The sequence below is a fragment of the Cibotium barometz genome, chromosome 28, assembly GCF_041138505.1.
Source record: "Cibotium barometz isolate CiBa-2024 chromosome 28, ASM4113850v1, whole genome shotgun sequence".
In the NCBI taxonomy this organism is placed as follows: domain Eukaryota; kingdom Viridiplantae; phylum Streptophyta; class Polypodiopsida; order Cyatheales; family Cibotiaceae; genus Cibotium; species Cibotium barometz.
The window spans coordinates 36483315-36555403 of record NC_141073.1 but is presented as its reverse complement, the minus strand read 5'-3'; the positions used below and the strand labels follow the sequence as shown (position 1 = coordinate 36555403).

Genomic DNA, 72089 nt, shown 5'->3' with positions numbered 1-72089 from the left:
GCCTCAGAGACCCTGACTCAAGCATTCGTGATGCCTGCGTTGATGCCATCGGAACCCTAGCTGCCAAGGTTTCTCCTGCAAGCAGTGGAGGGGGGGAGAACGTTCCCGCTGCATTTGCAGGAGCACTCGGTGTCTTTGCCAAGCCCCTCTTTGATGTTCTGAATGAGCAGAGCAGGAGCGTCCAGGTAGGGGCAGCCATGTGCCTTGCCGGGGTCATTGACAACCTCAAAGACCCTCCACCTGGTTCTCTGCAACGCCTCTGCCCTCGCATTATCAAGCTCTTGAACAGCCCTACCTTTACTGCCAAAGCTGCTTTGCTTTCTGTCACAGCAAGCATTGTCCAGGTACCCTATGCTTGCTCTATGTGGCTAATCGAGTTTGATTTAACTGAAGTGTTAGAATCAGGTGTCTGTGATTTAGCTGGCTAGATGGTGAGTTTTTTCTCTGGCTTGAAATTGCAGGCAGGTGGGGCTACATCCTACCAGTGTCTCGCGATGGTAATGGCCTGTGTACAAGAGTGTCTCAAGAGCAATGATTGGGCAACAAGGAAGGCTGCTTCTGAAACACTTGCATGCATGGCCTCTAGCATTGGTCCCACTCTAGGTACCTTCAAGATTTCAGGTCTTGAAGCTCTCGAGGCTTGCCGATTTGACAAGGTTTTGACTTCTTACTGGACCTCTTGTTCATTGAATTTATCATTTTCATTAATTTCAGAATGTTTTGTGCATGGCTTGAAGCTTTATGAGTAGACTTTTGTAACGTTAAGATTCCATTCTCATCAGTCCAAATAGAAAATTGAATTTTAAATTTTCATCAATCTATATAGGTGAAACCAGTCCGTGATATGGTGGTTCAAACTTTGCAAGTTTGGAAAAGGATTCCGAATTCTGACTTGGAACCAGACAGAATTTCTGCAGTGAAAGGTAATAAATGCCTTAGTAGCTGGTTATAGCTTTTTTTTAAAGTCGAAGGACTATTGTTTTGTTCTTAAGGTGAGTGCTTGTTTGGTTTCCTGAGTACCTAGACACATTTTTTGCACTTCTTTTGTGCTCTGGATCGTGCTTCTATCTAAACATGACTTTCTATGGCTTTTCACAACTACGTTCTTTCGTCCTACAGTTACAGACCAGGAGAGTTCAGAGTCTCGTCTTTAGCATAGCGTTTTTCTGAGGGTCTTCTATTTTCTTTGAATTCTTATATACTTTTGCTTTAAATGTCTTACTGGTACATGTAGGATGTAGACTTGCAATTGCTTTTGGGCACCTGATGGCACAGATAACGATATTAGAGCATGTGCTCTAGGCTATGCATGATGGAGTTGATACTCAGGAGCTTTGCGAATAGGAAGTCTCTCAAAGTCAGGATTAAAACTCTTTTCTTTGTTAAGCGTGGGAAATAACATGAACGTTGTAATGCTAATGCTTTTTCAGAGAACACTTGCATGGAGAGCCAAGAGTGTCAAGTAACAAGAAGGAAAGTCGAAGGCTTGGGGGAAGCTGCTACTATGCTGAAACATATCTCTCAAATCAATTCAGATTATGAGGTGCAGGATGGTGGTTGCTTTGGCTTCAGTCATTCAAGATCAGCTGCGAATAAAATTTATGGCGACATACAAAAAAAGCGCACCCCTCTTGTTGATAAGAGAGCCAATCCCCCCTTTTTTGGAAAAGTGGAGAAGAAAGATCCTAGTAATTGGCAGATAGACATTGCTTTGCCTCGAGCACCCACAGGGGGTGTACAAGATGCTTTGGACATAGATGCCTCAAAGCAACACAGTAAAGAAAGAAAGGCCTTTCAAGAACACTTCAGCTTAGGCCGTACTGCTGATCACCAGGAGTTATTGGAGATTTACAGCAGGAGATCAGGAGAGCCATTAAAGAAAACAAATGCCCCACATACTGTGGTAGAAAATGAGGTCTTTGAAGAAGGTGTTGGAATGAGCAGCTCAAAAAGTCGAAGTTCAATCACCAAACACGGTTCATGTATGGAGTCAACTTCTCAACTTGAGGAAGTTGATATTGGGTCTTGGTCGGTTGGAGCAGGCATGGTCAGCAGTTCTAGTAGCAGCATCATCGATGGCCAAGCTGTGAATACAGAGAATGACTCAGCCCTTATAAGAAGACAGTTGTGTCAGATAGAGAATCAACAGACAAGTATTTTGGAGCTGTTGCAGGTACTGTAAACGTTTACACAAAGAAGTTTGAGTACATAATTTTTTAATATGAAAGCTTTTGCTTCCTTGTTTAGAATTGAAATTTATTCCTTTCTTGTACATTCCTCAACTACGCTTAGGTGAAGTATGATCCATGCAAGTGTGTTTAAGTCATAGTAACAGGAAACTGTTTCCTAGCCCGGAAATGCTGTTTCTCGAGAGTTGCCGTTTTCGTTTCTGTTTCTTTGTTTCCTAATCTCCAATAAAAAATCACCCGTTGATTTGTCTCATCTAGTGCTTGCTTAGTGATTTTCTACAAATTTTGCTCACTATTTATTTCAAATTATGATGGTGTACTCCTAAAACTTTTCCCTAGTTATTAACTTTCTCACTATTTTTATATTACGTATCATACATCCATTGTTTTCTAGCCATTTCCGTTTCCTAGTTTTGAGCCGTTGCCGTTTCCCAAAAGTCGGCAGTTGCCGTTGCCGTTTCATGCAACTATGGTTTAAGTGCATTTCTGGCTAAACTACCCACTCCTCGATTGAATCTATGTAGATTTCTTCTGTAATTACTGTTTGGCTAAACTACCCACTCCTCGATCGAATCTATATAGATTTCTTCTGTAATTACTGTAGACTATTTGGCTCCTTGTGCTTTTGCATTCTTTTCCGCCTTATCCATCACTGGAGGTTGACTAAGGGCACCACCACCCTGTGTACATTTGTTTTTGGCAATTACAAATTAATTTACTTCTCATTGCTTACTATTTGATTTAAGAAAGGAAAATAAAGGGCTTCCTTGGTTCCACCAAATTAGGAGAGATATGACGTATTTAGGGTTTTGCTAGTTGTTTTGGATGAGAGATTTTGTTTAAGAACCTTACTCATGTGCATGCTCTTACGTACTTGATCCTTTAGCTATGCCATGTCTTTTCTTCACAACAACTTGCTTCTTTTGTTCTCTTGCTTCTAGGTTCTTCTCAGTTCCTCCAAATCGTAGCTATGCTTTCAAGGGGCTTTATGGGTTGTGTTACTCCCTAGAGCCAACATCCTGAGCCTTGACATAATGGGAAAAAGATGTCCAAGATAAACGACCTAGTAATTGAGTGAAGTTATTCTTCAAGCAAACACACCATGAAGAGGATCCTCATAAATTTGTCTTCCTTGGTGTCAACTACCTTTTTGTTGTAATAATTCTTTCTATTTGTTATGATCCTTAGTGCTAGGCTTCATTATGGTTGAGTTTGCCTTGTATCTCCGGAGCTCTGACAGAAACTCAGTACACAGACCTTTGTATGAATGTATGGTCTTACGTGTGTGTGTGTGTGTGTGTCCGTGTCTGTGCACGCGTGGGGTGTGGGGGAGCATATATTGATACCAAGTTCTACACCCACTATTAGGCACTGATGAAGTTAGTGGGGATATCGTAGTATCCAATCCATACTATGAATGATGGAGTTGATGGTTTATTGTCTTGTGGATGACTACCATGACGTTATAAATTCCACATTCTTATAAGGTGAATTTGGACAGGTTCCTAGATTCATCTAGGTATATATAAGATGTAGAATGTAGCTGGTCTTTCTTAGTTTTGATGTCAATAGTGAAGATATAATCTCTTTTTAATGAAGAGAAGTCGTGTTTCCAAGGTTTGAAGCATACAGCTTGATTTCAAAGTGCAATTTGATTCTAAGAGTATAGCTAAAAGCGAGTTAATCCATAGGAACCACAAAGAAGTGAAAGAGAAGGGAGATACAAAGGGAGGTGGACTATTGGTGCCCTGACAACACAGTGCTTGTATGAACATAATGCTTATGATTACAATAAAATGCAAGAGAGAAACTGAAGACTACTCGAAGATGAATTTTATACAGTGAACATCAATAACTACATAGAAACCTTAGTGGAGGGAAACGGGAAATGGAAACGGACATGAAAACAAAAATTTCGAGGAGAGCCGAAATGAACTCACATGTGATCCCATTATGACATGAATTTTATGGTTTATAAGAATAAAAGGAGAATCAAATGGATATCAGTTGTTGTAGTGAGCTTTGCATACACAAACAAAGTTTTTAAAAGTGGATGCATTGCACTGGCCGATTGCTGGTCGGCTAGGTCCAAGTTCCGAAATTCATGTGATGAGCAGTCAACATGTTCCTTAGTCTTTTCTTATGCTGGCCGACAGCAACACCACCTCTTCCATCAGAAAATCTCTTGCCTAAACAGCACCACATGCTCCTAAAATCTGTGTTTCTAGTGAGTCTTTATCATGTCGTCTCCAAGATTAGCCCTGAGATTAGCATGAACATGTGTGTGCACATGACAGTCCGAGACATGTCAGGCACGAGCTACGAAGGTTAGTCTCCAAAGCCATAGAGAGTCTGCATGTGTCAGTTCTCTTACCTACTTGGAGAATTCATTAGATAGGTTCATGTAGAGGCCAACTTCGCCGCCGTTAGTCATTGCATTAGCAAGTATGTTAGGGCATTTGCACATGGGCCAGTTCATAAGGCACCCCATCATGGGGGTTGTCTTGCATGTGGGTCTAAAGATCCTATGCCACCACTCCTACGCATGATGGCTAGCCTAGCTAGCATACTTAGCATATTGGCCACCTTCTAGTCCATGCATGGCATAGACAGCCAGTCCGCAGCCTACAGAGGCCTCCATACTGCAGCAGTCGGCCAACATAAGGAGTTTGCAAACATCAGTCGGCCAGCATGGTGTGCATACGAACATCAGTTGGCTAGCATATAAACATTGCTCATCAGGAGTCGGGTATGTTGTCTGCCAGCATAAATCATATGCGCAACATTTTATGCTAGCAAATTTGGCATTTTCTTGTCCACAAAACCAGGCTGACAACACATGAAGATTGACCAACAACATAAATTCATATATAATCAAGCGATTCATCCATAGCATAAATCATTCTCATAAATCAGTCTACAAGTAGTCAAGAGTAGTGAGGTATGCACAAGGTTGGAGAAGTGGATGCACTGCATCAACTTTGCAGCACAAACTTGATGTCATGCATCAACTCGATGCTTAGGATCAAGTTTGTGCGGCAAAGTTGATTGCATCAACTTTGCATACAAACAAAGTTTTTAAAAGTGGATACATTGCATCAGCTTTGCCACACAAACTTGATGCTATGCATTGAATTGATGCCCAACATCACGCTTGTGCGGCAAAGTTGATGTAGTGGATCAACTTCAAGAAAGTTCGAGTTGATGCACACCATGAAGTTTGTGCAGCATAGTTGATGGAGTGCATCAACATCAACTTTGCATACACAAACAAGTTTTCTTAAAGTTGATGCATTGTATCAACTTTGCTGTACAAACTTGATGTTGTGCATCAACTCGATGCACAACATCAAGTTTGTGCGGCAAAGATTAGGTCAACTCTTTTTGTGTACTTGAAGATGTACGTTAGTTGTTGCATTCACCTTATGTCACGTGCGCACATGGACATGGCTAATCTCCAGGCTCACCCTTGTTTTGGACAGCAGACAAACAATATATTTAGGGCACTAGCAAGGCTCAGGATTATTCCTATTTGGGTAGGACAGCAGTTGGCAAGGTAGACAAGGGCATGCACATGAAGTCGAGATGATGTTTATTGGTGGGTTTTGTCCTTGCTGCTGGCTGACAGTAGGTCGAGAACCTATATAAAGGTTAGGATAGGAAAGGTTCCTATTCAACACACTTAGGACTGAAAGAAGGCACATAGAGCCTCGCGCATGTGACATTTAGGTCATGCATTAGGGTTTGTTGCAGCATGCAATAGTTATATGCATAGTTTTGCATTAGCAAATAAGAGTTTGAAGCAGTGTCACGTGCACACCCATCAGTTGTACAAGTGGCATGGCATCATCAAGCATTAATCAGGACATCTAAGTATTATTCAGGCATATATCAGCATAAACATGTATATGGGGGTGTTTCAGCACCAACATCAGTACCTTAGTCTTCATGAGCATGTAAGGCATTCATTTGCATCAGGTCGGGACTGTTAGCACCAGGCGACAGCACATTATGACCAGCCGACAGCATGGTATGGGCAACCGACAGCAGTTAGGCATTTATGGCAAGTCGTGAGCATCTGGGGGGCTGGCCGACTGCAGCACACTGGCCGACCAGCAGCCAGGTTCACATATATATAGAAGCACATCCATTCAGTCCATCATATCTCAGTTCAGTTCATAGATCATCCATCTCCTCAGCGTTTCCTTCCTAGGCAACAAGGAGAGCATCAGTTCAGCATCAGTTTTCAGCATACATCAGGTCCAAGCTTCCCTTCAGCATTTCCTTTCCAGGAGACAAGAGAAAGTCAGTGGGACAGCAGTTCATCCAGCATATAGTCATCAAATCAGCATATTCAGCACCATAGGCAGCATATTCAGCACTCAAGTCATCATTCCTACCTCCTACATAGAGGGAAGCCGGCATCGAAGGGTGGACCTCAGCATTGGAGCAAGGAACAGTCCTCAGCATTAGCATTCAGCCCATCCCTCTCATCCCGAAAAGGACCTCCATCTAGGACAGCATCATAGATCTATTTAGATCTCATTGTAAACCCATTCATCTAATATAGCTGCATTGCATTGCATTGACACTATTTGTCTATCTTTTAAGCATCATTAAGTGAAGTTTAGTTAGCCTAAGGTTGTGTTTACGATGGTCAATCTCTCACCTGTCACATTGGTATTAGAGTGTTACAGGGTAACCAGCCTTAGATCATTTTCATTCCATCAGTCATTTAGTGAAACATCATGTTAATCGCTTCCGCACAGTTAAACCCAGCTCTCAAAATCTTGCAGGCCATCCTTAGGGATATTCCGTTAGGCATGCATTAGTAACCCATCTATCTGCATTCTTGCACAGCATATAGGGTTGCACATGGCTTGCATAGCAGTCATCTTAGCAGTGAGTCTTATATCTGCAAGGCATACATGTTTGCCCATGAATTCTTTGGGGAAGAATGACATCCATCATCAAAGGAGTACATAAAGTTTTGGGCTTCAACTGGCAGTAGTAGGGGGTTCTCTTCCACAGAAGAAGACGGAAGTTTGCTCCAACATCGCCTCAGGAGATTCAGTGTTTTAGGAACGACGGAGATGGTAGGTGAAAGGATTCCACAAACAAGTCAAGGGTGACTCAGGTATTTCCAAGCAGTTTTAGTGGCATTTGCCATTCATGTTCCTGCAGCAGACAAGTCTATGGCTCAAAGGATTCAACTCCTATAGTCGACCTCAATCTTGATAGAAGAAGTCAGAAGGGGGCAGTGGTTTCAGTGGAGAAGGATCACCAAAGGAGTCGAAAGGTTGCCAGGTATACCACCTAGCAACAGTTTAGCAGAGGGGAATGTCACGTGCACACCCATGAGGTGTACAAGTGGCATGGCATCATCAAGCATTAATTAGGACATCTAAGTATTATTCGGGCACATATCAGCATAAGCATGTATATGGGGGTGTTTCAGCACCAACATCAGTACCTTAGTCTTCATGAGCATGTAAGGCATTCATTTGCATTAGGTCGGGACTGTTAGCACCAGTCGACAGCACATTATGACGAGCCGACAGCATGGTATGGGCAGTCGACAGCAGTTAGGCATTTATGGCAAGTCGTGAGCATCTGGGGGGCTGGCCGACTGCAGCATAGTGGCCGACCAGTAACCAGGCTCACATATATATAGAAGCGCATCCATTCAGTCCATCATATCTCAGTTCAGTTCATAGATCATCCATCTCCTCAGCGTTTCCTTCCCAAGCAACAAGGAGAGCATCAGTTCAACATCAGTTCATCAGCGTTTTCAGCATACATCAGGTCCAAGCTTCCCTTATACATCAGGTCCAAGCTTCCCTTCAGCGTTTCCTTTCCAGGAGACAAGGGAAAGTCAATGGGACAGCAGTTCATCTAGCATATAGTCATCAAATCAGCATATTCAGCACTCAAGTCATCATTCCTACCTCCTACATAGAGGGAAGCCGGCATCGAAGGGTGGACCTCAACATTGGAGCAAGGAACAGTCCTTAGCATCAGCATGCAGCCCATCCCTTTCATCCCGAGAAGGATCTCCGTCTAGGACAGCATCATAGATCTATTTAGATCTCATTGTAAACCCATTCATCTAATATAGCTGCATTGCATTGCATTGACACTATTTGTCTATCTCTTAAGCATCATTAAGTGAAGTTTAGTTAGCGTAAGGTTGTGTTTACGACGGTCAATCTCTCACATGTCACAAGTAAATCCTTATGTTAGGTTTTACATGTAGGAGTCTTGCATGCAGAATGCTAGAGTCTAGGTCTAGGTAGGAGGTATCAAAGTTGCAAGGGAAGTTGCTTGAGAAGAATGTGAAGCTTGGTTCTATATTGAGAGCTTGAAGCATAATTTAGACACGAAGATGATGAAAAGCTTGATATAGAGGGAAAGAGGAAGAACATCGAGGAAGATGTTGAAGGAATGGGAGAACTTGTTGGTAGGTTTTCAAAGACCAAGTCAAGGCAATGCAAGAACATTGGCAAAAGTAGTTGTGGTTGACAAAAGTAGAATAGAGGTAAGTGTTCCAATTGTTGAAACTATGGCATAATAACAAGACAAGGGATTTAGCAAAAAGCTCATACGATATTCCATTAGATAGAGGGTTTTTATATAGGCTTGAGTACATCTCCATTAGCCACTGTTTGTGACTCCTAAGCTTGAGTAAGTCATTCCCTGATCTTACCTAGATTTGAGGACTATCTCCCTTGAAATTAGCATCCACTTGGGCCTTTTCTCACCATCTTCTAGGTTCCTTCTTTTGGTCTCCATTTGGGTTGGACATTCCACATACATCTTCACATTTGGGCTTCCTTTGAGCCTTTGAATCTTAGTCATGAGTAACACAACTCATATACTCTAGCTCTTGGTCCTTTGGTGAAGAACGCTTTCTCCTTGTAATGTGATAAAGGTCCACTTGCTTTGACTTTGAGTCTTTTGTTCTCTTCAATTAAGGTTGCTTCAATGCCGATGAAGGTCGAGTTGAGTAGATTTTTCAAGGTAGTCACCAATGGGCTCGATGCTTCCAAGGTCATGCTCTTGAGAAGGATTGTTATGGCATCCTCCTCATCCACATTGGAGCTCCAATACATGCAGGTTGTTGCATGAAACTTTTCATTTTGTTTAAGTGAGCTTGAAGTGACTCACTTTCTTTTATGTCCAATCCATAAAACTAAATTTTCAAAGTAATTTTAGAGTTCTTTTGTTTGGCTCACAAACAACTTTTCTAGTTCATCCCATGCTTCTTTTGAATTTTCTTCGGATGTAATATATGATGGATGAAACTATCTCCTAGTCTTAATGCAATGATGGCTAGGGCTCGTTCATCTCTTCCGAGTCAAAATCTTTTTCTTCTCCTTCCAATCTAGGACACTTTGCCCTTCCACAAACAATCCCCAAAGAAAATCCTTCATGAATATAAGTTTAAGCTTTGCTTGCCATGTATGGAAAACATCACCATTAAATTTATCAACCATGAGTGGTGTTATCATGATTTTTCTATGGGGATGGGAAGGTCTTAGCAATGGAGTGACCCAATGTCAATGCCTAGTCTCTTATAAAGGTAGATATATGCATTTTATATGATTACCTTTTCTTAATTTTAAAAACTGTAAAACCAGAGAATACCTTGTTTTGGGAGAGAATTAGAGTACCAAACCAATGGGGAAACTGAATTTGATGATGTACTAGGCTTTGGCAACACCCCAATGGTAGAGTTGAATCCTTAATGGCTCAAAAAATTGATTGTTATTAGCACTAATCACAATGTTAATGTGAGTAATTTTTTTGCTAATAAACCAAAGAATGATTCGAAGATTAAAGCTCAAATACTTGTTGTTTGTGCTCAACAAATCAACATGTATATCCTCCACATGCTATATGATGAACCCATGACTCAACTCCACAAGATTTGATAGAAAATATGATGTTGCTGGAAATTTGCCACCGCCTGCTGGGAGCTTTTTGAATGATTGTCTTCCCTCCTTTGATGCCTTGAAGACTCTAGGGTTGTTGTAGATGCTCCAAACAAGGTCTCCTAGTAGTAGATGAGCTCAAACACTCCGATTCTTGATGATATTGGTGCTTGGGAAAAGAGGGGATGTCATGTGCACAGTGTGTATCTACTGTGTGCTATACGCATGCAAGACTAGTTTCGAGGCTTGGGGAAGCTTGAAACTAGGCAGGCTGATTGACAAGCTGAGTTAGGGAAATACTAACGGGCGGGCACCCAAGTATGGACGGGCGGGCGGCCAAGTGTGGACGCCCGATGATTGGCCAAGAGCCTATAAAAGGGTGGCCAAGGTTATTAGAGATTCTTGCGAGTTTGTGAGAGCTCTATGGTCTTGGAGCCTGGATCTAGTGCAGACGTGCACTTGCTTTATGCAGCCGAGGCCGGCAGCAATCTCGAGGCCCGCAAGGGCAGCTTCGTGGCGGTATGGGACGTCGCGAGGAGGAGATTGGTCGGTACGTCAACCTAGTTAGCTCAGCTCGTGGCTCGGTGGGGACAGCAAGTTGGTAGGTAGAGAAGAAGAGGTCGAAGAACGGTATGTGTTAAAAAGCTTGCTGTTTTTCTGTGCATATTGCAGTTTTCAGATTTAGTATGTGTTTTTTCTTCATCAAAGAGACCCATGTTGATGGGGAGATGGTAGTTTTAGTAGGGTTGATTGCTTTGCAAAGAAGAGGCCTGTTTTGTTGTGCATACGCATAAACTGCAGGGAGAGAAACAAAAATAACTAGAGAAAAAGCATGTTTGCTTTTCGTTGATGTTGAACGAGAGAGAGAGAGAGAGAGAGCAAGAGACGTGCTGTTCACGTTGGCAGGTTTGTATTGCAGGTGGTGGTTATCGGCGGGCTGAAGGCGCCTAGGCCAGGCATGGCGGGTGCCCAGGCCACGTGGCCTTGTGGCTAGGCTAGCGCAGCCAGCCCAGGCGGCGCTTAGGCCAAGCGGGCAGTGCCCAGGCGAGCCCAGGCCTATGCAGGCGCCCCAGCCAGGCCTACGCAGCCTAGCGCAGGCGGCCTAGGCCAGGCAGGCCAGCGCTCACGCCAGGCAGGCCAGCGCCTAGGCAGGCGCCCCAACCACGCCCATGTAGGCGGCCAGCTCTACGTTGGCAGGCGGCCCAGCGTAAGTAACGGTTGGTGCACACAGCCATGGACTCCAACCACAGGCGACGACGGCAATAAAGCTGACGGCGAAGGTGACGCTTGCAGACAGCACGCTGGCGGGTTAATCCAGGGGGAGAAGAAAAAAAAAACAAAGGAAAGCTTACGTTTTTAGCTTTCGTTTTTTTTTAGAGTTTAAAATTTTCTAAGTTTTAAAAGACCCTCCTCCAAAGTTTAAAGGTGTTTATTTTTTTAAAAAAAGAAAAAAGAATATATATATATATATATATATATATATATATATATATATATATATATATATATATATAAAGAAAAAAAAACACAAAAGCTAAAGCAAAAGCTAAGCCTAGCTTTTGGAGATTTTTGGCTTTTGGGAAACCTTTATAAACCCCCTCACGTGGGCTTCTTGCCACACATCTCTCAAGTTCTCAAGTTTTTAAGCTCTCAAGCTCTCAAGGTCGCTCGCACTTTTATTGTGCAAAGATCGAATTTTCTCTCCACGTACCCTCTTCACGATGTCGACCCAAGAATCAGAGTTGGAGCCCCTCGTGAAACGCGAAGGCTTGCCGGCTACGGAAGGTACCGATGCCGATCTTTTTGACGATTTTGTGTCAAAATCAGATTTCCAAGAGTTCAAAGTAGCTCTCGAAGCTTCTTCGATGGAACGTCATGCACAAATCGCAGCCCAGATGCAAGCTTTGCAGAACTCCATCGCTCTATTGACCACTACCCTCTCTACTTTCTCGAGTATGGATACCTTGGCTTCAGCTTTAGGTCCCAACATTACTCCGGAACCGTTCGGGGGCGAGCAAAAGCAACGCACCAAGGAGATCGTGGACACGTGGCTACACAAGTGGCAAGTTCACTTTCAGTTTCATCCATACGATGACGGAAAGAAGATCCAATTAGCAGCAGGTTTTCTGTCCGGCAAAGCTTTGCTTTGGTGGAAGGAACTCAACCCTGAGCCAACGACTTGGGCACAATTTGAAGATATCTTCAAGAAAGAATTCCTCAAGAAAGAGGATGATTACGATGTTGTTGCTCGGTTTTCAGCTTTGACCATGACCTTGCAGCACCTCACTTATGAGGTCTACCTCCAGAAGTTTCGTGACTTGCAGATGAAAGCTACAAAGATGGAACCCATTACTCTGTTGGGGTTTTTCGTAGCTGGTTTACCAGACTCGTACCGATTACAGGTTAAAAATAACAAATGTAAAACTTTGGACGAGGCCATTCATTCAGCTCGTATCTATGATGATACGATGGTCTCTTCCAAGTTGAAACCCGTTACCGAGCAGGGGAACAAGCATAAAAGAAAGTTATCCGCACCTATGGCTAACACGAATGAAGGCAAGTCTTCGGACCAACCTTCGAAGAATTCCAATTCGACACCAGCGAAGAAGAAACGACTCCTTAGGGCTTTGAAGCTCAAGAAGAAAGGACATTGTTTTATTTGTGAAGAAAAAGGACACATGCGTAACGAGTGCCCAAAGCAAAAGGGTATCAAGTTAAACGCAGGACCCAAGCCAAAGACAGCTAACCAGTTGTCTTTGACAGGTACGTCAATTACTGTACTTTCTCGCCCTAGTACTTGTTCTGATTGTCTGTTCAATTCTAAGGTATTTGGCATGCATGATCTTCTCCGAGTTTATGGAGAAGTGAATGGCCATAAGATTCACATTCTGTTAGACCCTGGCAGTTCGCATAATTTTGTTAACTACAAACTTGTGCAGAAATTAAGTCTTGATACGACACTCAGCGACCATACCTATGAGGTACGTCTACCTGCGGGAAGACAAGTTTGGGATCGCAAGGTGGAGATGCTTCCAATCCAGATTCAGGACTACAAAGATACTCTGGATGCTATGTTATGCATCTGGAAAATGTAGACTTGTTATTAGGGATCGAGTGGTTTAAGACTCTTGACGTCCAGATAGATTGGTCTAGTCATATTTTTTCTTTTCAGCATAGGGACACCAAGTATAGTATTTTAGGTGATTGTATTCATCCCTCTCAGGGACCTCTTGTAAATACAATTGATTTTGGAAATATAATGAATTCTTCTTTGTATATCGCTTTTCATTGTGTATTGATTCCACTTTCTTCTTTTCTCATCCCTTCCATGGATGTGAATAAATTAAGTGTGTTTGAAAGCAAAGAATTACAGAAGATACTTGATTCTTTTCAAGATGTATTTCCTAAGGAATTGCCATGGGTTTACCACCTGAACGGGCAGTAGATCATCGTATTGACTTGATCCCTGGTGCTCATCCTGTGAGTATTCCACCTTATAGATTGAGCCAAGCTGAGAAAGATGAGTTGGCTAAACAACTCGAAGATTATTTGAGGATGGGCCAGATCCGTCCAAGTAAATCACCTTGGGGTGCACCCGTATTGCTTAGGAGAAAGAAGGACAATACTTGGAGAATGTGTATAGATTACAAGAGATTGAACAAGCTGACCATTAAGAACCGTTATCCTCTCCCTAGATCAGATGACCTGATTGACCGGTTAGCAGGAGCGAAATATTTCACGAAGATAGATTTACGTACTGGCTATCACCAGATACGTATTCATGAAAGGCATGTCGAAAGAATCGCCTTTCGGACTAGGTATGGCCATTACGAGTTTCTCGTATTACCTTTTGGGTTAACCAATGCTCCAGCCACTTTCCAGCAAATGATGAACGATCTTTTTCGTGAACATTTGGGGAAATTTGTGGTGGTGTTCTTGGATGATATTTTGATTTATAGTCGTACTCTTGAGGATCATGTCAGACACCTCACAATTGTCTTATCTATTTTAAGACAGAATCGACTATATGCTAAGTTAAGTAAATGTGAGTTCTTTATGACTGACATCATTTACTTGGGACACAAGATCACTAGAGATGGGATCACTAGAGATGGATTGAGCATTGACCATGACCGAGTTCAGAAGGTTTTGGACTGGCCTATACCGCGAATAGTGAAACAACTTCGTTCTTTTCTCGGTTTTGTTGTTTTTCTTCGAAAATCTGTACGGGAGTACTCTCAGCTCACACTACTGATGACCGACTTATTGAAAGGTCGTGGACGTAAGTCAAATCAGCCTATCACTTGGAATATCGATTTGGATATGGCCTTCAGACTTTTGAAAGATAAAGTCAAGGAAGCACCTATCTTAGCATTGCCTGATCCTAGTCGGCCTTATGTTCTTGAAACTGATGCCAGTGACTATGCTATCGGGACTGCTCTATTTCAAGATGGTAGACCGGTTGCTTTTGAAAGTAAAAAGCTAGACGACACTCAATCTCGTTGGCCAACCCTTGAGAAGGAGCTTTATGCTGTGATTCATGCTCTCAAGGTTTGGAGACATTATTTATATGGCTCCAAGTTTGTGGTATTGACTGATCATCAGTCAATCAAGTATGTGTGTGATGCGGATGATTTGAGAGGAAGGAAAGCTCGTTGGGCAGAGTTAATGCAAGATTTTGATTTTGAGATCCGTTATCGGAAAGGGTCCATGAATAGTATTGCAGATGCGCTTAGTCGGATTAGAGAGGTGAATACTTTGTCGTTCACCGAGATTTCTACCGACTTATTTCAGTCATTGAGAGGGCTTTGCAGGACTGATAGTTATTTTGGTCCATTTTGGCAGAAGATCCAGGACGGGAGCTCATTGATTGACCAAGACTCGATGACTGAGCAGTCTACCATTCAGGCTGCAGGAGGCCAGTGGATGATTCGGAATGGTTTACTGTTCCGTAATGACAAAATTTGTGTACCACAGATCCCGGACATTAGGTCCAAGATTCTAAGGGAGTGTCACGACGCCCCTTCTGCTGGACACCCTGGGGTACACAAGACACTATCATTAGTGAAACACACTTTTTATTGGCCGAAGATGAAAGGGTATGTAGAAGATTATGTTCTCAAGTGTCAAATTTGTCAGGCAAATAAAGCTGAACGCTTTAGACAGGCTGGGTTGTTGCATCCTTTGCAAATCCCAAGTAATAAATGGAAAAGTATTTCCATGGATTTTATTACCGGATTGCCAAGAACACATCAAGGCCACGATTCTATTTGGGTTGTGGTAGATCGCTTGACAAAAATGGCTAGATTTTTACCAACCCGGAAGACTATTACAACTATGCAATTAGCTCGGCAGTTTATCGAGCAATTGTTTAGACTGTACGGGTTACCGCAGGACATAGTCAGTGATAGGGACTCTAAGTTTACGAGTGATTTTTGGAAACTTGTTTTTGAGAAGTTGGAAACAACTTTGAATTTGAGTTCCTCTGATCATCCTCAATCTGATGGCCAGACTGAAAGAGTGAATCAGATTTTGGAGGATATGCTTCGAGCATATGTATCCAAAAGACAAAGTTCATGGGAGGATTATCTTCCTATGTTAGAATTTGCATATAACAGTACTAAGCATACGAGTACAGGGTTTAGTCCTTTCATGCTTATGTATGGTTTTCAACCTAGATCATCTGTTACAGTAGGATTCTCAGGACTTCAGCATGATGCAGCACGTAATTTTTTGCAAGATATGCAGGAAATGTTACAAGTTGCGAAAGAATCTATTAGAAGTGCTCAAGACCGAGACCGGTTTTATTCTAATAGACATCGTTCATCTAGGGAGTTCTCTGAAGGAATGATGGTGTATTTGCGAGTTCCGAAAGATTTCGAGACTTTATGGACAGGTAGGTCTCCAAAATTATCCCCTAGATACTGTGGACCATTTCGTGTTACACGACGGATTGGTTCAGTTGCGTATGAATTGGATTTGCCTTCTCATGCGAAAGTTCATCCTGTATTTCATGTCAGTAGACTTAAGGAAGTATTGGGTGGAGCAGATCAGTTAGTTACTCCTCAAGAAATTATAAATGTCGAAGACATAACATTTGTTTCGCACCAACCTGAAAAGATTCTTGGATTTCGTGAACGAAGATTGCATCATACACTTATCACGGAATACAAGATCAAGTGGAAGGATCGTGTTGAGGAGGACGCTACATGGGAGACATTGACTACTCTTCAGAGAGATTACCTTGGCTTTTTAGTGAGCTCAGGAGTGAGCTCTTAGCGGAAGGGGAGTATGTCATGTGCACAGTTTGTATCTATCGTGTGCTATACGCATGCAAGACTAGTTTCGAGGCTTGGGGAAGCTTGGAACTAGGCAGGCTGATTGACGAGTTGAGTTAGGGAAATACTAACGGGCAGGCACCCAAGTATGGACGGGCGGGCGGCCAAGTGTGGACGCCCGATGACCGGCCAAGAGCCTATAAAAGGGTGGCCAAGGTTAGTTATTGGTTATTAGAGATTCTTGCGAGTTTGTGGAGAGCTCTATGGTCTTGGAGCCTGGATCTAGTGCAGACGTGCACCTGCTTTATGCAGCCAAGGCCGGCAGCAATCTCGAGGCCCGCGAGGGCAGCTTCGTGGCGGTATGGGACGTCGCGAGGAGGAGATTGGTCGGTACGTCAACCTAGTTAGCTCAGCTCGTGGCTCGGTGGGGACAGGACTGTGGGCTTGCCCACGGCTGGCTGTCATGGTTGGGTGGTGAGTCAGGCCTGCATCCCCTTGCTTGTTTGTTTGTTCGTTTGTTTGCAGGATTCGAGTTTCGATCCAAGATCGATCACGAGGGGGATCCGTGGGGATTTGACAGGGGAAAAGAAGGTTTAGTAACTAATTAGTAACGCTAGTGATTTTGCTAACTAGGGTTGTCCTAGGATGCAAGAGATTTAGCAAAAAGCTCATATGATATTCCATTAGATAGAGGATCTCTATATAGGCTTAGTACATCTTCATTAGCCACTAATTGTGACTCCTAAGCTTGATTAAAACATCTCCTAATCTTGCCTCGATTTGAGGACCACCTCCCTTGAAGTGAGCAACCCACTTGGGCCTTTTCTCACCTTCTTCTAGGCGCCTTCTTTTGGTCTCTATTTGAACCTTAGTCTATGATTAATACAACTCATACATCATTCCCCCCTCTCCCCCTCACCCAATATCACTTGCTTTTTTCAACAATAGACAGCACAGTTAGTGGCAGCACCAATAGTCCAGGTTCATCAGTTTTCATCCTTCAAGTTTAGTACAAGGGAGGATGAGGTGAGTCCTAATCAACAGGAGTTTCCCATGTCAACAGTTACAATGGAGTTTGCAGTGGAAGAAGAGCTAGAAGAGAGCAAGTTAAGCCTATAGCTGGGCCAGATTGAAGATGGAGAAAAGGTGAATCTGTTCCCTTGTATTCCAAGTTTAGCAAGAGGGTATGCCATGTACATCACCCACGTCAGCGCCATGTGGACATGGTCAGCAAGGTAAATGGCAAGTTTAGAGGTCGGATAGGCACCTCTCAGAAGGCCTAGGAGTTGTTTTGATACCCCAAGGCTAGGTGCCCAAGTGTGGAGCCAATTGACGTTTGGTCAGTTGGGAAATGCCTTCTGGGGCTGTTTGCTGGCTGACCAATAGGACAGCCTACTACCAGCCCTAGACTAGCCAACCAGCTGACCAACCCTACAGATTCATATAATAGGAGGATGATGGGCAAATTGAGAGCATCTAGTGCCAGATTTGCCAAGTCAAAGTCACGTGCAGCATTGGAAGTGCCTAAATCAGCAAGGAGGCAGCCCCAAAAGCAGATCCAGCCACGCACAAGTATTGGGACAGCAATAACCTTTGTTATGCATATAGCTTAACGCTAGCAAAATTGGATTTTGCTAGAATCAATTTCATGTTTTGCAATATTTACAGTTGATTAGGTCAACTCTCTAGTCTATTTGTGTATTTGTAGCATTAAGTGATTAGCATTAATCAGCATCGTATTCGCATTTAATTAGTGTTAATCAAGTCACAGTTTCGCACGCATGCTACATGATTGCTGTTACATCTTGTGTTCAAACTTCTGCTCTCATTTCTCTGTGTCCTCAGTTACTAAATAGCTTCAGGTTATTATACTTGTACTTTTCCACATTACAGATGAGCTCTCTGTGCCTGACTTTTCTCTATTTCCAAGTGGGCTTATGTATGTGTTGCCGACAGAGCTCAAGCCCTTTCACTTGATGATACTATAACCATGACATTTTAATATGTTGGGTGCTAACGATGATTTTCTTCAACTTTGTGAACAGAAGTTTATGGACAGATCCGAGGAGAATTTACTGAAGTTGGAGGCCAGGATTGCTGGAGTAGAGTCTATTGTGGGCAACCTTGTCACAGATTTAGCAAATGGAAGATGTGATGGTAATCCTGCTCGATGTTGCAGCAAGCTTCATGCTGTTTCTGATCATTTAAATCCCAAGGTTTGGAAGAAGAGTGAGACTAATGGGTATTCACAAGACAGGCCTGTCTCATCGGAAAGCATAACTTCGGCAAGAGGTGGCAGAAATTCACCATTAAGAAGCTCACAATTAGGCACAGGTATCACTGGATTCAATGAATCCAGATTTGGATCAGCTGCATGTGCTCCCTTGTCAGGAAATCCTTTGTCTGAGTCACAGGCTAACTCTTGGAGAGTTCACGTTGATGTTTCGTCTGACAGTTTGCAAAGAAGAACAAGAAATGAAGCTGATAGTAACAATTTTTTGGGTAAAAACATGCAAGATAGAGGGCCAGTTTCTTCCCGGCTTGGCGAGGGTCCATCTGCTAGAAGCATATGGCAAGCTTCTAAGGATGAGGCTACTCTTGCGGCGATTAGAGTTGCGGGAGAGGATGGAAGGATAAAAGTTCCAGAGAGCTTCAAAGTCACAACGGGATCAAGTCAGTCGAATGCTGAGGTGAAACCAGAGGTCCTAATGCATAAGATTGGCGGGCAAGGCAAGGGTCCATTTTGGAGTCTTTGGGCAAGGGCGGCAGAGTTTTTGCGGTCTGGTGATGTGGACTCAGCATACGTGGAGGTGCTTTGTGCAGGCGATGAGCTGCTGCTAGTGCGGCTTATGAGCAGAACTGGTCCTGTTCTCGAACAACTGTCAAATGGCACCACCCATGAGCTATTGCGAACCATTATTCAATTAATGCTGCAGCAAAGCTTTCTGGATGTCATTATACCCTGGGTGCAACAGGTTTGTTGTCTTAATGGCACGTTTTTAACATTCTTGAAGTTTGCGTATGGGACGCAAGCCTTGTGTAATGATGCTCTATTTGTCTTCAGGTAGCAGATCTAGTCACAAGCAATGGGGCAGATTGTTTGGGCTTCTCTCTTGATGCCAAAAGAGAATTAATTGCTTCTTTGGAAGAAGCTTCAACTTCTAATTATCCCGAAAAATGGATTGCAACAACACTTCATGAGTTAGCTGTTCAGCTTGCTACCAGCTGGGGCCTTGTCCAAACAAGGTGATTGCTTGCTAATCTTGCAATCTAGAGGCAGATGCCCTTATTATTTGTTGACCACTTTCATGGGAAGGCAGGCAGATATGATGACCACTTTCATGGGAAGGTCTGAGCAGTTTGTTCAATGTGCAGAGTTGCTTTTTTTGAAGCTGCATCTTTACAGTTTGCCTTTTAAAGGCTAGTGTTGTGGTTAAAAAGTGCCTGCCTATGTAGAAATAATACTATCTAGAGAGAGGTCTTCTTTGAAAATTTCAAGAGGATATGCATCTAGGTGCAAGAGTCCCTATTGCACCATAGAGAACTTGTAAATAATGACTGCTTTGTGTGGAACTTTCTTTAGACTTTTGTCCAACAGATTTCGTGCTGAAAGGCACTACATAATGAAACTTTTGGCTGTTGCTACTACCCATTTTCTTGAGAGTAGAGTGCTGTTGCTCGAATTCTAGAGAGCTCGCTCGTGCATCTTGAGAATCCACAAGTAATTTTCTTTGCTTAGAAATGCATTTTTTTTGGGGGTGGAATAGTCATCATAAATTTGGAAACTTTGATCACCATTTTTGAATCATGAATAAAACTTTCATAGTACCTATGAAAGTTTTATTGATAGCTATGACTGTCTTAAAGTAGTCAAATGCCTTGTCATCTAATTAGTGATTGACATGAATGGACCAACAAGAATCCCACTATCCCTACTCCTATCTAATGAAAGTGAAGAAATACACAAAGACAATCCATTCCTTTCAAGTAATCATAGAGATTTCCGTATGTATTAAGAAGAAAAAGGAGTGCATATTTACAGGTCTTCTGTTTAGATGGTGATAACATTATGCTCCCTTATTGATGTATTAACAGGGAATGCATGCCTATATCTCTTGGTATTAATAGGGAATGCATGCAAAAGCAACGTGTTGGAAAGCATGTACGTGGCATGATTTATACATCACCACTTATTTTTCAAGGTGAGGTTTAATAGAGTGGGCTAAAGATATCTTCATACGTATATTTTTTATTAATGCCAAGAGTTTTTTCTCATATTAATTCTTAGAGAAAGTAACTATAGAGTCTACAATTTGGCAAAAACCATTGCCTTACCTAAACACACAATAAGAAACCTAGCATCTCTCTTCTCATGGCATACCCTATAACACTATGAATTGTTGCACTCATTTATCTTATTGCCCTACTGACTTGGTTTATTGTTGGCATCATTTGGGGGGGATGATAAAAAGTTTTTTGTTACACTACAACACTCAAGCCCATTAATTGCGTACATCCACACAGTCGTATTCATCTTGCATGGTCTACATCCAATAATCATTTTCTTGTGTTTCCTCAAAGGAAATAGGTTCCTCTTCATTGCATATATTGGAAACGAGAGCATGCAACTCTTAACACATTCCACCTTTTTTGGTGCCTTGCTCACTATATGTCTTAAGATACTCAACCTTTTGTGCCATAAAGGTACACTTGCTCTCCTTTGCATACAATTTGTTTGCATCCAAAACCTTACATACATTAAGTGCTCTTTCTCACTCTTGCTATATATCAAGATATCGTCAAAGAACACAAGAATCCATTTGTAAAGGAAAGGTTCAAGCACTTTGTTCATGAAGGCTTAAAACATGACTGGTGCATTACACAACCCAAATAGCATCACCAAGTAATGGCAAAGACCTCTCTCGGTTTGGAAAGTCATCTTGTACTCATCACCCTCTTTGATTCTCAATTGGTGGTACCCCAATCTCAAATCAATTTTGGAGAAGAAACGTGCATCCTTCAACTAATCAAGCAAGTCATCAATCCTAGGAATAGGGAATCTATTCTTGATTGTTGACTTATTCAAATCCCTCCTCAAATGGCAATGGATATATTTATTTGAAAGTGTGAAAGCTTTTGTATGGATATTTGATTTTATTACAAAGGTTGTACATATTTATATGGTTAAGGGTTTAAATCTATTTTGAGTAGTTATACTTGTACGCTCAATAAAGCAAGCTATTTTTCTTAAATTTGACATATTTGTAAAAGTGGAAGCTAGTTTGAGTCCACAAGCTATTTCAAGTGGATATGATTAAAAATACACCAAGCGGAAGCATGAGCTCACTCTTGTGTGGGGGCAAATTAGACCCAATGCTTGTAATTGATTTTTAGTATTTGTAATTATTTTATTAGGTTTAATTATCAAGCTCCCAATAGTGATGTTAGAGCCTTCGACAAAAAGTACTTATATAGGCTTGAAGTAATTGAATATTAGATTAAGAAATGTGAAAGCAAGTTGCTTTAATTAAAGGTTTCTTTCAAAGGTTGAAGAATTACATAGTTTTTATGTCCATTGGGTAATGACCAAAAAGGCAAAGGGAGGTGGAAAACCACTTGTGGTAGAGTGAAACCACTTCAAAATTCGAAACCATCTTTCTCTCCCTTAATCCTTTTCTTAATTTGGCTCCATAGATGTGATTAGCAAGCACATTAAGCTTATGAACCACCCAAATGTTAACAAAATCTTACACTTTAGCTTTTCCTCTTCTTTAGTGGCTATAGACCGACTTCAAAAGCTTCCCTTCTCTTCTATGATTTTCATTTTTTAGCCCAGTAGTATAGCTCTAAGATGTCATTCATGGGATGTAAGTTTAAATCTTGACTCATCCCTCCCCTTCACTCTAACAAAGAGTATCTCTATGTATTGATGTACAAGTATCACAAAAGAAAAAGAAAAATAAAAATCAGGGTTCCTCAAAAGCATCAATATCAAGATTCCAAACTTTATAGTAAAATCTCTCATAAAAATGGGTTTCATTGGAAGCTTGCCCAACGCTTACTTCTTCTGGGATTGTGCATAAACCTGATCAATTGAATAACAATCAACTTGCCAAGAAAGTCATGGCTCTGAATGGCGGGGTCGATGATGCCCATGCCCCCTTTGTGGTGCAACTGTATGATCACTCTCCAGGCCACCTTGGCCTGGGCCGACCTCCCGTCGTGCTGCTAGCCTTCACAAAATTGCAAAAAAACTACTGAACCTGATAATTGAGGCCTCAGAAAAGGCCCAGCAAGAAGTAATATACCACATAGTGGCAAGAAGAACTTGGTTCTCCCACCACCACACTCGGCCGGCTAAGGAAAGCCTCGTTGAACTCTACTATAGAAACTTATTTTGAATGCTTAGAAGAAGAGGGGCCAAATAACTACTGCTCTAGGGAGATATCCATGCCCACTTGGCATCCAAGATAACGGACTAGAGTGCCCCTCGGGATCCATTGGAAAGCCTCAATTGGATGCCAAGTCGGGGCAGCGGGCAGAGAGCCAACCCAAAATCCACACGACTTGTGCCAGTTGATTTGCACTCCTTATGACAAAAGATCTCTATCGCCTCTACAAATCTTTGAAGATTCCCCACATCTCCTGATAAGTATGCTACTCTGTCATTTGTGAACTCTGTGTCTAGTAGCTCCTCCTGTGCATGGATGGGGAGATGCAATCCGTGGAGCTCAATCGCTTGAGATGAAAGAAAATTGCTCATGGCCTCGGCAACAAATAGAAAGAGATAAAGAGAATGTGGGGGAGAGGGAGAGCTTCAAACCCTAGCAAGCAAACACACACACAAGAGAGAGCAAGCAAACACACACACACAAGAGAGAGCAAGACACGAGAGAGATGGATAGTTGAATTTTCTTCTATCTTCTTCTTCTCTACTCAACCAACATAACATAAAGATAAGAGTACACACTATATAGGTTAGTACTCAACTACTACAGCATACAAGCGTCGGTCCATAATGTGAACCCGACTAAATGAGCTGGTGCTATAACTATCCCAGTCTCTAGTAATCCAAAATGGCTGCCACACAACCTGTCATCCCACTGGCTGCATATCACCCATAATCTCACCGACCATGTGAGTGGTGTAGATGCGGAAGCTATCACCTAGGCGGGTGATCAATGTCCGCCACCACCGTAGCACTAGTTGAGCTCGATATCTCAACACTCCCCCTCGAGCTCAACTCCACACACTACACTCCAAGTAAGCTCCTAAACTGTGAAGCTTCTCTGTGCCCAATGCCTTCGTGAAGATGTCAGCCCTACCTAATCCTTTGTGCTGACATATACCAGATCTACATCTCTTGCTAGAACCTTCTCCCTCATAAAGTGATAATGTACCTCAATGTGCTTCGTTCTAGCATGATATACTGGGTTACTGGCCAACTGTATACTACTCATGTTGTCACAATATATGACAACTGCCCTATCCACCGGCTCTCCCATGTCACCAAGTAGCTTCTGAAACCAAGCTACCTCACAAGCTGCCATAGCAGCACCCTTGTACTCTGCCTTTGTACTCCCAAATGAGAACATAAAACCACTGGTAGAACTCCTGTTTGCAATACTGCCTGCCCAATCAGCATCTGTGTACCCATGCAACTGTACCTCTATACCAGCCTCATAGAAAAGTCCATAATCAACTGTGGACTTTATGTACCTGAGGATCCATCTAGCTGCATCCAAGTGTGGCTTCCTAGGGGCCTGCATAAACTAAGTCACAAGTCCAATAGTACAGCTCAAGTATGGCCTTGTAATGGTCATGTTAGATCAAACTACCCACTATGCACCTGTTTGTAGTGGGGCCCTCCAAAAGCTCACTTGTATCTACGAAAAGCTTTGTGTTCTGCTCCAATAGGCTTACAACCTGTCATACCATACTTGGACAACATGTCCAAGCCATGCTACCTCTGCAATAGCAAAATGCCATGAGGTGATCTCACCACCTCTATGCCCAAGAAATACCGCAGCTCACCCAAATCCTTCATCTCAAACTTTTGCTTTGAAAGCATCTTGACATCATGTATGTCTGCATCACTATCACCAGTGATAATCAAGTTATCCACATAGATGACTAATAGCATAATCCCTCTATCTGTCTTTTTCACATATAGTGAAAAATCTGTATTGGATATCTGAAATCCAATGGTAACAAGATACTCCCTGATCTTGTTTGACCATGCTCTGAGTGCCTGCTTCAAGCCATATAAGGCTTTGCGTAACCTGCACATAAAATCTGGATGTGGATCACTCTCATAACCTGGTGGTTGCATCATGTATACTTCTTCTGGTAAATCACCATACAAGAAAGCATTCTTTATATCCATTTGATGTAAAGACCAACCCTTCGGAGCCATAGCAATGACAGCTCTTATGGTTGCCATTCTTTCAACCGGGCTGAATGTCTGCTCATAGTCTATGCCATAAGTCTGCGCATAGCCCTTAGCAACCAATCTTGCCTTGTACCTGCTCACTGAACCATCAGCATTGTGCTTGACTTTATACACCCACTTACATCCAATTGCCTTCTTTTCCTTAGGCAAAGGCACTAACTCCCATGTTGCATTTGCATCCAATGTTGCCATCTCCTCATCCATGGCATCTTCCCATTTCTTATTTCCAATTGCCTGCTCAAAGCAAGTGGGCTCAACCTCCTGTATTGCTTTTACCATGTAAGCATAATGATGGGCTATATATCCATCATATCTCAACTTGTCAATAGGGTATCTAACCCTCGTAGACCCGAGTGTCCTCAAAACAGCCGTGGTTCTCCTTACACCAGGAGTAACCATAGACATAATGCCAAGCTTCTCATCAAGGCTTTGCTGCTCTTAGAGTCACTAGAGTCTCCATCCACATGTGAGTGACCTGCTAATACAGATCAGGCACAAAAGGTTGATCTACCTTTTCCTTCCCTTTCCATGATACATGTGTACCTACATCATTCCTCAACCTGCCTGACCGTGGGCTAACATTGGATCCACTCCTCGAGGACTCCCCAGGTCCACTTAACACTTGCGATTGTTGCTGCTCTACATGTGGTGCAACATCAGCACTTCTTACATCTACATCTTATGTTGCTTTCACTAATGGTGCATACCAGCTACTCATCTCATCGAAGACAACATCTCTGCTTACTCGCATCTCATGAGTGGTAGGGTTATAACATCTATAACCTTTTTGCTCCATAGCATAACCAATGAAGATGCATTTTTCTGCCTTTGGATCCAACTTTGTTCTCACTTCATCAGGAACATGTACATATGCAATACACCCAAACACTTTCAAGTGAGACACATCCGGTCTTATGCCTGTAAACTTATGTTCAGGAGTCATAACATGAATAGTTGCAACAGTGAGTGTCCTGTTCATAATGTACACATCAGTTTACTACTGCTTCTGCCCACCAAAAGTAATGTGGCATATTCTTTTCAGCCATCAAGGCACGTGCCACTTCTGCAATGTGCATGTTTTTCCTTTCTACAATACCATTTTGTTACGGAAAGCACCTGCACGTAAATCGTCTCCTCTTGATTCCCTGCTTTCTCAGGAAATCGCTGAACTCATTGGAGAAATATTCTCCCCCACTATCTGATCTTAGGCATTTTATTTGCATGCCTTTTTCCTTCTCGACCAAGGCTTTAAATATCTGAAAGTGAGAAAACACCTCACTTTTCTCCTTCATGAAATAAACCCACACTTTCCTAGTGTGGTTATCAATGAATGTAACATAGTACCTGCAATTGTTGCAGTCTTGGTTGGTCCCCATACATTTGAATGTATGACATCCAATGGCCTTGCACTGACATGCTTTTCATGTGGGAAAGCATGTTTGGCGTGCTTACCAAGCTGGCATGCTTCATATACCTTATGCATACCGTCAACCTTAAACTTTGGTAAACCTGCAACAATATTTTGGGCTTGCATAGACTTCAGTCTATACATTCACATGATCAATGCGCTTGTGCCATATGTCAATATCTGTAACATGACACCTGTTCCATGCGCAAACATGGTTGCCTTTATCTTAGGCATGTTCACATCCAAAGTAAACATCGTGACATTTCTATTACCCTTTGCAACCAAGCAACACTTATTTTTGAAGTCTTCCACAAAACATCCTTGAGGATTAAACCTCACTTGTTGCAGAACCTGCTCAACCATCTGTCCAACAAAAACCAGGTTCTTTGTAATATTCGAAACATGAAGTACATCAGCCAAGTACTTCATTTTGCCATCTTGCATAGACGATGGCACTTTACCAACATGCGCAATGGGATGCGCAGTATCATCACCTATTTCTACATAACCTGGTTTTTTCCATTTTCTACATAACTCTAAACCACTCAACATGACTAGTCATATGGTTAGAGGCGCCAGAATCCACATACCATATATCTTGAGATCCTGACACATCCCATGTTATGGAACTAAGCATGTGCTGCATCACAAACAGCTACTCACTTCTGTCATCACCTCCATGTTTACTAGATGATATGCATAGTTGCCTTGTTGCAACTTCCCACTTTTAATGTCATTCTGTTTTTTACAGCAGTCCTTTGCCATGTGTCCTAGTTTGCCACAGTAATAGCACTCTATGCTATTTGCATTTTGATTTCTTTGCCAACCACCCCGACCTCTTTGGCTCCCCCTGCCTCTAGACTAGCCTCTTCCACCTGTGTATGATTGCTCTGTGAATCATTGGACTGTTGTTGTCCATAATTCTAATTTCCTTGTGTCGCCACCACCACCTTGGCCTCAACCATGGCCTCTACCTCTGTCTCTACTTGAATTAGAGTAGAAGGACCGTTCCCGATGTGTTCTTATGGAAATATTCTCCCTAACTGTAATGGAGGTTTTGAATAGCTTTTATTCTTTGCCAAGCCCATTCAGAGACAGACACTCACTAAATCATCATCCTCCCACCAGTGATACATTGATAGATCCAAGGGATTCAATAATGCCCTTGATCTTTAAGGCATATTCATTGATGGACATGCTTTTCTTTTCTCAACAGTATGCAACTCTTGCTTTAACTACAACTTCCTTGCCTTTGTGTTAGTCTGGAACATCTGAAGCAGATTCTGCCAACTACTGAAGTGTTTGCATCCTGTATGTGTCCTATCATAGTGTCTGTGACACTAATTGAAAGCCAGTACATGACTTTTCTTGCACCCTGATTCCAATCCTTGAATGCCTTTATATCTGCAGGAGTGGCATTCTCCTTAGATACCTCTGGAGGCTCCTCATTATCTCCTTCTACATAATCCCAAAATCCTTTACCCATTAGAAAATTGGTCATTTTGAACTTCCAGGCATGGAAGTTATTCTTATCCACCTTCTCTAACAATATGATTAACTCTGTCAGACATGTTTTCCTGCAGCAATCAAATAACCTCCAAAATAGACAACTTCTGTATGCAACCTGTAATACAACAGTATCTCCTGTAAAAACTACTGCACAACAGCAGCGGTAGTTCAGCACAGCCCGTGTGTCACCAAATGTGACCAGAGTACATGTACATACACCCAGTATCAACAATACATGTGCAAACCCTATCTGCACTTCCAAAATGCACTGCTGCACTGCAATATCCAGATTTCGAGCAGAAACAATTCTCTACCAGAACTTCCAAAAAACTATCGAAAATACCCTACAGTGATGAAATGGGGCTCGTAACGCACCCGAAACGTGAATTTGCTGAAAAACATTAGTCTAATAGGAGAGTATCCCTGCCCTATAGCTCCGCTCTCGCGAAGACAGCTCCTCAATCAGAGATGTGTAGCTCCCAAAGCTACTGAGGGGGTGTTGTACCTAAACCAAGAAGGGGAAAGAGATGATGGTGCTCATACCCATGTAGTACCACTTCCTTCCTTGCTTGTTCTTGCCTCTTGCTTGCCTCCTTAGCTCTCACACAAACCAGGCCTTGATACCATAAAGAGAATGTGGGGGAGAGGGAGAGCTTCAAACCCTAGCAAGCAAACACACACACACAAGAGAGAGCAAGACACAAGAGAGGATGGATAGCTGATTTTTCTTCTATCTTCTTCTTCTCTACTCAACCAACATAACATAAAGATAAGAGTACACACTATATGGGTTAGTACTCAACTACTACAACATACAAGGGTCGGGGTCCATAGTGTGAACCTGACTAAATGAGCTGGTGCTATAACTATGCCAGTCTCTAGTAATCCAAAATGGCTCTGTCATCTCACTGGCCGCATATCACCCATAATCTCACCAACCATGCCAGTGGTGTAGATACGGAAGCTATCACCCACGCAGGTCATCAATGTCCACCGTAGCACTAGGATGAGCTCGATATCTCAACAAGAGATATGGTGCTAGAGGGTAGCCTTGCACCGAGCGAGAAAGGGGAAATCTATCACCTCTGGGGCTCCATGAATGAGAACCTTACTATGAGAGGCCAAGTAAAATATGAAAACACCATGGATTCACTCCTTCAGAAATCCCATCCGGCACATCATCTCCTCCAGAAATCCCTAATCAACTCCGTCGTAGGTTCTAAAAATCTAGTAGGAGCACAATGAGATCTGGCTAGCGCATCCTGGCCGAAGCAGTCAACTCCTCCAAAGTGAAGATGTTGTCTAGAATGCTCCAATCCTAAACAAAATGTGCTTGAGTAGCATGAATCAAGTCGAAGAGGAAGGGTTGAAGTCTCGAGCCGATGGTCATAGCCAAAATCTTATAAGCAGTCTCGAGGAGGGTGATGGGTCTCCATTGTTGAATCTCCCATCTGTCACCACCCTCTTTGGGAATCAAGTGTATAAGACCCTCTGAAAGCATCTCTGGCATGGAACTCGGAGCCATAATCTTGTTGAAGGTTGCTCTAAGGTCACCTTCCATGAGATTCCAGTGAGACAAAGAATAAAGGAGACTAGAGCCTTAGCCAACTATTGCAGGCAATAGCTGGTCTCTTATAGAAATACAAACTCCCCTTGCTGGCAATAGCTGCTCTCTTGATAGAAATACAAAATCCTCTTTGTGTCTCGGAGGGGCCAAAAGAGGGAGACCAAAAAGTGACTCCTGCTAGTAGAATCTTCCCACAGTGGTGGGTATGGCCCTCTAAAAGATGGTGCTCTTGGAGAAAGAGAATATGAATGGGTCCCCCAATTGTTGCTCTATGAAGCTTTCCTGTAAGGATGCCATGCCTCTAAAAGCAATGTGGCCCCCAAAACCCTAGGTGTTCCATGATGCAATCCACATATCTAATCTCTATGGGAAGCGGAACTATCAAAACTACCCTCCACTCAAAGAGTCTTGAACATGGGTTTTGATGGGGAGTAATAGTTAGTCCTAGGACGAAGAAGATACACCAGATGGGTGCGGATCTTGCCCTCCATGTGATGCCACTCTGTCCCAACGTAGGAATAAGCATAATCTAGGCTCCACTTGTCAAAATGCAAGTATCTATAGGAGGGGGGAAGGGCTACTGCTATTGAGATATGAAGGAACACAAAAAGCAACACCTCTAAGCTGGGGGGGACCACCTCCCCATCTTGATCTCTATGGCCCGAGCCTCCCAACTCCATATGAGCTGAGGGGCCAATGATGCGTAAGCACGTCCGTGATTTGCAAATCGTGCAAATGATGAGAGAGCTTGACTGCCTACCCCTAGATGGCAATAGACATTGACTTCTATCCCTGGTGTGTTGCACTCAAGGGGGAAGGAGAAGATCATAGAAGGCCTAGAGTGGTGAAGCACCACAAATTCGAATGGGAGCCACTGTCTCCTTGAAAATACTAGTTCCTTTGAGACATCGAAAGAAATTGTAATCCATTGGCTGCCCCATAACCCTAGGGGGGTCACCTGGCAACTCTGGCGGGAGAGCCCTCATCGGAGAGGACGACAATGGTCATATCAACTGGCTCTGAGAAACGATGAATCAAGTGGCATATTGAACTCATTGGCTACCTTCGCTCTGGGTTTGGCACATCTGGATGACAATGGGAATGTTTCAGAGAGGCGGAAGGAGGGGGGCTTTGACGGAGAGGAAGCTCTGCTAAGGGGAGGGCTGAAGGTGAAGGTTGGGGAGGAGGGGGGATTAGGCAGGGGGGCATGGTAGCTGAGGGGTGGGAGAAGGAAGAGGAGGGGAGGAATTCTCCTGGGAGGAGGAAGGGCGCAAGGAAGGGTTTGCCGAAGGCTCAGTTGAGTCAGAGGGCCCCAATGGATGAGCCAAAGGGTCCCAATGGATTTGGTGTGGGAGCCTAGAGAGGAATCTCACCAAGGTAACTACCTTTGGCCCTATCCCATTGAAGGCTTAATGTAGGGCTAGAGGGCCCCATTGTGATCTGGGAATGGGAGAGGAATCTCGGCGAGGTAACGGCCTCCAAACAAGTGGGTCCAATCTCTACAGAATATGGGCTCCCCGAGGGCAAGGAAGAGATATGGCATACAACACTGTCTCCGGAGAGGCTATGCAGATACAAAGGGATGGAATCTCGACTGGCTGAGCAAGAACCGAAGCAGCTAGAGGGGGATTCTATCACTCTCCCAGCTAGAGGGGGATTCTATCACTCTCCCAGTAGCACCACCTGTCATCGGGACGAGAGGGAGGCATTCCTTCCTTAGGCTTAGGAAGAAGATCATGGGAAAGTCTTTGAAATGGTAGCTACAGTGTTAGATATGGTGGGTTGAAGCTATGCTGCCACCTCGTAAAGAAGTCCTCGGGCATAGAAGTGTGACATGGCTCAGCTGCATGACTTTGTCCTATGCTACCTGGCGAGTCGAACTCAACCTAGTAGTAGCCGCACCCCAAAGGGTGAATATTAGTAATCTTTCTTGGTGCACCAAGGAGGCTAGCCTATAACATATCCTTGAGCTGCCTGTGCGTTGGTGGGCGACTACCCACCACAATCTTGCATACCAAGGTAGAGGCCTCTGAGGATGCGATTATCGAAGTGAGGAGTTGGTGGTCTGCTTTTAAAAAGGAGAGGAAAGCAACGATGACCTTGGTCGGGGATGATGAAGTAGCTGCCATGGAGTCCTCATGGGGGTTCAAGACCATAAGAGGCCAAAACTTGCCGAAAGGAAGAGCTACTCGAGAACTGAAAACCTACCCTGATGAAAGGGGGGGGAGGCAAGGGGGAGTACGGGGAGCAGGAAGGGAAAGAAGGATAAGGTGGGGAGGCGGAGCGGCCCCAGAGCATGCGAGGGAGAAGAGCAAGGGCGCAAAACAGAGAAAGGCACTACATGGGGGAGGAGAGATGGTGGGTGGGAGAGGCAAAACAAGAGGGGGTGCTGGACGAGGTGGAGACAGGGCAAGAGGAGGGGGCATGCAAGCTGGTGGGGGGGGCTCATGCGAGAGGGATGGAAGGGGGGGCAATATGCGAACGAGAGGAAAGGAGGGGGTAAAAGGGGGTGAAAGGGGGCAACGTGTGTTGAGACGTTAAGCTCAACATGAGAGCTAACACTCACGAGGCGCGTGCATGATTGTTCGACATTTACATCATTGGCGGGTTTGGTAGCTGGCACCAACATATCTTCGCTAGAGAGACTCTAGGCACGGGGAGTCAACGAGGTCATGGTGGTAATTGGCAAAGGCAACATAATGATACATGAGGTTGTTTTTACTATGGCCTGGACATGTGCAGGCATATTGCTTTAAGAAACAGAGTGACGTGCGAAATAAAAAAGTACAGCAAAATAACTGTGCGTCCTGTTGTAGCAGAAATAATGAAGATAATGAGAGGTTATTTGTTATGCAACATGTAGTTAATGTTGTGCTGGAAATGATGTAGTAGCATGTAAGGATGATGTATGGTATGCTAATTCAGGTGCTTCAAACCACATGATAAGTCATGATGAGTGGTTCAAGGAAATAAAGAGTCTTGAAAGACCAGGTTTTGTTGAAATAGGGGATGACACTGCTCATCTGATTTTCCATATTGGAGATGTGCCATTGTCTATGCAGGATGGTAGGGTGAAGTACCTTGTAGATGTACTTCATGCTTCGAACATTATAAAGAATCTGGTTTCTGTTGGCCAGATGATTGAGCAGGGTTTGTAGGTCCGCTGATGGATATTATGTAGAGGACTTTAAAGATAAGTGTAGGTTGGTTACAAAAGGCAACAGAGTGGGAAGAATGTTTACATTGAATGTAAAATGAGCAGGGTTTGTAGGTCTGCTGATGGATATTATGTAGAGGACTTTAAAGATAAGTGTAGGTTGGTTACAAAAGGCAACAGAGTGGGAAGAATGTTTACATTGAATGTAAATATGCCTGAAGGAAGTGTTGTAATGTTTCCAAATGGTTCAAGAGTTATCGCACAGATACAAACATTTGGCATAAGAGAATTGGGAATGCAAATGTGTAAAGAATGAAGTCTATGCAAACTAAAGAAATTGTGACATGGCTACCTAAGTTTAAGGTTGAAGGTATGCAGAAAGTATGTGAAGCATGTCAATTTGGAAAGCAAACAAAACATGTATTTCCACATGATAGTAATGTGATCAGGAATGTATTAGATGTTGTGCATTCAGATGTATGGGGTCTTGCAAAGACTATGTCTATGGGTGGCTGCAGGTACTACGTAACATTCATTGATGACCAGACAAGGAAAGTGTGGGTGTATTTCATGAAGGAGAAGAGTGAAGTTTTCACTCATTTTTAAAATTTCAGAATGATGGGCTGAAAAACAGATAGGAAAGCATGTAAAGTACCTAAGGTCAGAGGGAGGGGGAGAATACTTCTCCAATGAGTTCTCTGAATTCTTGCAAAAGAATGGCATTCAGAGACAATTTACATGTAGATACACTCTGTAGCAAAATGGAGTTGTTGAGCAGAAAAACAGGCACATTGCAGAGATAGCACGAGCGTTGATGGCAAAGAAGAATATGCCGCATAGCTATTGGGCTGAGGCTATGTCTACGGTAATTTATATCATGAACATGACTCCTACTATAGCCATATAGGATGTAACGCCAGAGGAGAAGTTTATTGGCAAGAAACCTGATTTGTCTCACTTGAAAGTTTTTGGATGTATCGCATATGTACATGTGCCAGATGAGTTGCGTACTAAGCTGGATCCAAAGGTAGAAAAATGTGTGTTTATTGCATATTCCCTTGAGCAAAAGGAATATAGATGCTATAATCCTGCTACACGTGAATTGAGGGTAAGTAGGGATGTTGTATTTGATAAGATGAGTAGTTGGTATGCTGTTCAAAACGATGTTGTTGGGGTTGATGTAAGTGAAAACGTGGTTGCACAGAATGCAAGTCAGCAGTCATAGTCATTGAGTGGACCAGGAGAGTCCTCATCCAGCGGTTCTGTTGATAGACCATGGAGTGGCAAGCTGCATCATAATACCAGTCCTGGAAATGTAGTTGGTACATCACATAAAGGCAAAGAGAAAGTGGTTGAGCCCCTTGGTATGCCTGATATTTTTGCAGGGCATTCTCTTGTTGATGGAGAGTCTAGTGGCTCGGAGATGAGCCTTGATGAGAAGCTTGGGATTCTAGCAATGAGAACACCTGAAGAAGGCTATGGAAGCCATGAATGCAAAGTTATGAAGATTTGGAAGAGTCAAAAACCCTATGCGGAGGTTGACTTATGATGGTTATGTGGCACATCACTATGCTTATATGGCAAAAGTTGTGCAGGTTATAGAACCCACATGTTTTGATGAGGCTATTGAAAATGTGTGTTGGGAGAAAGCTATGGATGAGAAGATGAATGCATTGTATGGAAATGAGACTTGGGATTTGGTGCCATTGCATGAAGGCAAGAAGTCTATTGGTTGTAAGTGGGTGTATAAGGTGAAACATAACAGTGATGGTAGCATAAGCAAGTACAAGGCTAGATTGGTATAGCCAAAGGATATGCGGCGCAAACACATGGGATTGATTGTTGTGATTGTAGTGGCTGCAGCTAAAGGCTGGTGGATGTAAAAATGCGTTCTTGCATGGTGACTTGCAAAAAGAAGTGTATATGAATCAGCCACCTAGTTTTGAGGATACAGGTCACCTGGAGTATGTATGTAAGCTTCATAAGGCATTGTATGGGATGAAGTAAGCTCCACAAGCATGGCATGACAAGATTGTTGAGTATCTTGTCACTGTTGGTTTTTATATGGCAGATGCAGATCACTCTTTGTATGTGCGCAAGAGTGATAAGGGTATTGTGATCATCACCATCTATGTAGATGACCTTATTATTGGGGGTGACAACTTGGATGAGATTGAGCACGTGAAAAGTCTTCTCAAAAGGAAATTTGAGATGAAGGATTTGGGAGATCTGCACTACTTTTTGGTAATTGAGGTCATTCGCACACCTAATAATATTTGGCTGTCTCACAGAGACAATCTGTGTTGGACATGTTGTCCAAGTATGGGATGGCTGATTGTAGTCCAATCTCGGTGCCATTAGATCAAAATGGTAGGCTTAGTGTAGATGTAGGTTATGTATTAGAGGATCCCACTATTTACAGGAAGATTATGGGGAGTTTGATCTATGTCACGATCAGCAGGCCAGATTTGAGAGTTCGCTTAGAGAGCCAGTTTATGCAGGTTTCGTGCAAACCACATCTTGATAGTGTGCGATGCGCACTTCGGTATTTGAGGGCCACTATTGATTATGCATTGTTTTATGCAGCAGGTGTACCATTGGAGCTATATGGGTACACAAATGCAAATTAGGTAAGTAGCATATCAGACATGAGATCTACCAGTGGATTTATGTTTTCATTGGGGAGTGTTGCTATGACATGGAGTAGAAAGAAGTAGTCCACAGTTTCCTTATCGAGTACAGAGGCAGAGTACAGAGGAACTGTGGTGGCAGCCTGTGAGGTAGCTTGGTTACACAAGCTATTTGCTGATTTGGGGTTGCATGTGGAGAGAAAGGTTGTCATATATTGTGACAATCTTAGTAGTATACAGTTGGCCAGGAACCTAGTTTTCCATGTGCGGATGAAACACATTGAGGTACATTACCACTTTATCAGGGAGAGTCTTGGTAGGCGACATTGACTTGGCCTACGTCAGCACACATATCAAGTCACTAATATCTTCATGAAGGCCTTGGGAGCTGAGAAGCTCCACAAATTTTGAGATATGCTTGGAGTTCATGAGTTGAGGTTGAGCTCAAGGGGGAGTGTTGAGATGTCAAGCTCAACATGAGCTAACACTCACGAGGTGCCTGCATGACTGTTCGACATTTACATCACTAGGCGGATTTGGTAGTTGGCACCCACATATCTTTGCTAGAGATTCTATAGCTGGACTACACTGACTAGTCCACACCTACCCACTCCACTTAAGGTGTTCACATTATGGACTGCTTGGTATATACTCTATTATGTGTGTTAGTCACTTTATCTTCTTTGTCGACCTCTTTTGTTGTGTGAAGAAGAAGAAGAATTTTCAGCCTCTCACCTTGTGTGTTCTTTTTTAGGGTTTGTGTGAGTGTGTGTGTGGTTGCAAGAGCTCAAGCTTCTCCCCTACATCTTTTCAACGTGAAGGCGGAGGGGGGTGAAGAGGGTGATGGCAAGCAGGAGGGGGTAGAGGCACAAGGGGCAGAGGGCAAGGCACACAGGTCAGGGGGGGCTCACAACTCCCATTTCTGATATTTCTATTCTTAAGCCTAGTTGTTATTAGGAGTAATTCATGGAATTTATATTCCCAACATTGGTATCAAAGCCTCCAACACAAAGTACTTATATAAGCTTGAAGAAATTAAAGGCAAGATGAAGAAACATCAAGGCAGTTGATTTAATTGAAAGTTTCTTTCAAAGGTTAAAGAATTACATGGTTTTTGTGTCCATTAGGTAATAACCAAAGGACAAAGGGAGGTGGAAAACCACTTGTGGTAGAGCAAACAAATTCAAAATCTAAAACCGTCTTTGTCTTCCTTAATCCTCTTCTTAATCAGGCTCGATAGATGTGATTAGCAAGCACAATAAGCTTCTAAAACACCTAAACATCAACAAAATCTTACACTTCAACATCTTCTCTTCTGTATGCGACTTCAAAAATTTTCCTTCTCTTCTACAATTTTTGTTTTTTAAGCTTTATGGTGGTTTAAGCACTCATTAAGCCAAGTTCAAGCTCAAAAAAGGCTTAAAAATCATAATAAAATCCTTGTACTTAGAGTTTGGTGGAAGATGTGAATGCTAGAATTTTTTTGGCAGCTCTCCAAGGGTACTCAATCAGTTCTAGTATTTTTCAAAAATTTTGGATATTTTTCGTCAAACCATAATTTGCACTTGAGCTTTTCCAATATTATTCCATGTATAGAAATTACTCTAGTTTTAGCAAGCTTTTCCGATGTGACTAATGTCTCAACTAGAGCATTCTCCCTAAGACGTTCTTTCATGGCTATCCTTAAGCTGTGCAGCACCAAATATTCCATAGGCATCATTGCCGCAATTCCATAGGAGAGCTGAAAAGGAGTTTGTCCTATAACCTTATAGGAGGTCCTATAGGCCCACATTGCTACTGTAAGTTTGTGCTCCCAATCATTCTGGCTAGCTTCCACAGTCTTGGTCAAGATACCACAAAGGACTTCAATAGTACTTTCTATCTACCCCCATTAGCTTAAGGGTAGTAAGGTGATGACTTACGGTGTACTACCATAAATCCCATCAATAGGTGTTTAATGACCTTGTTGAGTGACACCCAATTGATAGAATTTTGAATTACCACAATTTTCACTAAGAAATTTTCATCACAAAAGTTAACTCAGTTTCCTTCTTTAGATGCTAAGCTAGTTGTTGCTGTGTAGTATTGCTGTGTAGTATTGCTGTGTAGAAGGCAGCTGAGGTACTTGAGGTACTTGCAATTGTTGTGTTTGATGTGGGTACCTACACATACTCGTATCATGGTTCCCAAGTCACATACAATGCGTGCAATACATCATTGGGTGAGGTCTCAATTGAGGACACTCAGTGCTTTTGTGTGATTTTGCCGACATATTAAGCACTGGTTTATGGGTACATACCTTACCTCTTTCAGCTTAGAGAAGAAGTGCCCTTCTCCCCACCACTTATTCCTCATAAAGAGGATTCTCATGGATTCCTGACTACTTGATGATTCAAAAGATTTCAGCCTTTGCAAAGCAAACATACTCCTTTGTGTGCTGACCATGCGAGTTGATCCTAAGCTTCTCTGGTAAGAGGATCTTGGTTGGTTAGTGTTTTAACCATGATTTAAGACATTTATAATATTTCTTAGTCTAAGAGTTGAAAGGCTAGACATTTATAAGTCCATTAGTTAATGTAGAAACTCTAGTTGGACGCATAAAAGATTATGAGCCTAAAGTGCCTGGCCGACCATAGTTTGAGAGTGAGTGTGAACACTTATTGCCATGTATATAAAACATAGAACTAAGATCATTAATTTTAGTTTAATTGTGTGTTTGTTGTTGAAATTATTTTGATTAGAGTGTTAGCAAGCATTAAGAGTAGCTTAATCTCTTAAAAATTTTCTTAAAACCATCAAAAAATCTTTGAATTTGACTAATTTCTCTTAATGGACTGGTTTTTGTCATTAAGGGTGATTAATCTTGTTCAAGAGGCCAAAAGATTAGAAAATGTGTTAATTGGGATCTAAATTGATCATGAGTAGTCGAAATTGGTATTTTTTAGTATTTTGAGAGTATCTAGATGCATTAAAACACATAATCATATTAATTTTTTTATCCATTGGAGAAATTTGACTCTGTTTAATTTTACCTTAAAAGAGGAGACCATAATTAAGAGTTTAATTAGTCCTCTATTTTAGATTAATTTACACATTTGTTGATGCACAAATATTAGCATTCCTTTGCTCTATCTAATGATGTGCTCAATTATGTGAATTAATTAGAGATTAGTGGTTAATTAGAGCTCTTAATTAGTGTAAAAGAGAAAAAGATTAGTGAAAGGATTAATCCTTAATTACTTTTTTTACATAACTCATTAAGGCTAATGAGCATTCAATGAGTAGATGCTCATGAGTTGTCAATTTGTCCATTTTTGGGGGTCATTTATGAAGGGTGTAAGGGGTGTCATTTAAAAGATTGACTTTTTTGATTTCCACTTACCTTTTTGGGAAAATGCCCCATATCCCTTCCATTTTAAATTCAAAAAATATCCCCCCCCAAAAAGGAAAATTCGTATTTCCCACTAGACTCCAAAAAATAAAAAATAAAAATTTAATATTCCGTGACGTCCGGTTCACGACGTGAACCATTTTCTGCAACTTCACGGAACCTAAAGTTCAAGCCCAAAAGATTCACGTCCTCAAGAACTGCATGAAAAAAAATCAAATTTAATAGTTTCGTGAAGTCTGTGGAGTTCACAGCGTGAACCATTTTCTGCAACTTCACAGAACCTAAGTTCACGCCCTTCACGTCCTCGGGAACCGCGCAAAAAACAAACGAATTTAATAGTTCCGTGAAGTCCGGTTCACGGCGTGAACTATTTTCTGCAACTTCATGGAACCTGAGTTCACACCTAAAAGGTTTACGTCCTCGAGAATTGCGTGAAAAAAAATCGAATTTAGTTCACGGCATGAACCATTTTCTACTTCACAGAACCTAAGTTCATGCCCAAAAGGTTCACGTCCTCAGGAATCGTGCAAAAAATAAAATCAAATTTAATAGTTCCGTGAAGTCCGATTCACGGCGTGAATCATTTTCTGCAACTTCACAGAACCTGAGTTCATGTCCAAAGTTCACGTCCTCGAGAACTGCGCGAAAAAAAAATATCGAATTTAATAGTTCCGTGAAGTCCAGTTCACATCATGAACCATTTTTTGCAACTTCACGAAACCTAAGTTCACGCCCAAAAGGTTCACGTCCTTGGGAACCGCGTAAAAAATAAATCAAATTTAATATTCCGTGAAGTCCGATTCACGGCATGAACCATTTTCTGTAACTTCATGGAACTAAGGTTCACGGGACCTCAACGATTCACGAAATTACTACTTCACGGAACCTTTTTTTAAAAAAAATCAAAATTTATAAAACCCTTGAAGTCCTTCGGCGTGAAAAGGGGTCCGTCCGCAAAAAAGAAAAAAACGACTCGTGGAAAACACCCATGTGTGGAGGACCCGTATCTCCTAAACCGTATATCCGATTAAGGCGCTGTAGGGCTCATCGGAAAGCTGACATCGAGCTCTTCGACTTTGGACTCGGCCATCCAAAGTCAAAATCGACTATTTTGGCCTCCGACCAACAGCCTCAAAATTCAACCCAAAAATCGAGGCAAAAAATAGCCCAAAAACCACGAAAAATCATTAAAAAACAGCGCCAAAACGACGATGAGCCATAAGCAAGCTATGTTTTGAGAGTCTAAACGATAAAATCACGAACGACTCAAGGAAACAAAGTTGTAGTACTCCAAAAATACTACAACTCCCTCATACGGAGTTTTTCAAAATTCCTTTTGGAACACCCTAAAAAACGAGTTGTGAAACAGGGAAAAAATTCTCAGATTTTTTTTGTCTTAAGACAATGATGGAAAATAGGTTTTAGGACTTCCTCTTCCATCTGGGAAGTTACTAGCATACGTTTTTTTCAAAAAATTAAGGTTCACGTGCGTATTACGCCTAAGCTATTTAAGGCAAATGGACATCCGTTTGATCTAACGAAGAGTACGCCTAGCCTCTTGAGGCTGTATAATGGGCTGTGTGTATAAAATCCTTAAGGAGCATTTAGGTGCTCCGACATGGCCACGATAGAGGGAGTGCCAGGGATCACACAAGGACTAAACCCAATGGCTAACATCTTCGAGCCATTAAGATCTATGCCACAAATTCACCTCCCAATACCATTGGCCATGCCTATAGTAAGCGTGTCATCATGTATTACACCCGCTATCACTTTGATCCCACCGGGCTTTGGTCCCTTACCTAACATCTCCAAAAATCCTATAAGTACCAACCCTTTTTTGGATGCACACACCTTGGACATACTGACTAGTCTAGGAAGGGAGGTAGCCCAAGGACTCAGTGAGTCGCTCCCCAACAAGAGCACTCACATACGGCCTCAGTGATTCATACAAAAATATGGCTATACAAATTTCTAAAATTATGGGCAAATACAACGGAACAACAGACCCTGTTCAATTTATTCAAATGTTTGAACAGAGATGTGAAGCCTTTGGAAATCCAAACTGTCCCACCAAGGTACAAAGGAAAAGTCCAAGCGATGGGTTGTACCATTGACCAGGCTTTTGCCCACCATGGCTCCCCCATCCAGAGTGGTACCTGGAAGTTGTCGATGGTGAGGATTTGGTGCAAATATTCTCCAGTGCATGAGTATGGATATGTACTCATGGAGCAGCTGCTATATTAATTTAGCCAAAAGAATAGAAAGCAATAAGCTTAAGAGATATATAATGGCTATTGAAGATCTTTGGGAAAGTGTTAATGTGTGATATGGCTTAATCCGTGAGTGATGATGAGGCTTAAATTGTGAAAGTGCAGGTTCTTAAGCCGCGAGACTTTAATTCATGAGAAATCTGAACTCGTGAGATTGTAGGCTCCAAACGACGCCACCATCTTCACAAATCAGTGATCTTCAATCCTTAGTGATGAAGATATCTAAATTAGCCTCGCAAGTCAACGTAATTTTTTCAATCCTCACTAACAAATGGCTACTTAAACACAGAGCAGTTCAATAAGAGTATATATGACTCAATTCTTGTACTTCATGTAAATCTACTGCTTAAGAGCACTTAAAAAAACATAAAAACACAAAAAGCACACGGGTAGAAAAGACAGGATCAGGTCCTACTCAACAACATTTGACAAAAATCCTGCCACACAAAGGGTCATCATTGAAGGCCAATTTCTTCAAATGATGAATGCCGCTTCAATGAATCAAATGAGGAACTGAGAATCACCATCTCATTCTAATGATTACATCTACGTTCCTCCGGATCCTTCCCTCTCTTCTCTCCCATTATTAACATCTCTTAGTGTCCCCACTAACAAAAATCACATGTAACCTTACCGATGATTACCAAAAATAAATTGAGTAAAAAAAAGGGCTCACACAAATATAAAAATGCAATCATTTGCAAAAAAAACCCCACCCCCCACCCATTAGGAATTCCCAATACACCACTAAACTCTTCATTCATTAACTATCTTTTCTTATTTCTTCCGGAGAGACAAAGACCATTGAACGTCACTCACCATCAAAGCCATCAACAAGCTTGTTCATTATCTCCACACAAAGGTCTTCAACGCGATCACGAAGGATGCGATCGCCATCAGGAAGGGGGGGATGTTAATCCAATTCTAGGATTAACAAGAGCTACCGCCATTATCTTACATCAAGGAGTCACGGTAGATACACCAAAGGGTCATACATTCAAGATACGAAGCAATAGTGTCGATAGCTACAACTTGGATAGGCGCCCGTAAATGGTGTGACGGAATATTTATGGCGATTCCCACTTCAAGAGCGTGTGGTAGAGCTAGCAAGGATGAAGTCCTAAGTGATGTACTTCATGGATATATAATGAGAGTAGTCATTGTAATTGCATTAGGCCTCTTATGAGCCTAAAGTGTCCGGCCGGCCATAGTTTAAGTGAGTGTGAATATTTATGGCCAGTGAATACTTATGGCCATGTATATAAGTAAAAATATCTCTCATAATACAACATACTCTCCCATTGTGCAATTGAGTCTTGCTCTTGCTAATCTCTCTCCCTAATGCATGCTAGTGAGTGTGTGTGAGTGAAGTTAGGTGAGAGGAGGGACGAGTACCCGTAGTGCAACGCGACGGTGTGACAACGCTCATGGGAGGCATGGTGGAATTGCTTCTGAAGGAGTTGTAGAGCTTGGAGACCTCAAGGGTTACGAGGTCGGCCATTGGAAAGATCCTCAAACGACAATTGCGGTTCACTGGGTAATCTCTTTTTGGATGTGTTTCAAGGAGGGTTAGGGTGAGCCATAACACTAGTGTTAGAAGTCTGGATAGAGAAAGAGAAGGTGTGGCTTATTAATGTCTATGGGCCTCATAATCACAAGGTGAGAGGGGATATGTGGGTATGGATAAGTCAGTTAAATTGGCAATGTCCATACATTATTATAGGTGGCTATAATATGGTGGAAAGACACAGACAGAAAGGGAGGGAGTAATGAAAAAAGGAAATGGGAAGAGCTGAGGGGGAAGTTAGGGCTATTGAATGATGGTAGAGAACTAGGGGATTGGGGGTCTAAACCAAGGCATACATTCTTTCAGCCTATAATACCCAAATTCTTTATCTAGGATGGATAAAATTTTCTTTAGCCAACAAGCGCAATGGATCTCCCTCAAACCATTAAGATTAAGGTTCTATTTTGTCTGACCACATGCCTTTGAGTTGGATGCGGATGGAAGCTACTTGGGGAGAGGAAAAGTTAAAAGAGTGTCCAAGGAGGTAGTTAAGGATAAATAACTCACTGCTTAAAGACCAAAATCAGTGCGCCTGGGGAGAGGAAGAGTTAAAAGAGTGTCCAAGGAGGAAGTTAAGGATAAACAACTTGTTGCATTATTGGCAAACTCACTGCTAAGAGTGTCCAAGGAGGAAGTTAAGGATAAACAACTCATTACTAAAAGACCAAATGTTAACTGTGCTTGTTAAAAGGCTATTGAGAACCATGCTTTGCTGAGGAAATGCAGGGAATCATCAGGAAAGTAGGGAAAGCCAAGATAAAGAGAAAAGAAAGGATAGAGAGATAGTGGAAAAGACATGGGAATGCCTACAAAAAAAGAGACAAGTTGGGGGGCTATCGGCTATGGAAATACGAGTATGCTAGGTGTAAAGCCCCCAGATGTCCATTGAAGATGAGAAATTAGCCTAGGAAGGGAACAAGATAGCTAGATGGATCTCCTTCAACAATAAAAAGAACCCTTCTAAAGAGCTGTTCAGGTCTATGAGTGAGTATAAAGGCAAGGACATAGTGGGTTTGGTAAAGGATGAGAGGAGTCAAATTCTGTCCAATCCCAAAGAGATTACTAAAAAATGGGTATCTTAGTTGGGCTCAAATCTGAGTATGAAGGAAGACATTTCTAGAGCCAGATTCCAAGCTGAGACAAAAATGTTAAAACAGATCCCTAAAGGAGTCCCTCCTGACTGTGACAAAACAGATCCCTAAAGGATTCCCTCCTGACAAAGCTACATGGATTGAAAGACTTATAAACCAAGAACAATGCTAGCATGCTATAAGATTGCTAGCTAAAGATAAATCTCATCAATGGGATGGCCTCACTATTAAGTTTTTTATAGCCTTTTGGCCTTCTTTAAAAGGAACAATGTGGAAAATCTAGAACACGGATTTTTTAACTTGAATGTTGGATAATGGTTTAAAGGGGGGTATCATTATATTGTTCCCCAAACATGTATCATTAAACTCATAGCATGTGACTCATTCTCCCACTAGAGACCTATAACTTTGTTGACAGGTGATTGCAGGGAGTTGGTCTAAGATGCTAAGTCAACTTGTAGGGGAAACAAATATTAGGTGCAAAGGGCTATGGTCAGGGTTGAGCTTTGTAGACAAAGTATTCTCACATGCCCCCTTGAAATTACTAAATGCTCCATTTTGTAATTTTTTATGTGGAGTATGGAAGGGAATAATGGGTTTGATCAAATGGGAGGTGTACAAGAACAACAGTACCTCCTCCTTTCAACTTGGACTATGGTGGACACACAGATTTACCACACCATTGGCTAGACTAGAAATCCTACATGTGACACACTGGGAATCTATGAGATGGACCTATTCTGGGCTGGATTGATGAAATACAGGTAGCATGGATGTACAATATAAACAACAAAGGATTATGGATTATCAAATTCTAAAAGGAATTCGGTTCTCTACTTCCATTAATAAGGAAGAGTGGTTGACACATTGGAAGTGGTTCAATGGATTATGTGAATACTTGGACCAAACAGGATACTTGGAAAACATTGCCACACGGTTAATGTGAATTATTATAAAAAACTTTGAGCGTAAAATGGGAGATTCATACTTGGAAAAGTATATTACATACTTATATTGCCACCAATGCACTACATTGATGTCACTAACATCCCCCTCAAGCATAGGTAGCAGCAGTGCCAACCCCCCACCTCCACCACACGCCCCCTCGACACACGAAATGTGATAGTATAAGGCATTTGGCTCATGTTGGCACACAAAAGAGAGTGTATGTTGTTCCCACTAAGGGAATGGAACACATGTAGTGGACACAAAAGAAAGTGTATGAAATCGTGTAAGCTAGTAGGCCTCCCATTGTTCCCACTAAGGGATGGAACACATCATAGTAGTGTTAAAAGGTTCCTATGAGAATCAAAATTTTCTTGTGGAAAGGGATTATGTGGGCTCTCCCTTTAGGCAACAAACTTGTTCACCACTAGGTCATGCCCTAGATGTGGGATTGCATAAGAAGATGGTAGACATGGTTTTTGGAGTTGCCCAACTATGAGAGTGTTTTGGATTAACATGAATAGATGGGTATATCAAGCATTGGAGGTAAGACTTGCATGGTCTAGTTGGTGCATTGGTAAGGATATGGATTTAGGGAGTACACTGGGTTAGTCACAATGGTTAGATATGTGGAACTGTGGGAGGTGTGGTGTTCAAGGAATGATAAGGTCTACCAACCAAGGTCTCGAGTTTGAGGAAGTTTAAACACAAGTGTGTCAGTAACTATTGGACATTGTATTATACTAACAAGACTAACAATGATTTGGTGTTTAACATCTTGCAACATTTGTAAGCTTCTTTTTTTTTTGGGGTGCAAGCTATCGTTGTTGCAATGTTTGGAAGATTTACATGGTTAGGAGGGATGTCGAGACATACATGGGGTCTAACCCTAATGGTGGTGTTGATAGGTTAAGGTATATGAGCATTGTGATGAATGATGAAGATTACAAGACATTCAAAACCCAACGAGACAAGTTTATCTCATTGCAAGAAAAGAAGATAAGTAGATTAATGTGTTTCCCTACAGGTGCCTTATATTCAATCATTAGGGTGTTGATATCTGAGGTTAAGTAATTGTCTATCTCATCACAATTAAATGTTGCTTTTTACCAAACGCATGTGGGGGATTGCTATCAAAGCTGCTTCATAGCTGAACATATGTAAAAGACGATCGATGTTTATCTACTATATATATATATATATAGTCCAAAAAAATAGAATATGGACACATGCCGCATGTGTATTACTACTATTGAAAAACAAATTAATTCACTTCTAGATAATGCAAACCTATGGTGAAGACCAAGTAATCAATTGCTTTGTAAACAACAAAAGGATTTCTTGAAGTGCACATGCCCTCAATTTTTTAAATTTTTCTTGTCTTTGGTTCTCAATTTACTTTTAGAAAAAGAGTTAGATTATTTTCTATGCTCATTTAGATTATTCTCTTATTGAATTTGGAGAGTTGTCAATCTAGTTAGCTAAAAAGGAAAACCAAGAGGATGAGTAAGCACAAATCATAAATGCAAAGATGCACGGTTTGTAAAGAGGCATCATGTCTAGATTTACGTGCTACATTTCCATTTACTAAAAGGAAACAATAAAACATCCAAAATGCAATTGATAATAGAATAGAGTACATATTTGTGTTAAATAAATGAGGAGAGAAATTATGAAGATGGCCTATGTGCACCTTCAAGAAACAAACAAGGTGTTGCTCTGAGCTAAACTATGACCTACCATGACTACCCCTATAACCACAATTCAAGCAAGGATATATTGATAATAAAGCATAATCAAGTGAGGCATCACAACCATTTGGAGAGACGCTTTTTGTTTTTGACCGTGTTGGGCAAATCCAATTGGTTGAGCCATATAAACTTCTTACAAGTCACCATTCATCACCCCAATTAGGAAGGGGGGAGAGAGAGACAGAGAGATGAAAAAAGATAGAAAATGAAACGAGAGACTAATGAAAATGCCATCCTACTTATACTTACATTTTACAAAGGCAAAATGATAGAATTCGAAGACAAAGCCCCAGCTTGGTGTAAAAAAGAACGGCATACAAATCAGGCAGTTATGAAGGTGGTGTAAAGGTCGAGAAGGGGATAGCTCAATTGAGTAATTTAACGGGCACCTTAATAGTGTTAATTAATGGTGTAATTAAAAATCAGAATTGTGCCCCCTTCCTCGCCTTTCTAATCCAGCTGAGGTCCCTTCACAAAGAACTAAGGAGAATGAGGAGTGCATCGTGTCTCTTCTGTCTTGCAATTTGGGTGTATGTGTATGTTTAAGTTATCAGAAATTCAATGTGGTATGGGCTCAGAGAGAGCTAAATGATGTATAGCTAAGCGCAACATTAGAAAGATGTGGTTCAAAATTTTTGAATGGGCTTCTGGGAGTCAATGTGTTGCAGAGAGAAGGCTATCACAGTGTTTTAGGTACATGCATGTCATATTAGCCCTTTATATGAAGACGTTGGATGAGTTTGCCTGCAGTAGCAGAACAGTAAAAACGGTAACCTATGCATGGATCAATACCTACACACAGGCTCACGTCCTTAGGGAAACAACACCCCTGAGAACCACCAGGAAGATGCCTGTTTCCATGCATGGCGAAACAATCATCATGGTTTCGAGATGGCAACCATGGAAGTCATCTTGGAAACTGAGACAACCTTGGCACAAGCGTCCAAGTTTGCTTGGAGCAAGGCAATGCTGAAATTTGAAGCCTTAAGAGCCTTTTGTAGAGCCTCTTAGAAAACAGGGTTACAAAAGAGGCCACAATTTTGAAATAGAAAACAAAAAATTAGACATTAACATACATACTTTTGATGGCCTTCAAATTGAAGCTTTCAAATGGCATTCAAACTGAAGGTTAGGGTATGCCTTCAAATTTCAGCTCTAGAGCAGAAATCACATTTTGAAATTGGAAGATAGATGCTTGCTCCTGTCCCAAATGAAGGATTTGAGAAAACAATGGAAAGAAAATAACCAAGGTTGAAGATAACTAAAGTCCCTAACGTTTTACAACTCATAAGGTTGTAAACCTTTTGGGAAATTGAAAAAGAAGAAAGCCTAGGCATTGAGAAATAATGGAAAGAAGATAAACTAAGGTTGAACAAATGAAAGGGAGATTGATAAGGGGATGATCTCGAGGCCAGGTCATCTCTCTATAGCCGCCCCCCCCCCCCCCCAAAAAAAAAAAACAACAACAACAACAATGAAAAAGGTAATTAAAAATATGCTTAAAAAGTATGCATAGCTTCTTTCAAAAAAAAAAAAGCATCAGAACCAAGTAACAACAGATCTCAATGGCAACACGCCTCACTTGGTAAAACTATCACCAAAAATAAGAGCTACTTGGTAGAAACCCAACCATCAGTAACCACCACCCATCAACATTTGCATTTGCTCATAGCCAACATAACATACATGCATGTTTAGGAGTCCGTTTGCAAAATTGCATCACCATGCTTGAAACTTCATTACCGTAACTTCAGAGAACTTCAGAGTCCCATTATTGTACTATTTGAAAATCTCCACTATCTATCTACCTGAAAAATCATACATGCTCCATGCCTCACATGGCATAGCCTACTGAATGATGGAGGACATGACTATGAAGCATCAAAATGCAATGTTAGTTTTAATTTTTACACATCACTATTCCAAAGAATCAAACATATAGGCACTGACGAGCACATGCCTGCAGCATCCAGCAACTAACACCTTAGGCAACCCACCCTTCAGGTAGCTAAACGTCTTCTACAAGGCATGTTATCCAACTTGGGATGAGTTTTCTAGGGAGCTATATACCTCATGTATGGTCACGAATGGATTGAAAGTATAGTTACTTCTCTTGATTATTTCAAACTGATATTAAGGTCCAGGTGCATCTTGTTTCGTTTCAGAAGTGTGTACTTTCTCTAAAGCTTTTTGACCCACTTCTCCAGCTGCTTTCGTAACTTTATTAAAAGCTCCAGAGATCCAGGCAGCACTCGTAAAGATGTACTTGTTTTTCATGAGTGACGTACCTGCATTGCTCATTTTCTGCTCAGCAGCCACAAATGCTGAACGAGTCTTCTCAGAAACCTGGTATTTTTCATCAATTGCCTTGACATGCTCATTCACCACAGCCGTGCCAGTGCTAAATTTCTGAGTCAGACCAATCTTTCTATCCAGAGAAGATACAGTAGCAGTAGCATTTGCAGATAACTGGTGCTTCTCATCAAAAGTTTTTGCCTTGTTCATCGCATCCTTCCCAAGATCATATCCCCTAGCAAGCATTGTTGAGATCACATCCTGGGCTCTAGTAACTGCGCCCCCAATACCCACCGCACCTGCAGCTGGCTGCAAAATGTTACAGATGACTAGAAATGAGAAACTTAGCATACAAAGCATGAGCAATTTTTAACTAGAAACCCATAAAAATTGTAATGAACTTGCGGTGTTACAGACGTTACCAAAGCCTGCTTTGCACTGTCACCACCAGAGGATGGATGATAATCCTCCACTTCTGTGATGCTTACAATTTGGTCCACAATTGTTGCTCCCTAGGCTCAATCAAACCATCAGTGTTACCACAACTTCCTGATTCATCGTTACCATGTTCTATGAAGAGAGCTCTATCAACATTGATGGCTACCACTCATTGCAGCCAACTCAAAAAATTTCACGCAACAACATTTTGGGGAACCAAAGCTCAGCTCCATATAATCATAAGAACAATGCTGTTATAAGCAGCTGATCCATTCACAGCAAGTAGAAAAGCCAACTAATGAGGATTCCATCCATCAAGAGAGATACATACAGACAGTAAGACGGCAGTATCCAGTGCTTCTGGATCCTTGAATGTGACAAAAGCAACCTTCAATCCATCCTCGTTGCTGTGTTGAAGCTCACAGAAAAATGCACAACCAATTAGCAAGAACCAAGTTTGTCAAGAAGATATATCATGCTGCTGATAAGGTTGTACACGCAACTGACCTCTGAACGTCTATGTGCTCGATTTCTCCAGAAAACGAGAAAAAGTCGTGGATATCTCGTTCTGTTGCCTTAGGGGACAGATTGCTCACTTTAACTGTTCTAGTCTGCATGATTAACAAACAGTATTTACAGCTATGAGGTGACAGCAATAATATGAACTTTATACTCAATAATTAACATAAATAAACAAATAATAAATTCATATCCACAATTCCAAAATCATGCAGCACAAATCTATGCTTTAAACAATGGCATGACCGTAAGGTGTTAAAATCTTCGCAGAGCTCCTAATTTAACACCGCTTCCTGTCTACGCCTAATCTCACATTAGTTACCACCTCACTCTTGGGCATCACCTCTGAAAATTCGATTTAAAACATGTAGTTCCCAAAACAGCACACTCGTGCCCCCCATGTGGCCAGTGGTAAATGAGCAAGTGCTTCAAATGGGCCAAACAGGTTGGTGTGGATTCATTGAACCATGAGCCTGTGAACACGCTTCAAGCCTTGGTTGGAAGGGACTGTCCAAAGAACACGACGAAGGGTAAGGGCAAGGCGAAGAAGTACAAGGGGAAGGCAAGTTCGTCTGCCACAGCAGTATCTACGACACCGGCACCATCTACCCCCCCTCCTGCTCTCACTAATCCCACAACTGCTCTTCACTTGACCTAGTCTAGGACGATCTCAATGGTCCTCAGCCAACATGATATGGTGATGTGCCGATGGACGATTCATGGACATCCAGTGTCCGTACTCTGATGGAGGAGCCTCGGAGGGCCTCATCTGAGACCATGTGGCCGAGCAGTTGAAGCTGCCTATAATGTTGGACACCAATCTCATAGTCCTAGCCACCTCCATGAGGGGCAAGAGGAAGAAATCAAACCAGTTTCAGGTTGCGAAGACCTTCGAGAATGCCCTATTTCTTTGATGTCCATCTGTCTTCTATGCTTCTTGTCAGCAACCTTTTTATGCTAATCTTGAGACCAATGGATGTCCATACTCGTGCAAAGGCAACATCAAGATCTCGCACATATAGTGCGAAGGATGGGTGGCAAAATTACTTTGCCATAGACAATCTCCAATGGGGCCTTTCCTGTGGATGCATGTACCGTGTTGTTGTAGGCAAACTCTACAAGTGGTAGGTACTTCTCCCACGCGGTCTTTCGGTCTGCAAGATGGCACTTTAAAATTTACAATGGCTGAATTTGCAGCCTCACTTCAGCTGTCTGTTTGTGGATGATAAGCCGATAAAAAATCAATTTTGTGCCCATGTTATCAACGAGAGTCCATAGCACTTAGCTTTTGCTTTTGTTTTTTTTTTTGCAAGAAATATATATATATATATATATATATATATATATATATATATATATATATATATATATTGGTTTTCTTAATTTTAAAAAAAGCACTTACAAAGCAATACGTGGGTTTTTTAAACCCTCTCTAAGGTTCAACAAAAAACGAAAGCAAAGACAAACGCGGGGTTTTTTTTAAAATTAAAAAAACAAAACAAAAGGTAAAACCTCCATGCCACGCGTTTGTTGTTCGCTTTTGCTTCTTTTTTTTTCTCTCTGCCACCCGCCTGTAATTAGCGCGGCCCGTCTAACACCCGTCAGCTTGCGTGAACCACCTGCGCACGTCGCCTGCGTGTGTGAACCTGGCTGCAACCACCTGCTTGGCGTACCCGGCTGCCTGCACATCTACATGGGCGCCTACGCCTGCTTGTGCATACAGGTAATCGCATGTGCCTCGCTGCGCAAAACAGCCCACGTGCTATTACGACCCTGTGTTTCTCTCTCTGGACAACAAGCAGGTGGGCACGAGCACGGGCACGGGCACGGGCTGGACAGTGCGAACATGCATCAATTTGGATATGAAAAGGAAATTCATAAGTGTGGCCAGCCCAAGTGTGAAAGGGGACAAAAGGGAGTTTTTGAGTTTATAAGGTTAAATAACCTTTGAAGGTTTAAAAATATTATTTTTATAAGCATGTGTTTTGTTATCTTGCATTTGGCGTTTTTTGAGAAAAAGCGAATCACCTCTTTTAAAAAAGCGAAGGGTGGCGCATGGAGCATGGCGCATCCCCTTGAGGTGGTCGCCGTGTGCTGCTGTGCATATGGCTACCAGGCGGCTACCAGGGCGCTGCTACGCAAGGGTTACATCTGGGCGCTGCTGCGTAAGTGTTGCACATTGGCTACCAGGCTGCTGTGCAAGGGCTACAGCAGGGCGCTGCTGCGCATGAGCTCCAGGCGGGTGCAGCTACGCATGGACTACAGGTAGGCGCTGCTGCGCACCTGGCTCAGCCATCTAAGCACTTAGCTATCCCAAGAAAGGTGCACAGATCCATGGAAGAATGCAACTAGGGTAGCGTTTATGAGGTGGTTGATAGCAAGCAAAGCCAGATGAAAACATTCCCTAGGAGTTGTGTCACGTACACACCCTTGCCATGGCTAATCTTTGGCATGAGCTATCTTAATCCCTGATCAATGCAGCAATTAGGATAGCATATAGGGGCACCATTATCATCAGAATCATCACCAGGATCATCATCGTCAGCATCAACAACAGCATCAAAAGCATCTTCATCACTATCATCATTGTCGTCATCATCAGCACAACATCACATCATGAGTGGCATCACCATGGGACTGCATAGAGGCCTGTCTGTTGGTAGCAAACCTCTGTCGGTAGGGTCTTGTGCATGTAGGTGGCCAAGGCTACAATAGGCGCAGGTGTGGGCAGAACATTGAATAAGCGTAGCAAAAAGTATTCATTCACTGAGTAGTTCATCATTCATTCATCCATAGCATCAGTAGAAGATATGTAGAAGGGCCAAGGTCACCCCTATGGGGCTGACCATAGCCCTATGTCATGTATGTCACTAGAAGGGGTCTCTCGGAACAATAATAGACCAACACTTCAAATACCAGACAGAGCATGAAGACACAACGGAAGAACCATAAACAATACAAAAAACACCGCACTGAGCCGGAACCCCGCCCCCCCCCCCCCCCCCCCCCCCCCCCCCCCCCCGCGAACTTAATTGAGAGAGAAGCTTTTACAACAATAAACTAAGGTGCGGGTGCATACAACACCGGATTTTCCACAAAGCATCAACAAATCTCTTGGCCAGATTTCTATCCAGTGCCAAGATAAAACCCAGCACCAAAAAGCCATTCGAAAAACTGTCTCAAGACAGTCCCATGAATCAGCCCATAAACTGTCCATAAAACAGCCTGGTACGGAGCTAAAAACAGCCCTGACCTCTGCGCCAAAACAGCCCCAAAAACAGAGCCTCAAATGAGCTCCAGAAGAGCTCTTAAAACTGACCCAGATTCCTCCAAAACAGTCCCAAAAACAGCCCCAAATATGTCGATGACAAGGCCAGAAGAGAGAGAGAGAGAGAGACAAAAAGCCTGCTAAAGACAAAATGGCTAGCCTATAGATGATCAGAAGCAAACTGGCCAGCTCTGTACCCGCCTAGAAAGGAGTTGACCAGCCCTGTCAGTCTCTGGGAGAAAGCGACCAGCCATGTGGCTGTTCTGGAAGAAGTCAACCAGCCGTGTAGAAGCTATGGAAGAAGTCGACCAGCCCTGTAGTAGCTATGAAAGAAGACGACCAACCTTGTAGAAGCTCTGAAGCAAGTCAGCCTACTGAAAACAGCCCTCCTACCTTGCTTTAATAGAGTCGACTAGGTGAAGGGGTGGATGTCACCATTTGGCCACCCAAATAAATGGTTCTCTCCAATTTCTTGTGCCCGTGTGTGGCGAGTTTGTTAATTCGAGTGTTTGGAATCCTAGTTTCTTGCGCCTGTTAATGGCCACTGTGGATTCGAGTGTCCAGAATCCCAGTTTCTCGTGCCTGTTTATGGCCACTGTGTGGATCTGAGTGCTCGGGACCTTGGTTCCGCGCTTTTTGTTGTGCCAAGTCTGTGCCTAGAAATGCAAGTGCTGTACTTGTTCCATATTGAGGAGATTTACTCATAACAAAGTGCACATGCACACATGTTTGCATGCTTGAAACTGTTTTCATGTGAACTGTTTTTGTGTGTTTGCGTGCTATGAATGTCTAGTTCACGGGCCTAGGACGCCTACCCGTGAACCGTGCGATTGCCTTGTATTGTGGCCTTGAACATGTGGTAAGTGCACTGAAAAACTCGTCTTAGTTATTAAAAAGGTTTTTAATGTTTATAACCTTTGCAGGTTCACGTTCATTTAAAATGGGTGGACATTTTTATAAAGTGCCTGGGGCCCAACTTGGTGGGCACCCTAATGACCACTGTGTGTCGGTGTGGGCAACTAAAATCTCATGCACGAATTGTTTTCACCACTCTACAAGCAAATAGTGTCGTGTGGACCCGGAACACCAAGGACGCGTTTGCTTCTCTTAGTGAGTGACGGGGAATTGTTGAAAGTCTTCCCTTCACCACATGACACGAGGGATGAGAGACATGAGATAGTGGACAGCTAGGTGAACATGCATATGCAAGGCATGCATCTCATACAAAGTATGGTACATTACCTATAGAATTGTCCCATGAGGAAACTACACATGGGCTGAGATTTTTCCACTATGCAGGTGATGCATGTTGGAATGTGGATTCTTGCCCTTTGCTTCTCACATTGCCATGTGGCAGTGTGTTATCCCACATAGTGGGTTGGGTCAATGTAACCCCTCTATATAGAGCAAAATGCCCCTTGGTCTCCCCTTATCCCCCCTTTATTGGTGGTCTCATGGGATGTTGGGGTGGGGGGGACCCGGCCAGTTGATGGCCGTCTTCCACATGCTGCGCCTCTATTTCGCTTGGTGCACCACGCTCCGCATTCTTTCATGGTATTAGAGCCTCATTGGTTCTTGTTGCTCAGCTTCCGGCATCACATCAAGGGGGGTGTTGGAATGGATTCTTGCCCTCCGCTTCTCACATTGCCATGTGGTAGTCTATTATCCCACATAGTGGGTTGGGTCAACTTACCCCCTCTATGTAGGGCAAAATGCCCCTTGGTCTCCTCTTATCCCCCACCTTTATTGGTGGTCTTATGGGGGGGGGGGGGGGTGATGGCCGTCTTCCGCGTGTTGCGCCTCTATTTCGCTTGGTGCTCCGTGTTCTTTCAATGCATGTGCTAACAATTCAGCTCATAATTCTCATGCCAAAGAGTACTCTCTTGAGTGTGGTGATGCAAGGAGAGAAGTTTCTGTGCATGCAGGAAAGCCACCGTTGCCTAGCCCACCAACTCGGAGAGCACATGCCCCCGTGTCTCGAGTTGCATATATGAGCCCTATGTAGCAAGGGCTGCCCCCTTCGACAAGCGGGAGAGAAAGCATGAAGATGATGGGCACCATGTCAAGAAGCGCAAGGAATTCAAGGCCGGCAACAAGTTGGTCAAGTTTGAAACATATCATGGCGAGTATGATGCAAGCAAGGTAATGGCTTTTATTGCACAATTTGACATTGCCTTGAGTGATGAACTTCACGTAGAATAAGACATGTGAGCATGTTCTTGAAGAGCACGGCTGCCCATTGGTGGATCTCTGAAAAGCTTTCCCCGGATCCCATCGCTACCTAGGATGAGTTTAAGAAGCGGTTTTATGTCCAATTCTTGTGTCATGTGCACAGTGTGTATCTACCATGTGTTACACGCACACAAGACTAGCTTCGAGGTTTGGGGAAGCTTGGAGCTAGGCAGACTGATTGGCGAGCTGAGTTAGGGATAGACTAATGGGCGGGCACCCAAGTATGGACGGGCGGGCGCCCAAGTGTGGATGCCCAATGACCGGCCAAGAGCCTATAAAAGGGTGGCCAAGGTTAGTCATTAATTCATAGAGTCTCGCGTGTCTTTGTGAGAGCTCTATGGTCAGGAGCCTGGATCTAGTGCAGACGTGCACCTGCTTCATGTAGTCGAGGCCAGCAGCAGTCTCGAGGCCCGCGAGGGTAGCTTCATGTTGGGGTAAAGGCGTTATGCCCACCCTTATAGTGTGTACAAGCCCATAAGTTATAGTACATAGTACACTTAGTACTTTTAATGTACTAAGTGCACTATGTGTACTAGTGCCATATACATGTGTGATAGGGGAGTCACACACTCATGCCTCATGAGTTGACTTATCCCCACAACTCTCTCTCTCTCTCCCTTGCTTCTCTGTGTATGTCCCCCATGAATGAACTCTAACCCTAATTCAGTTTCTCCCTTCAACTGGTATCAGAGCCCTGGTTTTGTTCTTGAGTGCTAAATCACTGGCTTGTAGGGGTTTCCTCTCTGATGCAGGCAGGCAGCAGCTCGACTTCTCCCATTCAGCAGCCTGTGTGTGAAGAGGCCAGAAACGACCAAAAGGCTGCTGAGCAGGTAGCCCACGCTGCCCAGCAGGCAGCAGCCACGCTGCCCAGCAGGCGCCTGCACAGCAGACGCTTGGTCACAAGCGGTGAACGTAGCAGTGCACGGGGTGTAGACTGTCGCTAGGCGAAGCATGCGAATTCATCAACTTGGCGACAGCAAGTCGTTGGTGATCATTGACACGAACGTGCGCTTGCAGCAACGCATTGGGCGGATAAGCGCTACTAGGCGAAGGCAATAAGCGCTCAGCAGCGAGCGAACACGTCTATGAGGCGAACTCAAGCGAACACGCTTCAGACATTCTTGCAGGCGTACGGTGTGTGCGCTTACAGCTTGTAGTTCCCTCTGTCGACGTCCCCGGTGCTTTCACGCCACGTGGGCGTTGGGCGGATACGCCTGGCCACAAGGCGCTTATTGCTGCGAGCGCTTATTGCTGCGAGCGCTTATTGCTCCGACTGTGAAGCTAGGGGGGCAGCATGGCAATCTGGTTAACCAAAGACCTTCCCATGATGTAACCAAGCGCAGCCAGCGCTTCATAGCAGCAGCAGCCAGCTATCCGTACAACTGGGAAGCGTGAGGAGTCCTTCATCAGCACAATTCTTTCTGCAGCAAAATCATCACCCCCCCTTTTCCTGCAACAGCCTGCAAATTGAAGAAAAATCAGAAATTACAAGGTATTTTCCTCAAATTTTTTTTGGGATTTGCAATTGAGCAAGTACAATCAACAATTGAGCAGATACAGGTGTCGAATTGCTCAATTTTGAGCAAAATTGGCAAAATTGGGTGACATTGGTCACAATCAGGATCAATTTGCAGGAAATTGGATGTCGAAATTTGGGGCTTTTGATGTAATTGTGCAATTAAGCACTCATACATGCTGTATGATGTGAGAAATCGCACATTTGGGCAAAATTGCAGCAAATTGCAGTGCAAATCAAGGGGCTTTTGTGCCGATTTGGTTGATTTGCATGCAGGCAATCGCATTTGATGCTGTGGATAATGTGCTGATGCCTTACAAGCACTCAATGTGCCTGTAAATCAAGGGGCTTTCATGTGTTTGATGTATATGTGGCCAGGGGGAAGCATCGTGAACACTTTGGATGCCTTCATGTGCGCCAATGTACCATGTATGATCAGAAATTGATCTTAAATCAAGGGGCTTTTCAAGTTTTTATGCTTGTTGAGCTTGGCAAAGCAGCAGGCAAGACATTTATGCCTTGAATCCTCAAAAATCAGCTTGCAGTCAAGGGGCTTTTGCCCAATTTCTGTTCGGGACTGTTGTATGCAGTATACGGGACTGTAAAAGTCTGATTTTTACTCATTTGGACAGCCAGGAGAGCACTTATTGCTAGTGTACCTGCTGGTACAGATTTGGCACAGCTTTGTGCATGTTTTGGCATGGCTGTACACTGTTTTGAGTGACCAAAAGGTTCAATTTCAGCTGCTGAACTTGCCGGTACAGGTTTGGTACATCATTGGTGAGCACTTGGTACTGCTGTACAGCACTTTGGAAGGGCAAAAGAGCACATTTAAGGTGCTGTCCAAAATCTGCAGCAACCAGATTTTGGTGTTTTCATCACATAAAGTGGGAGAAAAGTTGCATTCTTGCTTCCGCAGTGGGAGATAAAGCTTGGGAGAAAAAACTGTGAGCACTTTGTGTGCTTTTGGTGCAGTGTTTGCACATTTTGCAAGGATTCAGGCATTGACAGGTTGCATATTGCTATGGCAACCACAGGTGAGAGCTCTTCATTGCTTCACATCAAGAAGCTTGAAGGCTCGCATAATTATGATATTTGGCAAACCCAGTGCTACAATGTGTTGCTCCAGAAAAAGCAGCACAAGCCTATCAAAGAAAGGGGTGTAATGCCCGCTTCTCTTACTGCTGAAGAGTGGGAAGATATGGATGAGCTGGCAAGATCTACTATCATGTTGTCTGTGTCAGACTCATTACTTTTCAGCATTCGTGAAGAGAAGACAGCTTGGGGAATGTGGCAGAGATTGCAGGACTTGTATGCCCAACAAAGTGCCTCAAGCAAAGTGTATTGGTTGAAGAAACTCATAGGTCTTCAGATGAAGGAAGGGGCGTCTATGACAGCCCATCTCAATGAGTTTAATGGTATTGTGAGCCAAGTTATAAATCAAAAGTTGGCAATGGACGATGAGTTCAAAGCCACTTTTTTGTTATGCACTTTGCCAGAGAGTTGGGACACATTCAGGACAGCCACTAGCAATTCGAATGCTATGCTGTCATATGCAGATGTTGAGGGTGCTCTTCTTCAAGAAGAGATGAACAGGAAAAACAACTCTGTTGGAAAGTCCAATGCAATGAATGCACGTGGGAGATCCCAACAAAGGGGGAAAAGCCAAGAAAGGGGAAGGAGCAAGTCTCGCTCCAAAAAGGATTTGGAATGCCATTATTGTGGCAAGAAGGGACACATCAAAAAGCAATGCTACAAATGGAAAAATGATCAAAAGGAAAAGGGAAAAGGCAAAGACAAAGAGAAAGATGAAGCCAAAGATGTAAAGCCAAAGGGCAAAAGTGGAGTCAAGATTGAAGAAATCAATGTGTCACATGCAGGTGGCAGTGAGGATGAGGTCCTATTTACTTCTTCACTTGATGCCCATTCACTTCTTACAGGTGGTCATGGTATGCACTCATGGATCATTGATTCAGGTGCCTCCTTTCATGTCACAGGTTGCAGAGACTTGTTTGTCAGGTATACTGCTGGCAATGAAGGAGTGGTTTATTTGGGTGATAACCATGCATGCAAGATTCTTGGCAGAGGTGATGTGAGGCTTGTATTTTCAGATGGCTCACAGCTTATGCTCCATGATGTCAGGCATGTGCCTGAGATCAAGAAGAATCTGCTTTCTACTGGACAGCTTGATGATGCTGATTATGTTACCACATTTGGTAGTGGAAAGTGGAAAATTAGTAAGGGCTCACTGGTTGTTGCCAGAGGCTCTAAGGTGGACACTCTTTACTTTATGCATGCAGGTGTTTCTCACCATGCTAATGTAAATGCAACCGAGCTGCCGGAAATTTCTATGTGGCATAGCCGGTTGGGACACATGAGTGTCAAAGGAATGGAGCAATTGTCTCGTTTGGGTTACTTGCCTTCTCTAAAGTTTTCAAGTTTTCAGTTTTGTGAGCATTGTATATATGGCAGGCAACTGCAGTGCCCCCACAAGAAAGCTCTTGGACAGAAAGATGCTCAGTTAGAGCTTGTGCATACAGATGTATGTGAGATGCCTCAGCTTTCTTTGGGAGGGGCAAAATATTTTGTGTCTTTTATTGATGATGCCACACGCAAGGTGTGGGTTTATCCTCTTCGTTTGAAGAGTGATACATTCTCAGTGTTTCAGAAGTTTGTTGCTCTTGTTGAGAATCAAACTGGCAAAACACTGAAGGCTTTGCGTTCCGACAATGGTGGAGAGTATATGTCCAAACAGTTTCAGGACTTCTGTGATGCTAAAGGCATCAAGAGGGAGCTCTCTACTCCTTATGATCCTCCACAAAACGGGACAGCAGAGAGGATGAACAGGACCATACAGGAGAAGGTCCGTTCTATGTTGTCACATGCTGCATTACCTCATGGTTTTTGGGCTGAAGCTGTTATGACAGCCGTTCACCTTATAAATAGGTCACCTAACACGAGGCTTGGTGGGAAAGTGCCAGAAGAAGTATGGACAGGGAAGCCTCCGTCATACAAGCACTTGAGAGTGTTTGGTTGCGTTGCGTACGTGCACATACGCAGGGAAATGCGCACCAAACTTGATCCTAAGTCTCACAAATGCATATTCCTAGGATATGGTGACAGAGGTGAAATGGGGTATAGACTTTGGGATCCCATGAATAGAAAGATCATACGCAGCAATGATGTCATTTTTGATGAAACATGCATGTATAAGGAGCCTGCAAGGCAAGAGGAGCCTGGCAGAGTCATCTTTGATGATGATGGACATCATGGACAACAACAAAGGGCTGTAAATCAGCCATTACAGCAGGAAAACCAGCCCTTAAATGGTGCTGAAAATGGTCCAAATGGACAGCCAGACATGGCAGAAGATATCCCTATGGATATACCACAGTTAGAGGAGATACCGGGCATGATTTTTCAGCCTTATGGCATGGAACAGGAGCCACCAATGGGTGATATGCAGGCTGGACAGCAACCTGCAAATGATGGTCATTGGGTACGGAGGTCCACTAGACCCTCCAGAGCCCCTGACAGGTTTGTTCCAGGGGTTGACTACTTGATGCTCACTGACTGTGGGGAGCCCTCATGTTATAAAGAGGCTTTACAGAGGGCAGACAAAGCTCTATGGGAGCGTGCCATGAAGTCAGAGATGGATTCTCTGCATAAAAATGGAACTTGGAAGTTGGTGCATTTGCCTGCAGGCAAGAAGGTTTTGCCATGCAAATGGGTTTACAGGCTCAAAGTTGCACCAGATGCAAAGCCAAGATACAAAGCCAGGTTAGTGGCTAAGGGCTTCAAGCAGGAATATGGTGTGGACTTTGATGAGATCTTCTCTCCAGTGGTCAAAATGACCACACTTAGAGCTGTGTTGGCTTTGGTTGCGCATGATGATCTGGACTTGATTCAGATGGATGTGAAGACTGCTTTTCTTCACGGTGATCTCCATGAGGAGATATATATGCAGCAGCCAGAGGGTTATGCAGTAAGTGGAAAGGAGAAGCTTGTATGCAAGCTGAAAAAGAGTCTTTATGGGCTCAAACAGGCACCAAGGGAATGGTATCACAAATTTGATACATTCATGAAATCCCAGAAATTCAGGAGAAGTGACATAGATCACTGCTTATACACCAAGAAAGCTTTGGATGGCAGTCTCTTGATTCTCATTTTGTATGTTGATGATATGTTGATTGCCGGGAAATCTCGTAAAGAGATGGATGCCTTGAAGTAGAAACTGCATCAAACCTTTGATATGAAGGATTTGGGTGATGCAAATCACATCTTGGGTATGCGGATACTTCGGGACAGAAATCAGCATGTGTTGTATTTGTCTCAGAAGGAATACATTGGCAAAGTCTTGCAGAGGTTCAATATGGACAGGGGGAAGAAGACTAGTACTCCTTTGCCTCCATATGTGAAACTCAGTGCTATGGACAGCCCACAGTCAGATAGAGACAGGGCTGATATGGCCAAGATTCCGTATGCTTCAGCTTGTGGCAGTCTCATGTATGCCATGGTTGCTACTAGGCCGAACATTGCATTTGCAGTGGGAGTGGTTTCTAGATACATGGCCAACCCTGGCAAGAAGCATTGGGAAGCAGTGAAAGGTGTCATGAGATACCTGAAGGGCACACAGGATTTGTGCATTTGCTTTGGCAAACAGGATGCATTAGTGCATGGTTACACGGATTCGGATTATGCCGGTCATCCAGATAACCGGAAGTCTACTACCGGTTATGTATTTACATTCACAGGAGGTGCTGTGTCATGGATATCCAGGATGCAGAAGTGCACAGCCTTATCTACTACAGAGGCCGAGTATATTGCAGCCACAGAGGCTTGCAAGGAGGCATTATGGCTATCTCGGTTAGTGGTTGATTTGGGCTATACAGGGGATATTCCATTGTTGCATTGTGACAGTCAGAGTGCCATCCAGTTGGCAAAGAACCATGTCTTTCATGCAAAGACGAAGCATGTGGATGTGAAGTATCACTTCATCAGAGAGGTGATAGAGAACAAGCAAATTCAGCTTGTTAAGATTCATACGGATGACAACCCGGCTGATCTGTTGACGAAGAGTTTGCCTTCGGAGCGGTTTGCTCATTGCAGACACTTGATGGGCATTGGATGAGGCCAGTTTCAGCCTTGATATGGCCTTGTATATTATCATGTACATGCTGATTTTTCTTTTCCTTTACTTAAGGGCACTTTGCCTTTAAGTGGGAGGTTGTTGGGGTAAAGGCGTTATGCCCACCCTTATAGTGTGTACAAGCCCATAAGTTATAGTACATAGTACACTTAGTACTTTTAATGTACTAAGTGCACTATGTGTACTAGTGCAATATACATGTGTGATAGGGAAGTCACACACTCATGCCTCATGAGTTGACTTATCCCCACAACTCTCTCTCTCTCTCCCTTGCTTCTCTGTGTATGTCTCCCATGAATGAACTCTAACCCTAATTCAGTTTCTCCCTTCACTTCATGGCGGCATGGGACATCACGAGGTAGAGATTGGTCGGTACGTCCATCTAGTTAGCGCAGCTCGTGGCTCGGTGGGGACAGCCAAGACTTGTGGGCTTGCCCACAGCTGTCAAGGTTGGGAGGTGAGTCAGGCCTGCACCCCTTCACGTTTGCTTGGTTTTGTTTGCAGGTTTGGAGTCTTGTACCAGGAGCGTTCTACGAGGTGATCCTATGGGGATTTGACAGTGGTATCAGAGCAAGCCTCGAGAACAAGCAAGTCGGTAGGTAGACAGAAAGAGGTCAAAGAAAAGGTATGAGATCGAGAAGATTGCTGTTTTTTTGTGTATACTGCTGTTTTTTCAAGTTCAACATGTTGCTTTTGCATCGTAGGAACCCATGATGAAGATTGTGGTATAGTATGGGTTGTTTGCTTTGCAAAGAAGAAGGCTGGATGTGTTTTTAACTGTATAAACAGTTTAAGAGAGAGAGGAAGAAGAAAAAGCCAGTCGGCTGTATGTTAAAGAGAGAGAGAGAGAGAGAGAGAGAGAGAGAGAGAGAGAGAGTAAAGCTTAAGTGAAGATCGCTAGGCGTAGGCAGTCGAGCATGTATACGCAGCTGGGCTGGTTTGTGTAGGCAAGCTAGCACGTATACGCTAGTAGCCTGTACACGCAACCAGGCAGGTAAACATGGACACGTGAAAACGGTCTTCAGAAATCTGACGGGCGGTGAAACAAACACTCGCACACAAAAACACTTCATCACCCATGGGCACCTGGAAAAGGAAATAAAGAGGGGGAGCTAGAGCGCTCCTGCAAATAGTACAAGGACACCGATTGGCCCCAAAACACAGTGGCGCTCCTTGCGGTATTTCTTTACTTGAACAAAATTTGAGTACAAAGTACAACTTGTCGAATCCTCTACCAATAGGATCCCTTTTAGCTTTTTACCCTGGACTTCCAAATAAGAACTCTCGCTATTACAGCAAAGCATTCCATAGAGAAGACACACCTGTACGACACCTTGCTTGAAAAGGTATTCTCCATCATGGATCCCATAAACCCTTTCCCAAATAGTAGTAGGGCTGTACCAAACCACATGTCCTTCCTATAGCCACAGCTTGCATGTAGCCTTGAGAAAACTATAGCCTGTTCGCATGAATCCAAAGACATGTTCTCCATATGAAACCAAAGACCTGTATCCGATAAACCATAGACATGATGGGACACCATGATCCATCACATGTGACAGGGCTACGCCAGATTGTCAAGACTTCATTTGGACTCTGCACCTACAAACACAAGGCTATCTCAACATTTTTGAGGGATAGATACTTTACTTTTGATGCAGATAGTTATGATAGATGCTAGCTTGCATCATAACCATGTCTGTTGGAACAGTTGTTCCTTTCATGTCCAAGGTACTCATAGACTTTCCGAGGTCTGTTTGGGAAGTTCCGAGGTGACGAAGTACAAATTGATGATCTTTTCTAGAAGATCAATTCTTTCCTTGTTTGGGAAGAGACTACTGATGTGTTCCACTTGGTTCAAGCTTCAGTAGTAGGTTCTGGGTTTTCCCAGTTTTGTGTTTTTTTTTCCAGACCAGATTTATAGAGGACATCAAGATGAAAGCATGGTAGCCAAATGGAAGATACTTTTGGTTTTGGGATAACTCTTTAGGACAGTGGTTGCTTACCTCTGGTATTGGTAGCATTGTCAGCTTCGAGTTACCCAGATGATCCATTTGCTCTAGATTCAGCTTTTGTGACTAGGAATTGAGGCTCATGTCATGTTAACAGGTCGATCTCTTAGTCGGATTGTCCTTGAGACTATTGGTTTCGACCAATAGAGGGTGTTTCTCTAGTGTTGCGAATGTGACAACTTCTCTTTGAGATCTTTTTCTTGAGCTCAAGAGTGAGCTCTTTTGAGGAAGGTGAGTATGTTGACGAGCTATAGTGTGATATGTTGTGGGCGGACATGTGTTTTTTGGTCCGCTATTGATAGTCTGTGCTTTTTGGGCGTTCCTTCCCTATTTATTGGGGGGAGGGGTATCAACTGGGCACACACCAACAGATGGAGCACAGGAGTGCAGAGCGCGTGGAGCGGGAGCACCATCGCGCAGGAGACCGTCGTCCTTGAGGGACAACCCCGGGTGGTAGAGGACACCAGATGAGGACGATGGCAGGGCACTCAAGAGAGCATGTCGTGGCTCGATGGGGACGGCCAAGATTGTGAGCCTTGCTCATGGTTGTCATGGTTGGGTGGCGAGTATGCTTGCACCCCAGATATGTTTCTGTTCCGTTGTTTCCTAGAGCTAGGGTTAGGATTTCTGTGTTTGTTGTTGTTGCAGGTCTTCCAGGTTCTCAGAGTCGGCTGAGGTCTTGACACTCCTTTGGGAAGTAAAACGCAGCCAAAAAACACTGCTGTCCGGCAAAAAACCTGCACTCCACCGCCAACGGAAGACAAGGAACAGGAGAAAACAGGGTATTGTGTAGGCCAGGAAAAAAAACACAAGTATAGATGCTCCAAAATCAGCAAAACGCTGACTCAAATCAGCAAATCTAGTGTCCTCTTCAGGTACCAAGCTGTCACCAAGGCCTCAATCCACACAAGACCTCCTTTGCAACAAGTGATATGTGTCCACTGGAGAAGAAAACGCAGCCTACTAGGGGGTTGCAAACCTGAAAATACAGGCCGACCAGCTTTCACACCTCATATGAGGAAAAACGCTGAAGAGAAGGTACCTTCGGGTCCAACTGATGAAGCCCAGGTGAAGGTAGAGCTACCAGCAGGAACAGTCCAGAAAACACAGCAAAACAGGGCTGCAAATCTGAAAATGCAGAGGTGAAAAGGGGTAGTAGATAGGGCAGAAGCTGGAAACGCAGAAGTGAAAAGTACCACAAAGCCTCAAATCAACCAATCGGCAAACCGATTGCTGCAAACAACCTGTAGATGAAGAAATGCTGCACAAACAGTGCTGCTGCCCTGAAACAGAGCAGGCCGACAGCTGTACAGGAGTCCCAAGGGTCAAATCTGATGAAGATTGACCACAAATCTGAGCGCCTGGAAGAGGGCAGACCGACCAGAAACAGAACTGAGAAAAAATGCAGAAAAGAGAGGAGGGAGCAACAAACATTGCAAGTCACCGGCGCTCTGATACCATGAAGGAATGCATAGCAGAAGATGGGAAAGTGGAAACGCAAGAGAGAGAAAAACGAAGAATAACGTAGGTGTATACCTGCTCTCAATATCAACCAAACAAGATGAACATGCCGGTATAAGTCTTGCGCAGGAGGGGAAAGATCACCTCGTATGTGAGGGACTATAGCAAGCCAAAAACGCAGAGGCACAAGGCATGCAAGGGGCGAATACAGTGTGTGTGAGGGGGAAGGCCTAACTATATAAATGCCCAAAAAGGGGCAGCCGACCAGCACCACAAGACTGGGCATAAAGGCCCACGACTCCATAAAATGGGAGAAAAAAGGTGGGAAAAAGGTGTGAGGGGTGACCAGCCCCTCAAGCTAACATGGTCAGTCCTAGAGGCTCAAATAGGACACCAAAGAGAAGCCAACAGCAAGGGGATGATGATGTCTAACAGTTATGAGGATGCCATCTCTCCCCAGTTGGCTACCAAAATGAGCTGTACATTAGTGCTCTATCATTTGGATGTCGACGGGTTTACACTTGGTCTCCGTACCCACATTTCTCACAAGGCACAACAATTTCCTCTTCAAGTTCAAAAGGCTTGATTCCAACGAGATTCCATTGTCTCGCCTCTTTTGGGATGTGACATGATTTTAGGAATCCAGTGGTTTTGTCAATTTGAACCTATTCTCAATTGGAGACAGGACACTTTTACTATCTGTAAAGGTTTTCCTGAGCCCATCATGATTCGTAGGGATACTCCGCATCCCTTTGATTTCTCATCTCCAAGCCCGATGAGCTATCCACAAGGGAGCGGAAGGAGCATTGATTTATGTTGATACTCAGTCAACCTCTACATCATCGATAGCGGCTATCTCATCTTCATCTCCAGTCCCGCAGTCAATAGACCTCTTGTCTCAACACCAAGACATTATGCTTAGAGATAATCTCCCACCCTCTCGTTCTGAGCATCATAATATTGATTTGGTTCCTGGGACAGAACCTCTTTGCAAGTTTTTCTCTCATCTTTCCAAGACTTTAGAGGACGAGCTAGAAAAGCAGTTATCTAAGCTCCTTCAAGCCGGATTCGTTCAACCATCTTCCTCACCATTTGCTGCGCCCATCCTATTTGTCCAAAAAGGACAAGTTTCCACGTCTCTATGTAGATTACACGGCATTAAACAAACTCACCATCAAGAATAAGTTTCCTATGCCCAGGATTGAGTACATTTTGGAGCGTTTAAACGGTGCAAAATATTTCACTAAGATTGATCTCAAGAGTGGTTACCATCAAGTCCACATTTGTTAAGCTGACATTCCAAAAACAGCTTTTCGGACAAAGCGTAGTCACTACGAGTGCATAGTCATGCCGTTTGGACTTACCAACACACCGGCAATCTTCAATAAAATGATAACCACGATTTTCACAGTCCTCATCGGTAATTGTGTTTTCATATTTCTTGATGACATACTTATATTCTCAGCCAATGAGGAGCAGCATGGTTTAATTGATGCACCTGCTATCGCTGCTTGCTGTTCTTCTGGCTGACCTGCCCGTCCCCACCTGAACTACCCAGGCACTGCCTGCTGGCCATCCTGGCCACCCATTAGGCTGCCCAGTTGGTCAATCCGGTGGAAGTTGGTCTATGTTCAAAGCGTGTGTTGGCATCACATCAACACATAGTGATCTAGTAAGGCTCAATGCATTTACTTACATACTGAAATGTTGGCAAAAAATGAGTAACAAAAGGTTGAAAAACTAACTCAAAATTCTAATGGGCCTAAATTAGTCACTTGAGTAACTTTCTTCGTGGACAATAAAGCTTACTGATGGTGGTTGCCACCATCCAGACATTGTTTGAAAATCACGACAAGAGATTGTGGAACAAGAGCGGCTTCACAACATCCGCCTGCCCACACCTCTTGACTTGACTTGAAAGCTGCTACATCCAGCGGCTACTGATGTGGAGGCCGCACAACATCTAGGTGGGCCCCGACAACAACGCTGCAAAACCATCTCAATTTGACAAATCATGCCTAGCAAAAGCATCCTGGGAATCTCAATCCTAACAGGTGTCTGAAACCCTAATTTACTGCATGTACCCTAACTTTCAATGTCTGTAACCCTAACAACCCTAACACTCAATGCTCGTGGAAGTCTGCAACCCTAACTTTCAAGAGCGTATAATCTGCAATGAGCAAAAACCAAGCATGAAAAAGCCTCCGCAGTTGATTAAAGTTATTGCAGCATGGGCGGGTTGCATACTGCAGATTCAACTCACAGATTCTGGACCCTTTTGGCGACCTATCCGATCTAGGAAAAGAAGAACAAAAAACCCGACACGAAAAGCTTCGGATAACAGATCTGAGCAAACAGCGGCCATTGGCACGAATGATGGAGCTCACCGGCATGTCTTGATGGCGTTGAAGCAGGTAACCCTGATGATGCCTCTTCTCCTCCTGGCGGTATGTTGTTGAATCCACCTATATACTGTCCAGCTGGCTATGTCTTCTTGTAACGTAGGGTCTTAGAGCCTTTTCTCACGGAGCACAATGAGAAATTCTAGGGTACCAACGAGTGCTAGCTCATCTGGTAGAGCCTTGGTCTACCTTCGAAAAAAAAAATCTAGGGTATTTAATGCTTGGAAGGGGTGTGGCCGCGTGGGAAAGCTAGGTTAACATATTCTCTCTCTTTTGTCCCCATATCCCCAAGCATTACTTAGTTAGGGGCACTTTTGTCCCCATATCCCCAAGCATTACTTAGTTAGGCTGCCCCTGATTAATTAATCAATGCTTTTTAACCTAAGGTTTTCACCTTAGCACCAAACACCAGCCCTTAAAAAAATTATTCTCTCTCCCCCTACACTCCCCCCCTCTCTCTCTCTCTCTCTCCCGTACACCTCACTCTCTCTCTCCCTCCCCCCTCCTCTTTCCTCCTCCTGGCATATGTGAGCAGTGCATTCGAGATATGTCTCAAGACTTTCCTTCAAAAAAATTTACAAAATTTGAGAGCTTGGGGCCTCCCACTGCCACACGTCAAAACCCTCATTTCTAAGGTTTTCACCTTTCACATCATTCACCTATACTAAGGTTCAAAAACTTCCATAATGTAAAAAAAACGTTTGGGACCCATATTTCTCTCTTTAATTGATTAGTACACATTTTACAATATCCTAAAAAGGCTCAAGGGCAAACGTGTTGCTCGGCTCCCTTTTTTGGAAAATGCATATAAATCATTGTTTTTAGAATTTTATGACATATATTCAAAAATTATGCGTGGAAAGACATTCAAATAAGCAAAAAACGAGTGAACAAATACCCATCAAAAACCAAGCATGGTTTCGAGTGTTCTAGTGGGTAACACATCACCTAGAGGCTAGAGCTATTTCCTTAGGTGCCATAGTACTATATAGAGTTGAAAACGTTATAGTAGGTAAGAGCAAATATAATTGCTTCCTTTCCTACCGTCCTGTGAGATTTGGAACTTTAACATATCTTCTTTTTGTAGAATATGAGACATCTATTAATAAGCATACAAGAAATCATTACAAAACCATAGCCCACTAGTTAGAAGTATACAAGAAAGCGAGACTTCTATAACAAATCTTTACAAAACCATAGCCATGTTGGTCAGAAGAGACATCATCCCAAAAGGCAAGATGTACACATACAATCTAGGGTAGGGTGATGCCATCATGAAAGTCCAGATGGAGAAGACATCATCCCAAAAGGCTAGATGTTTACATACAATCTAGGATAGGGTGATGCCATCATGAAAGTCCAGATGGAGAAGATGAGAAGTTGTGCACCTGGCTTACACTATCTAGAAGGTCCCTTTATACAATCCCAAACGGCCATAAAAATATGTGTAATATCTACCCAAATGATGCATATGGAGTGAACATAAAATAGGTTTGAATACATATCATAGCCTTATGTGAAGTCTACCAAGCTGTGATATTGGCAATAATTGTCTGTTCACGAGATGGCATAAATTGCAAGTTAGGAACTTGCTCCAAAGTGCATGTACTTACCACCCCTCTATGCACCAAGAGGGCAAGGTTATGATTCATGCCCTCATAACCAATACGTGGATCATATTGGGCTAACTATGCTATATAGTCCTAAGTGATGTAAAAGGTTTCTCTTGTGAAACTACCACGTTGACTACCAATGAGTCTCTCACTAAAGCTATACTCATCCTACATGGCTTGCATCTAATGAGAACATTTTCTTATGCTTCCTCAAAGGAAATGGATTCCTCTTTAGTGCATATAATAGCAATGAGAGCGTGATCCACAAAAGAATAAGATGCATGATAAGAACCTGCACATGTCTTGTTAGGAAAAGGAGTAGCTAATTTTCTATCTTGTAATGTCTGCCTAGCTATTTTGGCATACGCTTAGATGCATGTGTGTGATTGCCCTTTCCTTATCCATGATTGTCTCATTGATATGTTGATCTGTAGGTTGAAATTTTGAGATGGTATAAGGTGATTTGTAGCACGCATCCATTTGCTCCACATATGGCTATCTGGCATTGTATAAAGGTAGGAGAGTATCAAAGATATCCTATGAGCATACATTTTGCCATTTTTTACATAAAAGCATGGACTGATTGAAGTTATCAACACACACAACATCTCTACTCACCAAAATTTGCCTTGTGGTTTGTTTTCCTCCCTTGAGACTGCTTCTCAAGGAGGCACAATCAGATGTTATATCCAGTGAAGGAATTGGTTTTTTTTGCCATTGTTATATACGTTGATAACATGCTAGTATGCTCACAGGCCCTATATAAGGAGAGGATTTCAACCTTCAGGTTGAGTTACATATCATATTTGACATGACAGATTGGGCGTGGGCGTACAATTTATGCAGGGTGATGATGTTATTGTGATGTTGTGGACAAAGTACATAAAAAGATTACTTACACAATTTTGAAATTTATAGCCTTAGATAAAGGCTATCTTTTTAAAATTTGCCTTAATCATAGGTATCAAAGTGATGAGCTATCTACCGACCTTGTCCACTAAGCATAGATTGAGTGTATGTACCTTGGTAGGGCAATTCGAATTTCCAAATGCTTCATATCGTTGCTCAAACATTTGCATGTATTAAATAGGATTGGTAGATCCATCATATTTACCCATGAAGTTCTATGGTCATGATTTTAGATAACTCCTTTGGGTCATGTGTAGGTCCTTCTTTGGTTAAAGCACCATATAATACTTGTGCACCCCCCTTCCTAGATTGTTTAATATTTATAGAGTTTGGGCATCTAGGTCCTACCCCATAAGAATCAAGGCATCGGTCTCAAGGTACCATCACTAGTAACCTAGAGTCCTCCCAGGATCCTATATAGCGATAGTTATCTTCTTGGTCTTTTCTGTGTTTTTATTTTTTATTTTTATTTTTATAAAATTGGTTTTTTCTTTTTCTTCTTCCTCATCTTCTTTTTGGGTTTATTATTTCACCTACAATTGAGCTAAAGGTCACTAAAATCTGAGTGGGAGTACTTCACATACTCTATCGGCATAATTTAAGGTCAGTCATGGGCAAGTAGGAACAATACTAAATCTAAGAAAGAATACGGCCTTAAAGTTTCCCTAAGTGGCACTTAGAAAGAAAATTTTATCTAGTCATAAGGTCTTTTAATTCTATGAATACATGTAATGATGTGTAAGAACAGTTTCAAAGTTGAGAGTGAGTTAGAGCAAGTGGAAAAATCCGGTCCACATTGAGATTGCACCTCCACTGCGAGTTGTAAATCTGGATCAAGTCTACATGACTGCACCTCAATAACCTATAAATCAAACTCATATAGCAACCTCATTGTCAGATAACCATAGTTCGTAAGCATGCTCTGATTCAACGTCACTAGGTTGATTTTCCCCCTCACTTGGGTTTGCTTCATATATATATATATATATATATATATATATATATATATATGTGCCCTTTGGTATACTAGGCAATAGTTTGAGTGCATCCTCACTGTGATATATAGCATGGGTACTATAGATAAGTGAGCTAAGTAGCTACTGTGCTAAGTTGTCTAGGAAATCACCCACCATGTTCAAAAGAGACAAGGAGAGTCGAAAACATTACTACAATAAATGACGGTGTAAGCTGTTCCTGTGCAGTTCTATCTTGATAGGGTCCTCCCACTAGGTAATATACACTCACGTGATCGTGTCGTGGTGTCTCTCTTACCATGGACTGCGATAGTTTTGTCCCATAGCACCTAAAATAAGTTCTACAGTGCCAACATAAGTAGGACGTTGCGTACCACATGCGATGTGCACAGGTAAGGCATGGTGCAAGGGGATGGAACTATAGGTAGAACAGGTCCACAAAGGTGGCTCCATAACATCTCTCCCCTAGCGGTGCATAAAAATGGCATGAGTGGGTCTGGAAAGGAGGAATACTTAGCTGCCCTCGATCGTACCATTCCTGGCAAGCCGGGTCCAGGGTAGGGTCACTCGTGTCAGTCCATGAAAATTCCATGCTCACAGCTTGTAGAGTCACATCAAAGTCATACTTCATTCTTTTGTTTTGACATGTGCTCTTTCTCATTATCTTTTTTTATATATATAAATAATGTTTAGTCGGATATTTAGTATGTGTATAGGTGCTATATTGTTGTACATGTTGGTGCAAGTCATATTGTCATGGGGTAGCTGTTTCCAACAGGCTCCCTCTTGATATGGACATGAACTTTGTCAAGGAGCAAAACATGGAGGGTAAAATTAATGATATTAGCATAAGTTCCTCCAACCTGCTTTCTATCATACCTTGACCTCGTGAAAGGTATTATAGGTTTTTTATAACCATCCCTTCCAACTATGCTCTATCAGTATTTGTTAGCTAGAAGCACCCTTTGTTACTTGTTGTAGCATGTTAATTTCCAATTTTAATGGTGGGGTAAAGGGCTCTCAAAAGACCGGATAGAGCTTATGGGTTCTTGGAGAGGTGTTGACATTGATGCAAAAACTTGTTAAGTAGCAAGCCTTTGTTCAAGTACTGGGTTCTCTTGAAGCACTTTTGAAAAGAGAGGTTGAGTAGGCATTGAAG

General features: G+C 42.8%; 2 protein-coding genes across 3 annotated transcripts in view; one reads left to right on the top strand and one right to left on the bottom strand.

Annotated features, from left to right (window-relative positions):
- LOC147622794 (microtubule-associated protein TORTIFOLIA1-like) overlaps positions 1 to 20049 on the top strand; it is a 20915-nt gene extending 866 nt beyond the window's left edge. The window contains exons 1-6 of the mRNA XM_086822435.1: positions 1 to 344; positions 462 to 656; positions 827 to 923; positions 1431 to 2173; positions 18447 to 19376; positions 19466 to 20049. The exon at positions 1 to 344 is cut by the window's left edge and continues 866 nt beyond it. Of these exons, the coding sequence (XP_086678561.1) occupies positions 1 to 344; positions 462 to 656; positions 827 to 923; positions 1431 to 2173; positions 18447 to 19376; positions 19466 to 19651 (2495 nt within the window). The 3' untranslated portion in view covers positions 19652 to 20049. The remainder of the gene's footprint in view (positions 345 to 461; positions 657 to 826; positions 924 to 1430; positions 2174 to 18446; positions 19377 to 19465) is intronic.
- Positions 20050 to 47847: 27798 nt separating this feature from the next.
- On the bottom strand, positions 47848 to 67625 carry LOC147622793 (binding partner of ACD11 1-like). Of its 2 annotated transcripts, none has more exons than XM_086822433.1 (5): positions 67420 to 67625; positions 49383 to 49486; positions 49207 to 49282; positions 48860 to 48949; positions 47848 to 48746 (listed from the first exon to the last, which is right to left on the bottom strand). In XM_086822433.1, the coding sequence occupies exons 1-5, from the start codon at positions 67423 to 67425 to the stop codon at positions 48276 to 48278; spliced, it is 747 nt and encodes a 248-aa protein (XP_086678559.1). In that variant the 5' UTR covers positions 67426 to 67625; the 3' UTR covers positions 47848 to 48275. The 2 variants fall into 2 exon arrangements, with proteins under 2 accessions (XP_086678559.1, XP_086678558.1); XM_086822432.1 differs by having other exon boundaries at positions 67296 to 67434.
- Positions 67626 to 72089: the final 4464 nt, after the last annotated feature.

Excerpts from the sequence above, each read along its gene's own strand:
- LOC147622793 (XM_086822432.1), bottom strand. The coding sequence starts at position 67,397 with ATGGCCGCTGTTTGCTCAGATCTGTTATCCGAAGCTTTTCGTGTCGGG. Across the intron at positions 49,487-67,295 it reads GCCAAAAGGGTCCAGAATCT|ACTAGAACAGTTAAAGTGAG; the intron begins GTGAGTTGAATC and ends TTAATCATGCAG. Across the intron at positions 48,950-49,206 it reads ATACTGCCGTCTTACTGTCT|GGAGCAACAATTGTGGACCA; the intron begins GTATGTATCTCT and ends GATTGAGCCTAG.